The 67,461-nt window shown below is 51.5% G+C and overlaps 1 protein-coding gene across 4 annotated transcripts; it reads right to left on the reverse strand.

Moving 5' to 3' along the window:
- Window positions 1-1,587: 1,587 nt before the first annotated feature.
- SOX13 (SRY-box transcription factor 13) lies at window positions 1,588-58,511 on the reverse strand. Of its 4 annotated transcripts, none has more exons than XM_032136725.2 (14): window positions 57,913-58,511; window positions 16,747-16,966; window positions 15,460-15,571; window positions 15,287-15,373; window positions 13,238-13,410; window positions 12,725-12,793; window positions 12,210-12,324; window positions 7,650-7,735; window positions 7,236-7,398; window positions 6,673-6,782; window positions 6,428-6,524; window positions 5,827-5,970; window positions 4,464-4,680; window positions 1,588-3,473 (listed from the first exon to the last, which is right to left on the reverse strand). In XM_032136725.2, exons 2-14 carry the CDS (start codon window positions 16,963-16,965, stop codon window positions 3,197-3,199), a joined length of 1,869 nt encoding a protein of 622 aa, XP_031992616.1. In that variant the 5' UTR covers window position 16,966; window positions 57,913-58,511; the 3' UTR covers window positions 1,588-3,196. The 4 variants fall into 4 exon arrangements, with proteins under 4 accessions (XP_031992616.1, XP_058286807.1, XP_058286809.1 ...); XM_058430824.1 differs by having other exon boundaries at window positions 1,594-3,473; window positions 12,210-12,321; window positions 57,913-58,499; XM_058430825.1 differs by having other exon boundaries at window positions 3,323-3,466; window positions 57,913-58,499.
- Between the last annotated feature and the right edge of the window lie 8,950 nt (window positions 58,512-67,461).

The raw sequence follows: 67,461 nt of genomic DNA on the forward strand, positions 1-67,461 counted from the left end.
AGGAGGCCAGGGGCCGAGGGGGGAGGGCAGAGGGCGGAGAGCGGAGAGCCCGAGGGCCCTCGGAGGGCCGAGGGCGGAGGGGAGTGGGAGGTGCAATGGGCAGCTCTCCATCGTGACCACCAGGGGGCAGGCGCCGCCGCCAGCGCCTCCTCCCACCTCTGCCTGCATCTTTTCCAGACATGGCGTGGGGAGGGCAAAGGAGAGGAGGCTCTGAGAACACGGGCTGGGGAAAAAACAGCCAGCCAGCATTCAGGACGCTCCCCAGACCAAACGGCTGGGCCGTTAATTCTTGGGCAGTCTCCATTCCACACCCTCCCAACTTTGTGGTCCTAGGATCAACCACACCTACCCTCTCTCACCACTACCCTCTCCAATCTAGAAATCCCTCCACCAGTACTCAAGAGCTTGAGGACTTGAGTTGGGAAGTTCACTCTTTTTTGTGGAAAAGATGTTCTTTACGTCAAGACAGTCTTGAACCTCATCCAGGAACTCAAGTTCTGCCTCATGAACTTTGTGGAATACTACAGTTTGCCCACCTGGCAGCTTTGGAGAAAGCAATCTTGTCCTTTCTGTCCAACTCTGTCTTCTTTTCTAGAGGAAACATGCCTGACCCTTCTGACTATTCCTCTAAGGACAATGTCCACCAGGATCCCTCCTGTGCTCCTCCATGTGGGGTGCCTGCTTCAGGGCCCCTCCATTGTGAGACTTCCCTAGTGAGGGGGCGAGGAAGGGCACGCTACCCCTGGGACTAGGTCTGTGTGGGGTACACTGGACCATGACCTCCTCTGTTGTGAACACAAGCCTCTATTAATCCACCCCAAGTCCAACTCTTCCACAAGAACTGCCATTGGGTTTTGCTGTCCCCACTCTATACTGATGGGATTAATTTTTCACAAGATTTGTCTCTCTAGAGCCTGGTTAATATGCATTTTTGAGGTGTTTCAGTCTGTCATCCGGCCCTTGCAGGCCTATTACTTCTCCTAATGTGATAACTAGGTCTGAAGTGTTCACTCAAAGCGTGTGTCATGGATAGAGAGCCCTGAAGCATTATCATTAGAGACCCTACTTCATTAATTAGCATCGTAGGGGCCTCAGATGGGCTTCAGGGTAAACCTTTGTGGGCCCTTTTCTAAGAAAAGGATCCACAGCTTTCATTAGAGTCTCAAAGGGCTCCTTCTCTGAATGATAAGAACCAGGTATAAGGTTTAACCTTGTTGTCAGATGAGGACAATGAGGCCCCAAAGGAGAGACCTGGCTCCCACTCCCCAACCCCAGCCATGTGGCCAGTTCTAGGGAGACCCCGAGCTTCCTGACTCCTATTACAGTGCTCTTACTACTGCCTTCTTTCTTAGGATCCGGGTGGCCTTACCTCGTCAAGGTAGGGGCATTCAGCGTGGGCTCTGTGGATGGCATGTGTCACTCACAGGCTTGGCCTGGGATTCCCTTGCATTAAGCCGATTCCTCCGAGGCCCCAGGCCTGAAGCTCCTGCACGCTGCCACCAGGGGACAGTGGTGCCCAGGCTGGTGGCATATTTGGGAATTCTGGACTTAGGCCAGCCTCCCTCCCTCCTCTGCACAAGGGCCAGATTCTGAAATGATCTGTCTTTATTATGTCATCAGAAAACAAAAAAATCCCCCGAGTGTAAACAGGAGAAATGTGCTGGTTAAGTTACTCATCATTATCTTATTATTAACAAAATAAAGCACTATCTATGTTTACAGTCATAAAAAAAGAAACAGCCTGGAGAGAAGTGGGGGCTTTGAGGATGGAGAGAAGATGGGGGCAGACACAGACTCCACATCTGGCCCTGTGGGATTTGGGGTTCCCATACTGATCCACAGCTCTAAAGCTGTTTAGATCTTTAGAGTTAGTTGACAATGGGATTTGATTTCCTTAGGGAACAAACTTTGTGAAACTGATCAGAGGCTGAGATCCAGTCCCTAATATAGAGTGGGGGAGGGGAGGGCAGGCAGGTGAGGGGCAGGGCTGGGTGGGAGAGGCTGAAGCCCAGGAGTCTTCTCAACCTCTTCCAAGAATGGGGAGCCCCCCACCCTGTGCTCATGAGGGAGGAATAAAGACCAGCTGCCACAGACAGCCCCTCTCCAGGGCCTCTGATGCTGGCAGGAAGGGGAGCACCATCAATCCTCCTGTCCCAACTCCCTCGTGGGATCAGGTTGGGACCAGGGGCGGGGGCACCAGGACAAAGCCCCTTGGAGGCCGAGGCACATTCCCATGCTGATCAGAGCTAAAAATGGCTCCGTGGGAACCGACTGGCAGAGCCAGCGAGGGAGTGAAGGGGAGGGCAGGAGGAGATCAGGAAGGCTGATGAGCCCAGGGCAGACCAGGGGCCTACACAGACCCAGAGAATCCAGAGGGCACAGGGGGCAAAGGACAGACACCAAGAAAGAGAGAAATAGAGGGCCTTGCAGAGAGATGAGGACAGAGAGAGACAGAAATGCACACAAGGACACACAGAACCTGAGACACCCAGACTGACAAAGAGGTAGCAATTTGGGGACAAAGAGAAGCACAGAAAGAGGCCCCCAGAGAAGCAGGAGTGGCATCGAGAGACACACCCACAGGAACTCAGCAACAGTGCCTGGCACGTAGTGGGCACTCAATAAATACCTTGTGCAATGAACAGATGAAACACACACACGTGCACGCGCACACATACAGCAGCCAGAGGCACAATAGGCTTGGCAGAGATGAAAACAGCAAGGGACAGCCAGACCCTTTTGCACAAAGTGCAAAGCGATCCTGGTGATAGACGAGCAGTCTTGGGGAGTGTGGGAGGGGTGTTGGTCCCACAGTGGCTGGTCCAGCCAGGACGTGAGTGGAAACAAAGCATGTGACCCCAGGGAGACAGGTCGGTAGATGCCATACCCCAGGTGGATAGACCTGCAGGAGAGGAGAGTCATACAGTGTCCCCTGGCCATGAGCCCTAAAGGCTGAGGTGCTCGGCCAGCTCAGCCCATGGCCATATTGCAGTTCCTGCCCACCCAGGCCAACAGCTCCTCAGGAAGGGAGGGCGCCTCTCCCCTCATGAATGTATCTGCAAGTGCACAGATTTGCCCATCTCTGGGGCACGAACAAGTCCAAGTACCAACATAGTCTTAGGTTGGCTGGCTGTGCCCATCGGGTTGGGACGAGGTCTTCCCCAGAGAAGAAGGGACCGGGCCCACCCAGCCGGGATCAGTCCGTGAGCACCACCAACTCCCCATCGCTCTTCTCTTCGCCCTCCGAGTCCTCGTCCTCGCTGTACCGGTACATCTCACCATCAGCCACCGAGTGCCTGTCATCTGTGCCCTCACCCTCCTCTCTGAGGCTGCAGGTGTTGACGATCACAGGCATGTTGGGGTCCAGGCTACGAGGGACATAGTGCTCCACCAGTGGCTGTGCCAGCGGCATGCCTGCTGCCCGAGGGTACAGGACATCCGAGGAGCTCATCTGCACCTGGCCAGCCTGTGGGCTGAGAGGCAGAGAAGGGGCACGGTGATGGATGCACACTTGACTCAACCCCAAACCCGTCTCCCCTCCAGGCCTCCTCAGAGTGTGCACTCCCACTCCACACACTCTTGGCTGTGACTTATATACCCTGCCCCCAGCTGCTTTCTGATGGCCAAATTCACTGGCACCTACAACCCTGCAGATGACCTGCAGACCCAGGGCCATAGATGTGTTCAACAGATAATATTCTTGGAGGATCATGTGTGAATCCAGTTTTTAGAACTTGTATATTTTATGTTTTGTTTACTTATATTTAGAGACAGAGTCATGCTCTGTCACCCATGCTGGAGAACAGTGGTGCAATCACAGCTGACTGCAGCGTCAGCCTCCCAGGCTCAAGTGGTCCTCCTGCCTCAGCCTCCTGAGTAGCTGGAACTACAGGTGTGTACCACCACACCTGGCTAATTTTATTTAAAGATGAGGTTTCACTATGTTGCCCAGGCTGGTCTCAAACTCCTGAGCTCAAGGGATCCTCCTGCCTCAGCCTCCCAAAGTGTTGGCATTACAGGTGTGTGTCACCATACCAGGCAGAAATTGTATATTTTAAATGCCCTGGGAGATGTCCTGTTTAAAGGAATAGACTAGGGTGCTTGCTTTAGTCAAGTCAAGAAGCTTTCTGTGTGATGAATACTTTGATTTCTAGCACCTCTGAATTTCTATTGAGTTCATCGGCAGTGGGATCTACAGGCACTTTCTCCCGGTCCATGTGGCCAGTCCTCCAGTCACATTCCTATATCCTCAGCCACTGACTGCTCACCACAGTCACATACATAGCCATACACAGTCGAGTTGCACGTGCAGGCTCAGCTACACACAGATAACACACACATGCATACACACAGCACCCCTGGGGTCACAGACAAAGGCAGGCCACACACTGACACCCAGCCACTCATGAGAGCTACACATGCACACACAGTCTCCTGGCTGCCTGCGGGGGGGGCCTGCTCACGGGATCACGTAGCTCTGGCGGGCATCCTGACGCCGGGTCCTCATCAGGGCCTTGTACTCGCCCACGCGCAGCCGCTTGCCCTCCACGATGCAGGTGCGCTTGGGCCGCGGCTTGTACTTGTAGTCAGGATACTTCTCCAGGTGCTGCCGGCTCAGCCGCGCCTGTTCCTCGTAGTAGGGCTGCTTCTCCTGGTTGGTCATGGACTTCCAGCGAGATCCTGACCCAACCCCCCAGGGGCAGGCAGTCAGTGCTGGGCTCTGCTGACCACCCCCAGTCCCATGCAGGACCTGAGAAGACCTTGATCCCCAGGTGGGTCCACAAGATAATATATGTGCAAGCACTTAGCAAGGGCCTGGCCCGATACGGGTGCTCCTTGGATATTGGGCAAATGAATGAAGTTGGCCTGTATAGGGATATCCAACTGCCAGCTTAAGACTCAGTACCCACCCATGTTCCTAACAATCCAGCAACTTCCTCGAGCCTCTGGCCTGCCTGATTTGCATAAACAAAAGAGCAGCCATCTCAGACCTTCAACAACCCAGACAGGGTCCCTGCTCAGGACAAAATACCTGATGTCTCAGTTGACAAGAGTCCTGCGCTGACACTGGAGGAGCCTCAGTCTTGAAAACAACTGCCCCCTCGAGCCCCATGTGCCCTGCCCAACATCCATCCGTGGCCACCAATCAGGACATGTAATTTAAAAAAATCTTTCTAGTGACAGCCCAGGAACACTAGTCTCTCCTGTTTTCTGCCAGAGCAAGGGTCTGGACAAACAGTGGAACAGGTTAGGTTTAGATCAGGAGTACTAAAGAATGTAAACATAGGCTGGGCGCGGTGGCTCAAGCCTGTAATCCCAGCACTTTGGGAGGCCGAGGTGGGTGGATCACGAGGTCAGGAGATCGAGACCATCCTGGCTAACACGGTGAAACCCCGTCTCTACTAAAAATACAAAAAAAATTAGCCGGGCGTGTTGGCGGGCGCCTGTAGTCCCAGCTACTCAGAGAGGCTGAGGCAGGAGAATGGCGTGAACCCGGGAGGCGGAGCTTGCAGTGAGCCGAGATCACGCCACTGCACTCCAGCCTGGGGGACAGAGCAAGACTCCGTCTCAAAAAAAAAAAAGAATGTAAACACACACACAGGCACACTCCTTGAGTTCTTCAGGACAGGTGCTACTGAACACTTCAGTGGTATAAGACCCCAGGACCCAGCTGCCCTCACATCCCCAGCAACTCCTGCACCCCTATCATCAGATCCCACCGGAGTCCAACACAGTATGGAATATCACCAAGCAAGCCCTGAATAGACCCAGCTGGCTCCTGCAACCGGGTCATACTGAACCATGGCCCCAGCCACTGGCCCTTACCAAGGATCTTGCTGATGCTGGAGTTGTGCATGTCTGGGAAGGCTTGCAGGATCTTCCTCCGCTCATCCTTGGCCCACACCATGAAGGCGTTCATGGGCCTCTTGATGTGGCTGCTGTTTCGGGACTCGGGGAAGTGGCGGGAGCCTGGGAGACAGGAGTGAAGTCAGCCAGGCAGCCTTTCTGGGGTCAAGAGAGTGCCCCAGGGCCAGCAGAGAGACATCCCCTACTTGACCAGCAGGAGGCACTGAGGAGGCTCCCACAGCAGCCAGTTGAGGATGAGCAAGGCAGGAGCAGATGGGGCGGAAGAAACAGCAAATTATCAGCAGAGGCCCAGCCAGGGAACCAGAGACAGACACACAAGAAAATCAGAGCGGTATGGCCTCAAGAGAGAGCAGAAACTCAGCAGTCACAAAACTTAGGAAAGCAGACTCAAGAGACAGAGCCAACAGACACATAATGGGACAGCAGAGGCACACACACCTGGAAAGGACCCAACAGACCAAGGGAGGGAAGAGATCAAAGGCAGACACAGCCTGCCCTGGCCCTGGCGGAATACAGAGTTGGGCCCTCCTGCCCATCAGCCCTGCGCCTGAGCCCTCACCATCCATGTCGCAGCTCAGCATGGCTTCCTCCAGTGGGTGCACACAGCCGTCCTCCAGCCGCTCCTTGGCTGGGGATGAGTCCAGGCTGATGAGGTCCTAGGTTGACAGGGGCAACCTGACATCAGCCTCCTCTGCATCACCCCACTCCTCCCCCTGCTCCTCTCTTGGTGGCCTCAGACTGTGTCTTCCACCCCTGGCCACCATCTGTTGCTGCCCCCAGGTTCAGGGGAGTGGGGGACCATACCTTACGGAAGGGGGTGTTGGGGGAGCCTTCCAAGGCCCCACTGTGGCTGTGCAGCAGCTGCCGAGCGTCCTGGATGGCTTTGGTGACAGCGTCCCCTTCACCAAGGAAGCCTGTGGGAGAGGGCAGAAGAGAGGGAAGAGAAGCGAGGGAAGCTGAGGGCATCAGCCCAGCGTGAGCCCAAACTCCATCAGCTTCCCGCCATGTCACTCCCATGAGCACCTGAGTTAGTGTTCCCTCCTGTTCTTCCACAGGGTGGCTGCATTGCATGTCCTCAAGGATATGCCACTTACATTGGCTAGTTATTGTGCATGTCAATAGACTAGAAATGAGAATAGTACCCCCTGGAACTATGTGACTCTGGCCTGAATCCCTGATGCTTGGAATGCCCAGACAGATATGATGAGGGAGAGGAAGAAGGGGATCTTCTGCTAAGAGCAAGTCTAACCCCTTGCTTGATAAAATCTGAAACCCAGAGAGGAGAAGGGACCTGCTCAAGGTCGCATCATGCTGCCGGCTCTCCCCTAAGAGGGCTGAGGGACAAGTGCAGGCAGCAGGGGGCTTACCCAGAGGCAGGCTCGGGGGGCTGGACTGCAGGTCCCGCGTGGGGCCTCCATGGCTCGGGGGGCGGGGCGCACAGTTGCTCATCTTCAGGCTTGGGGAGCTGGAGGTGTTGGGCAGCTCGGGGGCCTTGGGCTTGGCTGTGAGGTTCAGGGGCTGGGAGGGCTCCTGAGGGAGACCCAGCAGGTCAGAGGATGACAGACACCAAAGGAGACTCCCACAGCAGGACAGAGAGGAAGTGAGGTGAGCATACGCAGAACACACAAGGAGACAGACAGAAAAGCGGACGCAGAAGGAGCGGGTGAACAAGAACACAGGATGCCAGGGCTCACCAGTCCACACCCCGCAGTTCCCTAACACGGCAGCCAGCCGTCATAAGCTCGAGAGGGAGCCCCAGGCCAGTGGGTAGAGGGCGGTACCTGCAGGGGGTGGTGGGGGGCCATGGCCCCAGGTCTCTTCACCACTGGGGCAGGGGGGCTGTGCAGCAGCTGCAGCGGATACTCCACTATGGAAAAGGCGGCAAGGAGAAAAGTCCTGGATGAGCACAGAACAGCAGACACCCTGCTTGACGAGGTCCCAGCACCACAAGGTGGGCAATGGCTCAGTGCTGGACCAGCTTGGTTCCAACCACTGCCCTCCCCAGCCCCAAAGCACTGCTTGGAGGCTCCTATCCCCTCACTCCACACTGCCCCTGCACACTGACTGGCATCTTCACTGGGTTCCCGCCTTTCCCAACCCACTCTAAATAGTTTCCCAGATTCTAGAGTCCCATCCAATGGCACAGTGAGAGAGGGTAAAACACCTATTCATCCAACAGCTACTTTCATTTTGTACCTACTGGGCACAGGGCACAAAAGCGGCTGCCTGTTGTGTAGAACGTCTCATATGTATCATCTGACAATAATACATGGTATGTGATATATAGCAGGGGCTGAATACATCATCATCCCATTTTACAGAAAAAGAAATGAAAACCTTAGAAGTCAAATGGGGCTGGGTGTGGTGGCTCATGCCTAGGACTTTGGGAGGCTGAGGAAGAAAGATTGCTTGAGGCCAAGAATTCAAGACCAATCTGGCCAACATAGCAAGACCCCCATCTCTATTATTAAGAATTTAAGCCAGGAATGGTGGCTCACGCCTGTAATCCCAGCACTTCGGGAGGCCAAGGTGGGTGGATCACCAGGTCAGGAGTTCGAGACCAGCCTGACCAGCATGACCAACATTTCAGTCTCTACTAAAAACACAAAAATTAGCCTGGCGTGGTGGCACATGCCTATAATCGCAGATATTCAGGGGGCTGAGACAGGAGAATCGCTTGAATCCAGGAGGCAGAGGTTGCAGTGAGCCGAGATTGCACTCCAGCCTGGGGAACAGAGAGAGACTCCGTTTCAAAAAAAAAAAAGAATTTAAAATTTTCAAAACTAAAAAAATAAAAATAAGAAGAAAAATGGGAGGCCAGACGCGGTGGCTCACGCTTGTAATCCCAGCACTTTGGGAGGCCGAGGCGGGCGGATCACGAGGTCAGGAGATCGAGACCACAGTGAAACCCCGTCTCTACTAAAAATACAAAAAATTAGCTGGGCGTGGTGGCGGGTGCCTGTAGTTCCAGCTACTCGGAGAGGCTGAGGCAGGAGAATGGCGTGAACCCGGGAGGCGGAGCTTGCAGTGAGCCGAGACTGCGCCACTGCACTCCAGCCTGGGAGACAGAGCGAGACTCCATCTCAAAAAAAAAAAAAAAAAAGAAAGAAAAAGAAAAATGGGTTGTCCACATAGCTATGAAATGGCAGCATCAGGATTTGAACCCAGGGCCTCTAGACTCCACAGCCTTTCCTTCTTCTCGACATGGCACTCCTGCCTACCCTACCTCACTCCCAGGCCCAGCATCTAGGTGGAGAGATAGGCCACATGTAGAAATCACGAAGTGCATGGCAGGTGGTGATGAGGGCCACACAGGCAGGGCACCAGCAAATTCTGCTCCAGCTGGGGTAACTAGAGCAGGCTCCCTGTGGGAGCCGAGGTGTGCGCTAGTGCCTGCAGGATGGGCAGGATTTGGGCAGGTGGAGATGGAGTGGTGGGGTGTGAGGGTGAGCTGTGGGGAATGAGGCAGGCCATGGGGGCCGGGTTGGCTCTGAGGCCCGTGAAGGCCGAGGTCAGGAGTGCGGAGCCCATGCTGTGGGTACAGAGCACCGTGTAAGGCTTGTGAGCTGGGGAGGGCCACTGTTTGCAGTCGGCTTTTCAAGGGACCTTGCTTGCCTAGTTTCTGGAGCAAACAAAGCGGGAGGCAGCCACGCCAGTCCCGGGCTCCCACAGCTTATTTACTGCCTCACCTGCCCAGAAAGCAGTTGGGGGCCCCATCCCCGAGCAGATCACTGTCCCCTTGCCTCCACGGCTCTCCTCCACACTCACGGGGAGTTGCAATGGTTTGGAATTGCCCTGTCCTCCACCTTCAACCTTCTCCACTCCCCATTCCCCCAGCTAACTGGAAACTTCCACATTGGGCCTATCTTAGTCTACTCAGGCTGTTGAAACAAAGTGCCATAAACTGGACAGCTTACAGACCTCAGAAATTCATTCCTCAGTTCTGAAGGCGAATTTGCTTCAGAATGAATTATACCTTGAGTCACCTATAACTGATTTATGTGAGATTTATTATTATTTTTGTCTGTTTTGCGACAGGGCCTCACTCTGTCCCTGTATGTCTCGCTCTGTCTCCCAGGAGGGTGTGCAGTGGTACAAACACAGCTCACTACAGCCTTGTGCTCCTAGGCTCACGCAATCCTCCTGCCTCAGCCTCCCAAGTAGCTGGAACCACAGGCACAGGCCACCATGCCAGGCTATTTTTTTTTTTTTTTTTTTTTTTTGTAGAGACAAGGTCTCACTTTGTTGCCCAGGCTGGTCTTGAACTCCTGGCCTCAAGCAATCCTCCTGCCTTAGCCTCCCAAAGTGCTGGGATTACAGACATGAGCCACTGTGCCTGGCCTAGGTGAGACTAGATGAGGCTCTGGACTTGAAACTTTTGAACTGATGCTGGAACAAGTTAAGATTTGGGAGCCTATTGGGATGGAATGAATATATTTTGCATATGATAAGAAAATGAACTGGGGAGAGTCTGGGGCAGAATGCTACGGTCTGAATGTTTGTGCCCCTCCGAATTCCTATGTTGAAATCTAATTCCCAATGTGATAGAATTAGGAGGTAGGACCTTTGGGAGGTGCCTGGGTCATGAGGGTGGAGCCCTCAGGAATGAGATTAGAGGCCTGAGGGAGCCCATTTACCCCTTTCACCACCTGAGGACACAGTGAGAGATGCCATCTGTGAACCAGAAAGTCAGCCCTCACCAGACACCAAATATGTTGACTTCATGATCTGGGAATTCACAGCCCCCAGAACTGTATGTGAGGAATAAATGTCTGTTGTTTATCAGCCACCCGGTCCATGGTGTCTTTCTACAGCCCCTGAATGGATGAAGATGGGGCCTGGCTTTCTCAGTTCTTTGTGTTTCCCCTTCACACCACCCCACAGTGCCCGGCACAAACCAGGCAGGAGCAGAGAGCCAGTGGGGCTGAGCAGTCTACCCAAGCCCACAGCCTATAGGCCTCAGGGAATTTCCTCTTCTCTCTCTTTCTCGCCTACGGAACAGGGAGGATGAACTAGCACGGGTTGCATTTAAAGCTGTCCACACTCCTGGGGTAATTATGGGCAGCATCTCTGCCTGGTCCCCATGACTCTCTGTCACTGCCCTAGTTCAGGTATCATCCCCTGTTGCTAGAATCACCTAGCAGGTCCTGCTTCTGGCCAGTCTCCCCTCCACTCCCTACCCCTCAAAGCCAGAACAACACACTCACTACTCAAATGTTCACATGCACCCCATAGCCTACAAAATAAATCCCAGACTCCATGCTCCGTCCCCAACTGCCCTGCACCGTCAGGTCCCACACCCTTGTCTGACACATAGCCAGTCTGCTGAATTTCAGTGATGGGGTAGAAGGCCAGAGTGACATGGTGTAGGCAGGGACAAGAGTGTGAAGGTAGGAATCGTGGCTGTTAGAATTTGGGAGATGTTGGCTCACGCCTGTAATCCCAGCACTTTGGGAGGCTGAGGCGGATCACTTGCGGTCAGGAGACCAGCCTGGGCAACATGGCGAAACTTCATCTCCACTAAAAATACAAAAATTAGCCAGGTATGTTGGTGTGCACCTGTAATTCCAGCTACTCAGGAGGCTGAGGCAGGAGAATTGCTTGAACATGGGAGGTGGAGGTTGCAGCAGTGAGCGGAGATTACACCACTGCACTCCAGAGCCCAGGTGACAGAACAAGTGAGACTCTGTCTCAAAACACAAACAAAAAAGAATTTGGGAGATTTATAAACCCCAGTTAATATTCCAGATTTTTTTTTTTTTTTTAATGGAGTCTCGATCTGTCACCTAGTCTGGAGTGCAGTGGTGCAATCTCAGCTCACTGCAACCTCCGCCTCCCAGGTTCAAGCGATTCTCCTGCCTCAGTCTTCTGAGAGCTGGGACTACAGGCATGCACCACCACACCCAGCTAATTTTTGTATTCTTAGTAAAGATGGGGTTTCACCATGTTGGTCAGGCTGGCCTTGAATTCCTGACCTCAAGTGATCCACCCACTTCGGCCTCCCAAAGTGCTGGGATTACATGCGTGAGCCACCACACCTGGCAATATTCCAGATATTAATACTCTGGCACAGTAAATGTACTAGAATTGGAGAGACTAGACCTGGATTGCTACATCATTTTACATCTGGAAAGAGCTTTATGGTTTTTCATTCTCCCAGTGAAGTTCAGTGAAATTCAGCAAGATTCAGAAAAAGAGGATTATTCTTCTACCAGACAGATCTAAAACTGAGGCCCAGAAAGTCCACATAGCAAATTAATGGATGAGAGTGGCTCCAGGGCGCTTTCCCTGACCTCAGGACAGGCTGGCCGCAGGGGTGGAGCCTCCCTTCTCACACTCACCTGGTTTGCAGGGAATGGGCTGAATGGGTAAGGCCAGCTGGGAGTCGGGGGTGACAGGCAGAGGTTGGTGGCTTGGGGGGAAGGCTGGGATCATGACATAAGGCATGTTAACCTGCTGAAGGCAAAGAAACCCTGTGTGAGTCCCCAGGGACCCAAAGAGCTACCCAGCTATGGTCAGCCCACGACACAGAGAATGGACCCATGGACAAGAGGCACAGGGGATAAAGCAGAGACAGTTTTCCAAAGGATCCCTCTGACCCTAGGCCACCTCTGTGGGCCCCTGTCTACCTGCCCTCAGGTCTCAGCTGGGGAGGAAGACATGCCGGGCTCCTCCCTTTAATCAGGGAAGGCAGACAGGTTGGGGGCTAGAACAGAAATCACCCTCCTCGGGTCAGGCCTGAGTGATTCTGCTCTGGCGCTTTAATTTGGTGCACATCCCGTCCCCAGCACCCTCCAGGCTTGTGTCAACTCCCTCAACTGCCTCCTGTGCCTCTCCAGGTCTCCCTTCCGGTTACCTGGATCTGCTGCTGAAGGAGGTTGATCTTATGCTGCTGCTGAATCAGCTGCTGCTGCTGCTTTGCAATCTGGGAGAGGGAAAGAGTAGGCAGAGGGGGTCATGGACATTAGCCCTGGTGCCCAGAGTCTGCCCAGCCCTAACCACGCCCTGCTTTCTACAGTGGGGCAAACCACGGAGTGGGGTGGCAGTGGGGAGCAAAGCAGTCAGCCCTCAGAATTGGTTCTCCTTTTGCAGGAAGCTCATCCCTCCCTCCAGGACCAGGAGGCTGGGCAGGAAGCTGCAAGCTGCTCTTCCTGCAGAGTCTGTTTCATACCCTCCCACCCCTAACCCTGTACAAGGGCTCATGAATCAGTCCACGTGGGAATCCTACAGCCCCTGGCCACAGACCCTGCCCGGCCTGCCCCCAGGCCCCAGCTTGCACTGGTGAGGCCTGCCCCTAAGGCAGCCTTCTCTAGGTCCTGACACACTCCTTTTCCTGGAAAGAAAGCCACACCCACCGAACAGGACCTACCTGCTCCTGCTGCTGCCGGGCAAGCTCCATCTGCTGCTGCTGCTTCTCAAACAGCATGGCAGCCATGTTCTTCTGCTCCGAGTGGGCTGTCAGGAGCTGGTCCCGCAGGGTGGACAGCTGGTGAATCATGACCAGAAGCTGGAGCTCCTTCTCTGCTAGGCTCTCTTGGGTCCCTGCTCCACAGTGAAACAGCCCCCATTGAGACTTTTTACTTGTTCATCTATACATCCATCCATCTATCCACCCATCCATCAAAAACTTACTGAGCAATTGCTATGTCCCAGGACCATCAGGGGCTGAGCCACAGAGATGATGACACAAGATGCTTGCCTTGAAGGGGGCTCTTCGTGTTGCTACCTGGCAACTACTAGCCTAAAAGTTCTCCCCTATTAGCCACGAACTCCAGGCCCCCTGAAAATGCTGACGGTGGGATATCTCAGCCCCAGAGCCCCGGGCCTCTTGAATGTCCTCGAGTGCTCAGCGCCACACAGGGTCAGGGTGGACAACCATCCCATCGGAGGGATCCAGTGGGACACACTCAGGCTTTGAAGCAAGACAGGTCTGGGATCAGATTCCCGTTTCAACCCATCCTGCCTGTGGGCTGTTAGGCAAGTTACCAATTTCTCTGCACTTTAGGGTTTCCAAAATCTTGGTAAGTGGGCATAATAATAAGCACTTCAGAGGGTTACTGTGAGGGATAAATGAGCTAATAGAGGCCAGGTGTGGTGGCTCACGTCTGTAATCCCAGCACTTTGGGAGGCCGAGGCAGGTGGATCACTTGAGGTCAGGAGTTCGAGACCAGCCTGAACAACATGATAAAACCCCATCTCTACAAAAATGCAAAAATTAGCCAGGCATGGTGGCGCATGCCTGTAATCCCAACTACTTGGGAGACTGAGGCAGGAGAATTGCTTGAACCCAGGAGGCGAAGTTTGCAGTGAGCCGAAATCGCACCACTACACTCCAGCCTGGGCAACAGAGTGAGCTGTCTCCCAAAAAAAAAAAAAAAAAAAAAAACAAGTGCTAATATATGCAAAGCTCTTAGTCCAGGATCTGGCCACATGGTCCTCAACCAATAAATGTTAGTGCTCCCCTGACCTCCAGTTTAGCTCCTGTCTGATGCAGTAGTTTATTCCTGAGTGCCTGGCCATAGACCTTTTTTTTTTTTTAAAAAAAAAAAAAAAAAAAAATCGGAATCATCATGGATCCTTTGAGAAGTATAGAGGCCCAGGCCCCTACCATACCCCGGGTTTCCCATTCAATAGGTGGGAGTGGAGCCTGGGCATCTGTATGGTTTTAAAGTTCCCTCTGTGGGTGTGATCAATGACAATGCAAAAATGATCATTCTGGCTGGGTGTGGTGGGTGGCTCATGCCTGCAATCCCAGCAATTTGAGATGCCAAGGTGGGAGGACTGTTTGGGCGCAGGGGTTCGAGACCAGCCTGGGCAACATAGTAAGACATCATCTCTACAAAAAAAATATAAAAATTAGCCTGGCTTGGTGGCAGGTGCCTGTGTTCCCAGCTACTCAGGAGGCTGAGATGGGAGGATCACTCAGGAGGTTGAGGCTGCAGTGAGCCAAGATTGTGCCACTGCACTCCAGCCTGGGCAACATAGGGAGACCGTATCTCCAAAAATAAATGACTCTAAGGAACCCAAGCAGCAGCCCATTAATAACTACTTCTCATTCACTTAGCGAGGTCCAACTGACCTAGAATTAATTAAAGTGAAAGGGAACTTTCTGCTCATTTTGCGGTTAGACCCGGGAAGTGGCAATGACATGCCTGAAGTCACAAGGGTGCCTGGTGAGAGCCCAGATTCAGAGTCATGGGATTTGATTCCTACCAGGCCTCTCCTGCATGGGATGAGCGAGACCTAATGCTTGGGGCCTCCAGGCGAGGGATGGTGATGACCCCTAAGGCCAGGCAGGAGCCAGATGGCACAGGATAGGTATGTACCAAGAACTGCCCTACAGAGCCAGGCTGCATGGCCAGACCAGGAGAAGAGAGATGGGGTTCAAACATCTCCCCCACCCCCAACAGGCCTTCACCTTTGACATCTTTGGCTTCCATAGAGTTCCTTCCTAGAAACCTCTCCTTCCAGTCACTGGACAACAGCTTCTCAATGGCTGGCACCACTGGAAGACAGCAAAGGGGTGAGGAATAACCGTCTTAACACCTCCCTGCCTCAGGCTTCTGCTTCTAACTAGGGCAGACATCCTACCTTCTTTCAAATTTCGGTTGAAGTCCAGCTTCTCCTGGCTTCCAGAGGCAGCCTCCGACGCTCCTGGTCTCTTGGGTTCTGGGGACCCATTACCCTCTGGAGAGCTACAGTCCTGCAAGACATACTGAATTGTCACCATAACCCCCAAGAGAAGGGGACAGGCTGCAGGGAGGGCTGGGCACCCCAGAGATGTGTACCCTGAGGGATCCCAGCCCTATCCAAGTCCTACTTCTCCACTCAGTAGGCCCCTTTGGCCTCCACCTGCCCAAGCTTTGTTCAGGAAAAGAACAGAAGATTTCACAAAACAAAAGACCTGGGTTTCAGTCCAGGCTCAGTGACTCACACGATGCTTGATCCCATACAATTCCCTGAAATACTCTGAACCTGACTTCCCTCTTTTGAAAATGGAAATATTAATACCTCCTCTGTCACAGGATTGTTGCTGGGATCAAGAGAGTTAATGCATGTGAATGAGGTTTGCCATTGCAATCAGGGGCCAAAAGTCAGCTATTAGTTATCACTCCCTTGAACACACCCACTACACCAGCTGGGCTGCATAGGGGAGCAGGTAGGGGCTGGCAAAAGTTACTCATACTCCCCACTGCCTGCCTCACTCCTCATCAAAGTCCTCCCCATCCTTTAAGGCTTAGCTTGAGGCTCTACTTCTCCAGGAAGCCTTCCTTCATCACCAGTGCTGCCACACCCCTCCTCCCTCCTCCAGGCTGGATTATTTCTCAGAGCCCATAACTCTCCTCATTTTCGCTTACTTGGATTTTAATTATGTATTACCTTTTTACATCTCCTATGTGAAATCAGAATTTTGGGGAGCTGCAAGAATCCTTATGAATCATGTAGCTCAATTCTCTTGTTTTAAGGGTGAAGAACAATATCATCTTTAACAGTGACCTAATTCTTGCTTGGATAATCAGGTTGATTTTCCCAAATCATCTGAAAAATCTGGTAGATTACTTTTAAGCCAAACTTTAGCATGTGTGTCCCATCGCCCCATCTAGTCCTCAGAAGCAAGGACTGGGTCACACATAGGTGAACAGTCACTATCAAGCGAGTGAGTACAGGCGTGAGTCCAGGTCCTGCTCTGATAGGTGACCCCGCTTCCAGCCTCAGACTGAACTTGGCAGTGCCTCCCTGCTTCCCTACATGGCGTCTTACCCCTAGGATCACCATTTCTGCCTGTGTCTGCTGCCATCTAGGGGAGTGGGCCAGCCGAGCAGAGAGCACAGGTACAGCGCATGGGTGTGAGGATGGAGGCAGGGCGGGGACACTGACCCAGGAGCCCCTGAAATTCCCCTGGGCTGGAGCTTGGGGGTCAGCACTATCCTGGGAGGCCCGGGCTGGGTCTCCAGGCTGAGGTTCAGCGGCAGTGGCTGAGCCCTGGGGGGCCTCGTGGCAAGGCTCTTTCTTCTCCTCTGACTTGATGGTGCAGTTCACCATGGTGCCAATGCCATCCAGGGCCAGCTGGGCAGAGATGGGGCTCCTCATGGACATCCTGGGGGAGGGACAGAGTGAGCCGAGGTGAGTCCCCAGTCATAAACTTCTGCCCAGAGGCAGTGACCCTACCGTTTGCTCCCCTGACCCCACCCAAGCACCTCCTGGTGCCTGTCACATGGGCACACTCACAGAAAGGGCAAGCTTACTTGTGAACCCACAGAAAAATCAGCAAAGGCTCTTGTATCCCTCATGCTTTTTTGTTTTGTTTTTTGCTTTTTAAACAAAAAGTTCTAGATAAGAGTGGGCCCACCCTTGCGCAGGACCTGCCTGTGTAATGCTTGGGACTACGGGACTAGTGGACTGATGGCCCAACTAACGAGGCCAGATACTGACTGGCTGTTTCTGAGCCCAACAGAGTTGGAGAGCAAGAGAGAGAGAGAGCGCGCGCGCGCGTGTGTGTGTGTGTGTGTGTGCACGTGCATCTGTCTGTGCATGTTTGTGTGTATACAAATGCACTTTTTTTTTTTTTCCGAGACGGAGTCTCACTCTGTCACCCAGGCTGGAGTGCAGGGGCACGATCTCGGCCCACTGCAACCTCTGCCTCCCAGGTTCAAGTGATTCTCCTGCCTCAGCCTCCCGAGTAGCTGGAATTACAGGCACATGCCACCACCCCCAAGTAATATTTGTATTTTTAGTAGATACGGGGTTTTGCCATGTTGGCCAAGCTTGTCTCCAACTTCTGACCTCAGGTGATCTGCCCGCCTCAGCCTCCCAAAGTGCTGGAATTACAGGCGTAAGCCACCATGCCCAGCCTACAAATGCATTTTTATAATTAGTTACCAATACTTAAAAGTCAAGAGATAACACATAAAAATCTAGATTTGAACTTCTAGCTCAATTGTTGTTGTGGCAAAAATTGGCTGGAATTGGGTAATGGGTATTTCTTATGGACAGGCCAGTCTACCTTAGCCTCCACACTCCTACTACTCCTCAAAAAGGAAACCAAGTATTAACTATATAGGACATATATTCTTCTATATATAAGACATATAGTCTTCTTCTTACAGTGGAGATAAGGTAAAAGTAAATGATTTCTTACTTCATGCATCTATCAAATGGGGGGAAACAGCCAGGTATGGTGGTTCATGCCTGTAATCCCAGTTACTCAAGAGGCTGAGGAAGGCACATCACTTGAGGTCAGGTGTTTGAGGCCAGTCTGGACAACCTAGTGAGACTCCCATCTCTTTAAAAAAAAAAAAAAAAAAAAAAAGGGGGGGGGGGGGGGGAATAACAGACTGAGATGATTGACTTTACGAAAAATATTTTCCGGTATCTAGCTGGAATCTCTCATTTAGAGTCTGGCCACCATAGGCATATGAGTTTGCAGTTCCTAGTTTAAACAGCTGGTATACCTGGCAGACCCTCTTGAGACTCTGCACCTGCTGTTCCTTTCCTGTCACATCACTGCCTGGGACATCTGAGGAGCTGAGCTAATCGCAACATCTCAGGGAGTGGTTTCCAGGGGTCATGCCAGGCTTGGGTGGAGCAGCAGATGCCTATCCTCCAAAGTCACAGAGATGCACTCTGGATTCTAGTGGGAACACAGCAGGTTCCAGCTATGCATGGGTCCTGCCTCAGCTACTGACTAGCCCAGTGACCTAGGGCAAGTTGGTTAGCTGCTCTGTACTTCAAGTTTCCTCACCTGTAAAATGAGCATGGTAAGAGCCCCTACCCTATAGGACGGCCATGAGGACTAGGAGTTGATATTTATATGGTACTTGGAACAGTTTGTGGCACCAGTAAGCACTGACCTGGTGTTTTGTTGTTTTCTTGTTTATTACATTTCCAAATACCATCACATGATCTGGTGTTTGTTAAACCACTACTAGTTGGAATGCACTATAAGGACCAGCAGCTTCAGCATGCCTTGGGGGCTTGTTTGAGAGGCAAAGGCATAGCTACGCAGGAGGCTGAGGCAGGAGAATGGCGTGAACCCGGGAGGTGGAGCTTGCAGTGAGCCGAGATCGTGCCACTGCACTCCAGCCTGGGCGACAGAGCAAGACTCCGTCTCAAAAAAAAAAAAAAAAAAAGAAAAGCACTGTTAAATAAATTTTTTTGATTTTTTTTTTTTTTTTTTTTTTTGCTTGGGGATTAGATGTTTAGGGGAGGTATGTAAGGCTAAAATCAGATATAGTAAAAATATCCCTACAGTAAAAAATTCCTTAAACATCCCAGGTGCAGTATGGTATTTAAATACTGCATCAACTCTGTATGGATGCATTTGGATAGATTGCGTCAACTCTGTAAAATGTTTGTTATGTATTATGAAACATGCATTGTATATAAGAGTACATGTAGAGTATTTTAAATAAGCATATAATCGAATAAAATATATACAATCAGCCCTCTGTATTTGTAGGTTCCACATCCATGGATTCAACCAACCTCAGATCAAAAATATTTTAAAAAGAAATTTCATCTGTACTGAACATGTAGATTTGTCATTATTCCCTAGACAATATGGTGCAAAAACTATTTACATATGATTTACATATTAGGTATTATAAGTAATCTAGAGGCACCGGAGCTCATGCCTGTAATCTCAACATTTTGAGAGGCTGAGGCAGGAGGATTGCTTGAGGCTAGGAGTATTGTATTTTTTTCGTAAAGACAGGGTCTTGCTATGTTGCCCATTAGCCTGAGCAACATAGCAAGACCCTGTCTCTACAAAAGAATACAAAAATTAGCTGGGCATGGTGGCACGCGCCTGTAGTCCTAGCTACTCGGGAGGCTGAGGCTGGAGGATTCACTTGAGGCCAGCAGTTTGAAGCTGCCAAGATTAAGCCACTGCACTCCAGTCAGGGTGACACAGCAAGACCCTATCTCAAAAATGATAACAACTGTCCAGACTCGGTGGCTCATGCCTGTAATTCCAGCACTTTGGGAGGCCGAGGCAGGTGGAGCACCTGAAGTCGGGAGTTCGAGACCAGCCTGACCAACATGGAGAAACCCCGTCTCTACTAAAAATACAAAATTAGCCGGGCGTGGTGGTGCATGCCTGTAGTCCCAGCTACTCAGGAGGCTGAGGCAGGAGAATCTCTTGAACCCGGGTGGTGGAGGTTGTGGTGAGCCGAGATGGGGCCATTGCACTCCAGCCTGGGCAACAAGAGCGAAACTCCATCTCAATAATAATAATAATAATAATAATAATAATAGTAACAATAAATAAAAAACAAGGTATACGGGAGGATGTGCACAGGTTATATATGCAAATACTATGCCATTCTATATCAGGGACTTGAACATCAGCACATTTTGGTATCTTTGGAGGTCCTGGAACCAACCGTCTCAGATACAGTGGGATGACTATATACAGTCCTACATCAATTAATAGCATAAACATGTTCTGAGAAATGCATCACCAGGCAATTTCTTTGTTATTCAAACCTCATCGAGTATATTTACACAAACCTAGATGGTACAGCCTACTACACACCAGGCTGTATGGTATAGCCTATTGCTCCTAGGCTACAAACCTGGACAGCGTGTTATTGTACTGAATACTGTAGGCAATTGTAATGCAATGGTTAAGTATTTGTGTATCCAACATCCAAATATAGAAAAGCTACAGCAAAAATACAGTAGTAGAATCTTGCAGGACCACCGTCCTATATGTGTTGGGTCATTGACGGAGACGTTGGTAGGCAAGCAGTGCATGAGTGCATGTGTATTTGATTTCATTCCACCTTGCTGATCAGACCAGACTCTCCTGCTCACCCACTTTCAAAGTGTAGGGTTCCCCAGAGGCTGGGTCCCAAGACAGGGCACTGCAGAGAGGGGCCTCCCTGACCATAAGAACAAAGGCCCCATCCCACCTAGATGCAGAGAAGAGAAGAGACCCCAGCCCAGCTCACCCTGGGGTCCCCTCCTACAACCCAGGGGCTTGGAGAGCGTCCAGGAAGCAGGCGGCTCAGCCCATCCGGGCACCAGGAGGGGCTCAGAGCCAGGCCGAGAGCAGGGGGGCGAGAAGTGGGAGTGGGCGCAGTTGGGGAGGGGGTTTTATCCTGAAGCCGAAGGCAGCAATTACATAACAAACAAACCCTGGGCTCAAGCTGTGAATTAATCAAACCGCTGAAAATAAAACCTTCCTCTCAGGAACTTCAGACAAAAGAAATGAAAACAACCAGGCTGGCTGGAAAATAAAAGGCAGCAGCACTGAATGGGGGACAAAAGGAAGCCAGACAATAGGGTGTTGGACAAAAGCAATAAAGCCAAAGGAAGTGTGACAGGCGCACAATGCGGGCCTGTGGGCCTCTGATCCGTCGGCTCTGCGCCACCTCACTCACACCCACTGCGGGCGCAGGCCGGCCACCGGGTCCCTCCTCCCTCCGGACTTGGGTCCTAAGGGTCTCTCCTTCATTCTGTCCCAACTTCAGGGGCTTCCAGCTCCCACCTCAAAGCCTTCCTGCTGCAGCCCAGAAATCCCAGCAGCAGCCACAGCCTCCAGGAGCATGGTCAGATGAACAGGACACGAAAGTCCAAGGTCTCCCCAGTTGGGGATGGTGAACGACCATCTATCCCTGGAGCTGATGGTGGAGGCAGAGGAGGCCATCATCTGTCCTAATTAACCCTAAGACTGCACGGCCCAAGATTGCAGCCACTTGCCCCATGTGGCTACTAAGCATTTATAATGCAGCCAGTCCCAACGGAAATGTGCTGTGAACATCAAACCCACCCCAGATTTTGAAGGCTTAGTACACAGAATAGAATGTAAAATAGCTCATTAATAATGGTTACTGATTACAAGTTGAAATTCTTTTTGGATAAGTTGGTTAGATAAAATACATCATTAAAATTCATTTCACCCATTTCTTTTTATACTTTTTAATATAGCTACTAGCGAATATTACACATGTACTTCCCATTATATTTCTGTTGAACAGCGCTGCACTAGGACACCTCCGCCCTTTCAGCTTCTACACACACTTAGCCTCCACGGTCCCTCCAGCCAGGCACCATGGATCACCCTTATATTAGGGGGCCTGTCTCCTGGGCCTCTCAGCAGCCTACCCTGGCCTCCAGCACAAAGACAATGGCTCCTGGTGACCAGCCAAGCCAGCTTAGAGGTGTCAGTCTGTTCACTAGGGCTTGGTGCCCACCAGATAACCCTGCCCAGACAAGGGCCCTTCCATCCTCACAGGTGTCTGGCTCAACGGCAGGTGCTGGGCACTGACTGGCCCTTAGTTGGTATCCTCTCGGCCCACTTGTCCATGAAAAGGCAACAGCCCAGGCACAATGCCACCCTGCCCCCACTGGAGAGCACCTCTGGGTCTCACCTTTGGGGGAGAGGGTCCCTGGGTACCTCTTTTACCTCCCTCTCCCCCTCCCCAAGCACAGGCCTGCTTGAGAAGAGCAGCTCCTTGCCCTGCCTTGTCTGGCCTGGAGGGAACCAAGCCCCAGCCTGCCATGGCCTAGAGAGACACAGGTGTCTCTGTGAAGAGCATCAGTGCCAGGCTCCAGACCCTAACCATCCCAGAGACGGGAGCGACGGTCCCATGATCAACTAGATAAGGGAGGAAAGAGAGCGAGATGGAAAGAGAGGGGTCATTATGTGGTCACTGGTCTCTGTCACGCTGCAGCTGGGGGTCTGCACAGTTTGCTTCACCCCTGCAAGCTGTGTCTATAAAACAAGGGTCCTGGAGGGAGTCAGGGGACAACTTGGAAGACCCGCAGGGTTTGAATCCAACAACCTGGGTTTAAATTCCTGCCCTGCCACAGGCTGACCTGTGTGAACCTAGTCAAGTTAATTAACCTCCCTTAGCTTGTCTCCTCATCCATACAATGGGTACAATAACCCATCTCACTGGTGTCCATGAAGATTAAATAATACAGGGTGAATATCTATTCTATAAGTTGTGTGCAGTCCAGGATGCTCTGAGAGTCAAGTGGTTGAGAGAAAAGCCTCTAGGGTCTGATAGACTTGGGTACATTTGAATCCCAACTCTGACCAATCATTGCTGTGCAACCTTGGGCAAGTAACTTAACTTCTCTGAGCCCATTTCCTCCTCAGTAAAATGGGAATAAGAAACTCAACATGAAGAGATGAATCTCCTGTTAACAACACCAGACCCTATCAGAGTGCCTATTTTACATTCTCATGGCACTTTGAACTTGACCTTAAAAGTATTTACCACAATTGGTAATGATACCTTTACATGCTTAATTTATTTTGGAGTCCCCGGGCACGGTGGCTCACGGCTGTAATCCCAGCACTTTGGGAAGCCAAGGCGGGCAGATCACCTGAGGTCAAGAGTTTTGAGATCAGCTTGACCAACATGGTGAACCCTGACTCTAGTAAAACACAAAATTAGCCACGTGTGTAATCCCAGCTACTTGGGAGGCTGACGCAAGAGAATCGCTTGAACCTAGGAAGTGGAAGTTGCAGTCAGTTGAGATCACACCGCTGCACTCCAGCCTGGGCAACAACAGCGAAACTCCATCTAAAAAAAAAAAAAAAAAAAAAAAAAAATTTTATTTTGGAGTCACCCAGTAGCCAAAAATATACCTGTTTCTGCTCATCATTGTAGCTCCAGAGCCTAGCACGGTGCCTGAAACATAGTAGGTGCTCAATAAATATTCTTGGAATGACAAGAGAATGACAGAGAGTTCAGCAGCACAGCACAAAGCAGGTCTGGATGCTTAACAGGTGATGGATACTGTTAGGACTATTAGACAGCTCCTGCCTCTCAGGCTTTTCTCCCACACCCAGTTATCCTCTGCTGCCTCTTCCTTGGGTCTAAGTTCTTCCTATAAGTTACCTAAATACCCGCAGCAGTAAAGCGAGTCCATTTCCTTTTCTTTTTACCTTGGGTCAGATAAGAAACACTTTCCATACTTTTTAGATTTAAAGACCCTGTTGGAGTCCTCCCTTAAGTCTCCCTTTAGACTTTCCAGAAACTAAAATAATCCCTCAAGTTCCTTTACTCCTTTGTTACACAGCATGCTGCTTGCTTCAGTGATTTTCCATGTGGCTCCGCAGGAGGTTTTAAGGTCAGTAACCTCAAACTCCGCTGTCCCAAAATGCCCAGAAGCCAAAGAACGCTGGGTCCACAGGATACAGGAGTTACTGGGCTCCCTCAGTTTCCACCCTAGTCTGATGACTTGGTACTGGTCAGAGGCCACAAGTCCACAGGTAGCCCGTCAGCCCCTCGCTCGGATGGAAGTGCTCCTGCGTGCCCGGTTTCCTCTCTTGCCCAACCTCAACACATTTTATAAACAGAGAAACTGAGGTCAGGAGATGTTGAGTTCACACAGCTTTTTGGGCAGCACTGCTTCAAGACTATATAGAATGGCCGGACACGGTGGCTCATACCTGTAATCCCAGCACTTTGGGAGGCCAAGGCAGGTGGATCACCTGAGGTCAGGGGTTCCAGACCAGCCTGGCCAACATGGTAAAACCCCATCTCTACTAAAAATACAAAAATTAGCCAGGCATGGTGGTGCACACCTGTAATCCCAGCTACTCAGGAGGCTGAGGCAGGAGAATCACTAAAACCCAGGAGGCGGAGGTTGCAGTGAGCCAAGATCGCACTGCTGCACTCCAGCCTGGGTGACTGAGGGAAACTCTGTCTCAAAAAAAAAAGACTATATAGAGTCAGAGGCCTTCAGCCAGCTGGGGTGCTAAGCAGCATCTCTGCTCTGCCCTCCCCTCCTTCTCAGGAACCCACCTCACAATCCCTCTTCCGTTCTTCTTCCTCCTTGGTCTTATCTCACCCAAGCGAGCATCCTTAAGAAGTGAAGACCTCTAAGGAGAGGGCTCCAGCCATCTTCACCCTTGACATGCAGAGCCTTGAGTCTCAGCTGGTGCCTGCCAGGCCCTGGGGCCCCCAAATCCAGTACCTGGGACAAGGTATAGAGAGGCACCCGCCTCCACGGAGGGACAGTGGCTCAAAGCATGGCCCTTATATGACAAAGCCTGCTGCAGGTGCTGATCCTCTTCCTTTCTCCTCCCCACAACCAGCCCTGCCACGGCCCCTCTGAACCCCACCAACCCACAGGCGCACACAAACCTAGCCCCTTTCTGCCCAAAACAAATCACCAGCCACTTCCTCTTCTAACCAGTCAACAACCGACCCTGTTGGATTGGAATCAAGGAGTTTTTACTGTCAGTCCTTCCTCCCTCCACAACGACAGCCTTCCCCCCACTACAAAAAATATCTAGATGAAGATAAAGATAGAGATAAATTCCAGTCATCGTAGCATGACGGGTGACTCAGACCCTGGGGTACAGGAAGCCTGAACAGACAGGCAGACCCTCTGAGAGGGCCAATGGCTACACTTCCCCGCTGGGCACACACTAATCCCCCTCCACTGCTGGCTCCCACTCCCAAGCTTGCTCTGAGTGGGTGGTGCCAAGGGGCATCACCAGGGAAAGAGATCCATGCAGCAGGGGTGGGGCAGGGCTTGAGTCCCAGGGGAATGCCATTTCCTCTGAAAGCCCCCAGAGAGCTGAGAACCTCAGGCTGCCCTAAACAATAGGCCAAGGCGTGGGTGCCCAGAACAGTGCCCCGGTGCCACATCCTGCCATTCTTCTCACAGACCACACCCTGCCACCCTTCCTGGCTACACCCGATCCTATCTCTAATGTTTACTCAGAGCTGGGAGCTGGACTGGCTGCAGACTTGGGACAAAGCTTTCCTGAGAGTCCCTCTCACCCTTTCCAGCCTCTGTGAGCCCTGGGGGGTATCAGATCCAGGACACAGCTGGTCTGGTCTAGCCCAGCTCAGGGGGACCGCAGCCAACACTCCCTCGGCTGTTTCCAGGCTGGCCAGGGTGGCATTCACCTGGTAGAGCGGCCAACATCAGAGAGAGGCTGGGTCAACTCCCAAGCATGGGAGAAGAGGTGCTTCCCTGCAGCACCTCAGGCACAGAATCACAGTCCAGCCTGAGCTTCTGTGGCTGCCGGGACTCAGCTGACCCTGGCCCAAGGGCACAAAGGAAAACAGTGGCCAGGGAGAGACTGTAGCTGTGATGTTCCCACCTGGTCCTCAGGCCCCAGAGGCACCTGAGTCTTCTCCCAACCCAGCGAGTGGGTCAAGAAAGAGACAGATGGGACTGCTTGAAAGCACCATTGAGGCTCCCAGTGTGATGTGTGCCTCCAGAAGGCCCCAAACTGAAAAGAGGTCAACAGTGTCTCCAGGAGGCCCTTCTCTGGAGGTCTTCCTGCCTCTAGGACCCGAGCCTGTCTCCAGGTTCTCCTGCACCCCAATAGTGCTAGAAGGCAGGGGCAGGCCTCATCCTTGTCTCCCAATGGCAAGGCCAAGCCTGAGTCCTGGACAGGTGAGCACATCTGGCTTCCTGCAGGGACAGTGCCCAGCCTAGGGCCGGGAGATGCAGAAATTGTGCAGCTGAGGCTGACTGGCCATGTCAAAAGCCCCTTGGGGGATAGCCCTGAATATTGACCAAAGGAATGGGAGGCAAAAAGCAAGCATGCAATGGTACAGCACTTACTTGGCTGCAAGCACTAAGTGAAAGGCTCTTCATTCACATCCCTGCTTAATCCTCACAAGAACACTACAAAGACTAAGGATCAGGGAGCTAGAACGTCCTACTCAGGGCCCAGCAGAAGTAGCATTTGAAACTCAGGCCTCACTGATGTCTAAATCCACATCCTTTCATTTATCAGCTGATACCCTGGCCACTCTCCTCGGCGCAAAATAACAGGCTCTGGTCCAGCAGAGATAGAATGGCCACTGTCTTCACCTCTTATAGGATTGCAGTTGTTTCTGACTTGAGTCATAGCCAAGGAAAACTTAGTCAAAAGAAACCCAGGCAGCTCTGGCAACTTGGGGGAAAGACTTCACCTCTCAAAACCCCCATTTCTTCTTGTATAAAATACAGATTCCAAGAACTATTTTGTGAGTAAGAGATAAGGTATAATTACAGAATCTGGTACAGAATATATGTTCAGGGAAGGAGGTAAGGAGAAAGAGCCCTAAAGCAGGAAGGAGTCCCTCTCCCTCCCTATCCCCAGGGCAAGGGGGAGAAGGACTCACACCCTATTCTCCTCCCCAGCCAGCCCAGCTCTTCTGGAGGCAGGTGGGTGGGTGTGATGACCAGCATTGCTGGGAGGCATCCTGGTGTGGCTAATGGAAAAAGGACTTTGTCACATGGACCTGTGTCTGAAGACTGGCTCTATTATATACCACTAGATGTGTGGCCATGGGGAAGTTTCAGTTTCTCTATCTCTAAAATGGAACAAATAATACCTACCCCATAGAGATAGAGAAGACTGAATATGATGGTGTTTGTGAAAATCAAAAAAAATGTTTGCTCCCTGACCCACCGCCACCCCCTTCCCCCACATGGTCAAACAAGCAGAAGACATGCACCTGCAGAACGCCAGGGCCCGCCACCCTCTTCCTCCTCCATCTGCTCCATGTAGGTCTCCCTCCCTAGCCTAGGTTATCAGTTTTCTGAATGCCCTGTTGATGTCCCCAACCACCCTGGAAGCCCCAGCAGGTGCCCCACAGAGCAAACAGGCGGAAAGACTACAAATCTGCCAAGGAAGCCCCACATTCGCAGCGCCACCGCTTATCTGGCCAAGCCATGGTGCCTTCCCTTCCCTGGCTGATGACATAAAAGCTCTGCAGAACTCATGAGCTCCCTCATTTCCTCTGGAGCCCACGAGGGTGAAGTGCTATATCATTAACCCTTGCTGTCTCCTGCCAACCCTGGAGGGAGAGGAAGGTGGGGACTACAGGGATGACTACAGACAGCGGAAAGGACAAGCGCAACCAGTCTGCAAACAGCCGTGTTTATCCACCAGGCTGATGAAATCTCACCTTTGCCAAACACTCCTTCTCCTGGTACTGGGCTGGGCAGCATCGGCTTTTGCTTTGTGACAAGTCTAAGCCGTGTAGACTAAGCCCTCATAGTACATGGTGAAATGAGGCTCTGCGAGACACGCAGCATTGATTCAAACCCAGCATCCGTCTTAACTAGCCAACTAGTTTAACTCTCTCAGCCTCACCATGTTGCCCAGGCTGGTCCTGAACTCCTGGGCTCAAATGACCCTCCTGCCTTTATCTATAACTGGGACAAATAGTAATATATACTCACTAGTGAGGTTTCAAAGAGTAAACGAGATAACACAGGCAAAGCCCAGTGCCTGGCACACAGCCGTGATGAACAACTGTAATGGACATTTTATCATTGTCATCTAGATTAGGAGGTGAAGGGTGGAAAAGTGGGAAGCAGCTGGTCTCCAGGTAGCCCAGTGAATACTTGAGACTTAACCTCTTTACACCTCAGATTCATTGTCTGAAATGGGGGCTAACAATACCTACCTCTTATGCTTGCTAGAGAACTGATAAGTTATTATATAGAAAATACTTAGCACAATGCCTGGCACAAAGCAGACTGGCACTTCGTATTGTGGTGGCTGAATGAAGGATTGTGCTTCCAGGAAACCTCTACCAGCCAGACCACTCAGCCCCAAACCAGTATGTTTCCAAGGCCTCCTGCCACATTTTTTTTTTTTTTTTTTAAATAAAGAGGGAATCTCACTATGTTGCCCAGGCTGGTTTGAACACCTGGGCTCACGTGATCCTCCTGCCTCAGCCTCCCAAAATGCTAGGATTATAGGTCTTAGCCACCGCGCCCAGCCATCTAAGGCCCTTCTTAAATGCATTTCAAATATCAGCCTCTACGCATCTGTGAGCCCACAGCCCACTCCCAAAGTGGGCACTTCCACACAGCATCCTGGGATCCCAAGGGCTCAGGAAAGGTTTCTCTCCCTCTTCCCACCTCAGGCACCCAACTCATTGCAGAGGCAGAAGAAATGGGTCCACGATCCAGATGGGTAGGTGGTACAAGAAAGGAAGAGAAGTCAGTAAATTTCATTCACCCAGAAAGCCACCAGGCAGTGTTGACAGCAGCACAGCCTTGAATGCAAACAGTCAGCAAACACTTTGGCCTCCTCCTCTCCTCCCTGGGATTGTCTCCCTAACACTCCAGAAAAAATATATACCTTGACAGAAGGTCTAGGGGCTCCCTAAGAGATTCAAGCATCTAGCTCCCAGTTTGGCCAGCGCTCGAGGAGGTGAGCAGCAGCTCTGTGATCATGGCGGCCAAGGCCCTAGGCCAGACTGGCATACCAGCCTACCGTTGGCGCAGCCCGCTTAAGCCTACGGTATCCCCCACCCCAGGGGTTCTAGGTGGGATGACACTCATGCCTCATGGAAGCCTAATCACCACCAGCTCCCCTAATACAAGCTCACTCATTGGACACCCCAATTTAGCAGCTCTTCCTCAGGCAGCATTCATTCTTCCAGCGAGCAAAGCGTTCCGTTCTTTTTCTCTCCAAAAGCTGCGTTTCCTCTCCCATTATCTACCCTATCGTCAGCCAAGCCTGCCACTAAAGCAAGTTTTCTTTTTTGATTTTGTTATTTTCATGGTCCTCTTTATTTATGGGTGGCTGTTTGTTTTTCCTGGCTTTGGCGCCTTTTCAATAAGGGCAGGGAAGCAAGGGGAGAAGTAGCTTAGTCTACTATAATGCTCATCAAACAATCCCCAAAGCAGCCAGCTTTCACCCCAATCTGCCCAGCACCCCGCTTTCCATCACCAGCACCCTTTGGAAACTGAGGCAGGACCACCTCAACCAAGACTTGGCAAAGGGCTGAGATGAAATACGACCCAGGAAGGGATCCTGACACGTGGAACCCACAATACTAATAATAGTAAAATGAATAATGGTGACATTCAAGACTATTTAGCAAGGGAGTCATGGGCACGGACCAATCCACTGAGGCTCTTGGGACAATCAGATGAATTGGCAGTTGCCAGCCACAAACAACTGGCTGAGTCACACTAGTATGTGGTGAAAGACCCCAATTATGGCTAACTTTACTTTTTAGAGATGGGGTCTCACTCTGTCACCCAGGCTAGAGTACAGTGGCACAATCACAGCTCACTACAGCCTCTCAATGTCCCAGGCTCAAGTAATCCTCTCACCTCGGCCTCCCAAGTAGCTGGAACTACAGGTGCATGCCACCATGCCCCGCTAATTTATTTTTTGTAGTGACAGGGTCTTGCTATGTTGCCCAGACTGATCTTGAACTCCTGGCCTCAAGCTATCCTCCCGCCTTGGCCTCCCAAAATGCTGAGGTTGTAGGCATAAGTCACCATGCCCGGCCTATGTCTAACGTTTATTGAGAATTTACTATGTGCCAAGCACTGTTTGAATCACTTTTACTTATATTAATTCATTTAATCTTCATAATAATCATCTGAAGTAGATCATATTATCATCTCCACTTTACAGATGAAAAACCTGAGATGCCGGCTGGGCGTAGTGGCACACACCTGTAATCCCAGCACTTTGGGAGGCCAAAGTGGGAGGATTGCTTGAGCCCAAGAGTTCAAGACCAGCTGGGCAACATGATGAAACTCCATCTCTACAAAAAATACAAAAATTTGCCAGGCATGGTGAGGCATGCCTGTAGCCCAAGCTACTTGGGAGGATGGCTTGAGCACAGGACGTTGGGGCTGCAGTGAGCCATGATCATGCCACTGCACTTTAGCCTGAGCTACAGAGACCCTGTCTCAAAAAAAAAAAAAAAAAAAAGCAAGCCAGAAAAAGACACTGAGACACCAACATGATTTCAGCCCAGGCAGTCTAGCATCAGAATCCACCTCTCAATCAGACCATAGGAATCAACTACTTATATGCTAAGCATAATCTATAAGGATTTAGCCTTTTAATTCCTTCATTAGTCCTGTGAAATAGCTACTATGAGGACACAGAGGCCTAAGGAGGCTAAGCCATTGCCCAAAGTCATAGCCAGTGAGTAGTGACCAAGAAACTGAACCCAGAGACTGGCTAATGAGTCTCTTCTTTTTTAAGCGTTGGATTAGACTGGCTTCTCTTCTACTAGTCAGAGGTCCCAAGAGCCATGGAAGGTTATCTCCTGGAGAGCCCACCCTCCCACCTCTGCTGGGCCAGTGCTGCTCCCACGACGGAAGTCAAGAGAACCAGGCCCTTGGCCCTGGTACAGATGATGCAAGGGAAGTAATAGTCAACCTGGGGCAGGAAACCCCCTGGTTTCATAGGCTACAAGCTTTGCTCACTCCTGCCAGCTATGCCAAGGGACCAGGTGAACATGGGTGAGGAGCTCAGTGGAGCCTGCCTGTGCCACTTGCAGAGACAAGGTGACTCAAGGCCAGAGTCCTACCCCCAGTATCTTCCCCATGAATGAGGCTTTTCGTGAACAAGAGGCAGCATTCTGGAGGGCTCTGGGCTGCCCAGACCCTGACTCCCCTTACATTCATCACCCCTCTGTTTTCTGGCCAGTCCTCCCCACCACCTATCCCCACACCTCCCTGTTAGCTTCACATTCATTCCTGAACTTTCAATAGCATCAAGCAGAGCTGAGTGTTTAGTAGACCCTGGCAACACATATGCCTAATGAATAGTTGTAGTCACTCTTATTTTATCAGTTTTTTTCCTAAATATAAAAGGAGTGTGTGCTTACTGTAGAAAATCTGCAAAAAAAAAAAATTTTTTTTTTTTTTGAGTCTCGCTCTGTCATCCAGGCTAGGGTGCAGTGGCACCATCTCAGCTCACTACAACCTCTCTGCCTCCGGGGTTCAAGCAATTCTCCTGCCTCAGCCTCCCGAGTAGCTGGGATTATAGGCATGCGCCTCCACGCCCGGCTAATTTTGTGTTTTTTAGTAGAGACGGGGTTTCTCCATGTTGGTCAGGCTAGTTTCGAACTTCCGACATCAGGTGATCCGCCCACCTCGGCCTCCCAAAGTGCTGGGATTACAGGTGTGAGCCACCGCGTCTAGCCAATCTGCAAAATTTAAAATAACATAAAGAAAACAGGTTGGGTGACGGTGACTCACATCTGTAATCTCAGCACTTTGGAAGGTCGAGGTGGGTGGATTGCTTGAGCTCAGGAGTTTGAGATCAGCCTAGGCAACATGGCGAAATCCCATCTCTACAAAAAATATGAAAAAATTAGCCAGGTGTGGTGGCACACACCTGTAGTCCCAGCTACTAAGGAGGCTGAGGTGGGAGGATCACTTGAGGTTGAGGCTGCAGTGAGCCATGATCACGTCACTGCACTCCAGCCTGGGCAACAGAGCAACACTCTATCTCAAAAAATAAATTTAAATTAAAATTTAAAAATAAGAAAACAGTTTTAAAAATCACCCATTTCACATCCATCCAGGAGGTGGCCACTGATAACAATTTGGCCTATTTCTATCAAATCTTTTTTTCTGAAGGTGGTTTTGTTTTTCATTCATAAGCAAGTTTTTTTTTCTTTTCTTTTCTTTTTTTTTTTTTTTTTTTTTGAGACGGAGTTTTGCTTTTGTTGCCCAGGCTGGAGTGCAATGGCACAATCTCGGCTCACTGCAACCTCCACCTCCCGGGTTCAAGTGATTCTCCTACCTCAGCCTCCCGAGTAGCTGGGATTACAGGCATGCACCACCACGCCCAGCTAATTTTGTATTTTTAGTAGAGACGGGGTTTCTCCATGTTGGTCAGGCTGGTCTCAAACTCCCCACCTCAGGTGATCCACCCACCTCGGCCTTCCAAAGTGCTGGGATTACAGGCATAAGCCACTGCGCCCGGTCTTATAAGCAAGTTTTTATATTTATTTTCTCCCACTTAATAGTACATCAGCAGTTTTCATGTTACCAAAAACTGGATATTAAAAATTATTCGTAAAGCCATATTTAATGGCTGCACATCTTCCACTCTATGGCTGCATCATGATTTCCTTTATCCCCATGCCCCATGGTTGAAATGATTCAACACTTTCAATTTCACATTACTGAAACCTCCTCCCAACCCCTAGGGACATCCACCCTCCCAACACCTATGCCAAGTCACGGCCACTCTGCTGCTGTGACAGGAGGGAAGGCAGGGCCCCTAACAGTCAGTGGACCTTGCCCCTGCCCTCTCTTGATGGGCTGGAGACAAAGGGGTTTAAGACAGAGAATGGAAGCCAGGACGGGGCTAGAAAGCCTGGTCCCAAGGGGCTCTGCAATGCGGAGGCACGTATCAGTGTTTCTCAGGCCTTGACTTCCCCTTAAAAGATAAAAAGCACAATGGATTTTCACTTCACACCTAACAGGATGGCTATTATCCAAAAAAGAAGAAGGAGAAAGAAGAAAGAGAAAGAAGAAGAAAAAGAAAAGAAAGAGGAGGAGGAGGAGGAGAATTGGCAAGGATGTAGAGAATTTCTGATGGGAATGTAAAATGAAAAGTGGTGTAGCTGCTGTGAAAAACAGATAGAAGCCTGGGCAACATGGAAAAACCACGTCTCTACAGAAAATACAAAAATTAGCTGCGTGTGGTGGCTCAAGCCTATAATCCCAGCACTTTGAGAGGCTGAGGCGGGTGGATCACAAGGTCAGGAGTTCAAGACCAGCCTGGCCAACATGGTGAAACCCCATCTCTACTAAAAATACAAAAATTAGCCAGGTGTGGTGGCGGGTGCCCAGCTACTTGGGAGGCTGATGCATGAGAATTGCTTGAGCCCATGAGATGGAGGCTGCAGTGAGCCGACATCCCACCACTGCACTCTAACCTGGGCGACAGAGCAAGACTCTGTCTCAAAAATAAATAAATACAAAAATTAGCTGGGCATGGTGGCATACACCTGTGGTCTCAGCTACTTGGGAGGCTGAGGTGGGAGGATCGCTTGAGCCTGGGAGGTTGATGCTGCAGTGAGCTGTGATCATGTCACTGTACTCCAGCCTGGGAGACAGAGTGAGACTCTGTCTCAAAAAAAAAAAAAAAAAAGAAAGGAAGGAAGGAAGAAAGAAAAGAAAAATAGGATGGCAGATCCTCAAGAAATTAGATATAGAATTACCATATGATCCAGCAATTCCACTTCTGGGGATATACCCCCAAAACTCATAGCAATATCACTCACAACAACCAAAATGGGAAACAACTCAAGTGTCCATCAATGGATGAATGAATCAACAAAGTATGATATATACATGCAAAGGATTATAATCAGCCCTAAGCTGGAAGGCAATCTTGACACATCTACAATGTAGACAAATATTGAAGACATTATGTTAACTGAAATAAGCCAGTCACAAAAGGTCAAATATTGTATGAGTCTACTTATGTGAGGTACTTAGAATAGCTAAATTCATAGAGACAGAAAGTAGAATAGAGTTACAGGGGCTGGAGTGAGAAAGGAAGGGGAAGCTATTGTTTAATGGGAACAGTTTCAGTTTGGGAAGATGAAAAAGTTCCATGGACAGATGGTGGTGATGGTTGCAAAACAATGTGAATGGACTTAATGCCTCTGAACTACACATTTAAAAATTGTAAATTTTACATTATGTCTACTTTAATACAATTTTTTAAAAGATGGAGAGAACAAAAAACTGCTAATAAGTTATGCTTTCAGGGCATCTTTAATCTGCAGATGAGCAAAGGCGAGACCATAAACATAGCCTCACCGACTGGTGAGGGGACATCATAGGGGCAGCAGGGCTGGAGAACGGCTGCCTTGGGAGAACCTGTGTTCACAAGGCCATAATTAACATCCCTAATTGAAGTGTCTAGAAGCAGTGAGACCCAGACAGTGCCAGACCTGCCTGACCAACTAGAAGGCCTTCCCTCACTGCCTCTAGAAACAATTAAAGGCTTCCATGTGCAACCCAGAGACAAGGTGTATTTAGGATTTCTCAGCAGGGAGTTCAAGGGACCCAGACGACAAGAAGATGGGGATAGAGGAAGAGATTTAGTCTTCCCCTAAAATCAGTTCCTTGACTTTCCTGGAAATCCTTTCCCCTTGGACGTCCATCTTAGAGTTGGCGGTTTCAAGGCAAGCACTGAGCTGACGCCTGTTTCCAAAACAGGTCTGCCCCTGCCTTGCCGTACAACCCTGGGACACTTACTGTACGGCTCAGGGCCGTGGAAGAAGGTTTACTCCTGGTGCCCTCCCCGCCTGGAGAGGACACAGCACAATGGTCCAGACGGAAGCTCTAAACCAGAAGGTCTGCGCTCATAGAAGGGAGTGGCAGGAGGGGGGCCACTTGGGGAGAGGAAGAGGAACTGGGCAGCCTTCCCAGTTTGCAAGGACTCATCCATTTGAGGTCACAGATGCTGGCTTCTGTGGGCCACCCAAGCCATCCTTTTCCTTTTCCATGAATGAATGACCGACAAGCCCCCAAATCCCACTAGCCCTAAGGTTCATTTGATGCTTCCATTTTTTGATTTGGTGCTTCCATTTTCTGATTTGGTGCTTTACTGGCAAAAATTATCCCAGTTCCCACTTAACCAACAACACATCACAGGGTTTGCTGTGTCTACAGGAGCTGCCTGTGCTCCATGGTGTGATTAAGAGTACAGGAAGAGGTGATGGCAGCCCACCCCAAGGGAGCCTTGGGGGTTTTCTTTGGAGACTGAAAAAGCCACCGGCATCTCTGTTCATCTCTGTCCAAAGAGGGAGACAGATGAGCATCCCTTCCTGGCCCTCTCTCTGCCCGCATTGGGCCATTAGAGCTCCCTGCAGTGCTTCCCTTCCCCCACTGCCTGCAGACCTGACCCAAGGGAAGGGGGTCAACAACAGGGTCATTGAAGGCACCCAGCTCAAAACCAGCTCTGTTGCTTAGGAAGAATTTAACCCTGTCCCTCCTGGCTCATGACTCTCCACCTTCACAGATCTACCTGTATGGAGGAGAAAAAATAATTGCAGAGAGAGTCTAGAGGGGCCCAGGTGAGAAGTCTGTGTGTGCAGTGGAAAAAGCAGAGGGCTCAAGTTTGAGTGTCGGCCGGGCGCGGTGGCTCACGCTTGTAATCCCAGCACTTTGGGAGGCCGAGGCGGGCGGATCACGAGGTCAGGAGATCGAGACACGGTGAAACCCCGTCTCTACCAAAAATACAAAAAATTAGCCGGGCGTGGTGGCGGGCGCCTGTAGTCCCAGCTACCGGGAGAGGCTGAGGCAGGAGAATGGCGTGAACCCGGGAGGTGGAGGTTGCAGTGAGCCGAGATCGCGCCACTGCACTCCAGCCTGGGTGACAGAGCAAGACTCCGTCTCAAAAAAAAAAAAAAAAAAAAGTTTGAGTTTCAACTCTGTCACAAACTCAATGTACGATCTTGGGCTCATCTAAGTTCTCTGAGCCTCATTGTTCCCATCCGTAAACTGGGAGTCAAAATACACGTACCAGATCCCTAGGAGACTCGGGCACAGTTATTTTCTAAATGTCAACGCCCTTTACACACTTGATAGTTTATAAAGCCCCATACATGTGTAAGGGATTTTGATGCCTTTAACTCACTATGGGGCCTGGGACAAACCACTCAACCTTTCAGGTCTCAGTTTTTCCATTTGCACATGGAGTAAATTATTACTTCTTCTCTGAGAGACAAAAGTATAGGCAGGGGAGGGCTCCAAGGCCTTTGATGCAGTGGAAATAAAAGGGTTGCTAAGCTTCTGATTTCCACGTTGCAGTTGTAGCCCAGGGCAGGTCACATATGGAAGCTCCTCATCAGAAAGATAATGACAGTGCCTATTTACTGAGTGATCACAACAAGCTAAGTACTTCACAGGTAGATTTTCCTCAGGGTCAAAACCCATTGTATAGATGAGGAAACTGAGGCTTACTTGAAGACAGAATTCCACTTTCGGTATGCCTGACTCCAAAGTTCCAGACCATAGCACAAGATATTTGAGAAGAGGCTACTTTCCACAGACACTCCAAGCCCCAATTAACCCTCTCTGCCTGCTGGGGCTGGGTGCCAAGGGGACAGCCAGTGACAAGGCTTCTCTGGGCCTGGATGCCGCCCGCCACCATGGTCAGAGGGAGGAGTGGCCCCCCACACCCACGGCACTGCCCTCACTTCCTGTCAGGCCCTACAGGCATCATCCTGAGCACCCAGGGTCCAAAGGTCAGGTACAGGCTGTTTATTATTATAAATTGCAATTCACCCGCAGTTGGGTTTTGTGAATACGGTAGCTTCAAGCCTCAAAGCAGTCCCTCAAAACTATATGCAAATTCCATAGGTTTCACAGAAATCAATCCTATGTAGTGTAGAACTGTCCCCTTAGTAACCAGTTAGGGTGGGAAGAAAAGGCAGTGTGCTCTGAGCCAGACTGTCATTTCAGTCACACCTGGGAACGCCCTACCTACAGCTAGCATGCGAGAAACAGTTCCTTTCCTTCTCCTAGGCTGCTCCCTGGGGTCAGCATAGCGAAGTCCACGCCCCAGTCCACCTCCCCCACATCCCCACGTCCCTATGCTGATACACTTGGGACAGCAGCTCTCACCCTTGCTTCTTTGACTGAATGGGGGTCACTCCAATAACAGAATAACCACAGCAACAAATAGCAACAGTAGCCAACACCTGGATAAGATTCCCACGCACTATTCTAGACTCTTCTCATGTGACCCTTTTAATGTTCTCTCTTCTCAAGTGAGAGCATTGTGATTAATGGCATTTCACAGTCAGGAAGCAGAAACACAGAGAGGCTAAGTAATTTGACCCATGCTGCACAGCGAATCTGCATGTAGCAACCGAAGGAGGTGTCACAGGAGACAGTGCCTGTCCCCACCACACACCGGGAAGCTGCTTCCCCTCCTTTCCCACACCCCATAGAGGCCATGCCCATGACCCTAGGAGGAACAGCCCCCTAAATCCAAGTAGGCCCAGGAAAGCTGGACTGTCCCCACCCCAGGAAAGACATTAACAACCACCTCCACAGCGGCCATCACACTAATATCAGCTCCCACTTACCAGAGCCTTCTATACTCCAGGTCCTATACTAAGGGCCATAATATATACATCACTTCATTAAATCCTTTTGATCTCTCAAAGTAGGTGTTATTCTTTTCCCACTTTGTAGGTGAGAAAACTAGGGTTTAAGAAAGTTCTGAGGCCACAAGTGGTGGCTCACACTTGTAATCCAAGCACTTTGGGAGGCCAAGTCAGGAGTACTGCTTGAGCCTAGGAGGTCAAGGCTGCAGTGGGCCATGATCATGCCACTGCACTCCAGCCTGAGTGACAGAGCAAAACCTTGTCTCAAAAAAAAAGAAAAAAAAAAGTTCCGGGCCAGGTGTGGTAGGCCTACGCCTATAATCTAGCGTGCTTCAGGAGACCAAGGCAGACTTGGAAGAGTAGCCTGGGCAACATAGCAAGACCTTGTTTCTACAAAAAAACTTAAAAATCAGCCATGCGTAGTAGCACGTGCGTAAGTCACAGCTAGAATCACTTGAGCCCAGGAGCTCAAGGCTGCAGTGAGCTAGGGTCGTGCCACTGCACTCCAGCCTGGGCAACAGAGCAAGACCCCACATCAAAGAAACAAAGAAAGAAGAGAGAAAAAAAGTGAGAGACAGAAGAAGGAAAACAAAGGAAAGAAAAAAGAGGATAGAAAGGACAGAAACGCAGACAGAAAGAGAACGAAAGAATGAACAAAAGAACAAACAAACAAAAGAAAGAAAGGAAAGAAACAAAGAAAGAAAGAGCCAAAGCTAAGAAAGAGGTGGGGCACAGTGGCTCAAGCCTATGATCCCAGCACTTTGGGAGCTCAGGTGGGAGGGCTGCTTGAGCTCAGGAGTTCAAGACCAGCCTGTGCAATATAGTGAGACTCCCATCTAAAACACACACACACACACACACACACACACACACACAAAGAAAAGGAAAAAGTTCTGTTATTTGCCAGAAATCACAGCGCTCAGAAGCAGAGCTAGGACTCAAACCCCAGTCTGATTTCACCTTGCCCCCAGCCTTCCAACCCAAGGCTACAGAGATGGGAAAGAGGCTTTGTTCCCACAATAAGCTGTTTCGCCTCCGCAGAGAGATTAGAGCATCCCTGAGGGTGGGGTCTGATCCCCTCACCCCTAGCCTTGCCCAGTGCCTTTCACATAATGAGGGCTTGGTAAAGCTTTTCCATTGGATGAGTATCTCATTCATTCAAAAATATACCAAACCATTGGTTTTAAAAAGACATCTAGAGATCAATATTCCTTGATCCTGAACAATATAAGTATGCCCATGCTGGAAACTGCACATGCTGGATATCCCAGGAAAGCTGTCCACACTGATTCGTTTGGGTCCCAGTGGGACCAAAGCCGTGAGCAGCACGGGTCAGGGCAGACAAGGAAAAGCGACTTGTCTTTTTCCCAGGGTGGCAGCCCTGGGAACCCACTAGCCCTGGCAGGGAAGGGAAAGTTGTCTCAGTTACCAGGCAGTTCAATACGGAAGGCAGCAAAAATGTCTTTGAATGGAAAGGAAAAGAACAGGGTTCTATTGGAATTTTTTGCAGGACAATGAGAGAGCAGCTTCAGCCTGAATGAATGAACCACCCATTCTGAAAGTTCTCTGACAGATCCTCTGGTTCCCCATTGTCAACAAAGTCCTAGCTCCTCGGCCTGTGTCCAAGGTTCCTTCTGACCTGGATGGTCTCCACCTAACTGCAGTCTAAACTAACACCATCCCTTCCCACCCCAGAGGGCCTCCTCAGCCTCTGTAAGTCACCAGTGTTCCTTACAGCACCTGGTGCAAAGGTGCCCTACAGATGCTCATCTTAGCAGAACACTGGGCCCAGAATCCATGCTCAATACACACTTACCAAATTCACCCATGCTGAATCAAATCTGAGTTCATCCTTTCCTGAGCCTTTGGCAAGAGTCTTGAGCTTGGCCGGGCATGGTGGCTCACACCTGTAATCCCAGCACATTGCGAGGTCCAGGAGGGTGGATCACTTGAGTCCAGGAGTTCAAGACCAGCCTGGCCAACATAGTGAAACCCTGTCCCTACTAAAAATACAAAAAAGTTAGCCGGGTGTGGTGGCGCACACCTGTAATCCCAGCTACTTGGAAGGCCAAGGCAGGAGAATCGCTTGAACCCTGGAGGCGGAGGTTGCAGTGAGCCAAGATCATGCCACTACACTCCAGCCTGGGTGACAGAGTGAGATTACATCTCAAAAAAAAAAAAAAAAAAAAAAAAAAGAAGTTTTGAGCTAGTCAGGGAGGAGGTGGTCAACCCAGAGAACAGAGGACAAGTAACCAGCCTCAGGGTTAAGTGGCCATCAGCTCAGTGTGGAGGATAATAATAGTTCAAACCTCACAGCTGGAAACCAGGCCCACGCTCTCCCTGCCTAATACCCTCTCTCCCCGACTGCCCAACACACACATTCTCTGTGCTGACTCTTCCCGGAGTCCCACCAGAGCTTCTTATCCTTCCAGTGAATCTGCCTTTCAACAACCATCCAATGGCACCCAGCTTGGAGATGTGGCTGGGATGCAAAAAACCACTACCGAACGGTTCACTCTCCCCTAAGCAGCCTGGGCTCCCATCAGAGGCCCAGCCATAAGGCAGAGGCCCTGGGGGCTTCAGGCACCACCATCCTGGTCGGAGATAGTTCCTCCTACCAGAGTTCCCTGCCCTCTGGCACCATGGCCCTCTACGCAATGCTGGCCCCTTGAAGACTAGATGATGTAGCTACTTCTAGTCAAAGCCACAGTTGGGAAGAGAATGAGGGAAAACGGGAAGAATGAGACCAACTTACGTGACAGGTGGATAGAGATAAGGGACGCACCTCCAGGAATGGGGACCAGTGATGAGCCCTGGGCAATGTGGAGGCCAGCTCAGTGGAGGGGGTGCCACAGGTGCTGCCCCTGCCCTCTCTTCCGGGACCCCCTGCACCCACACAGCCCTGGTGCCCGCAGGGCTCTATCTACTGCCCTGATCTCACAGCCGCCAAGTGAAATTCCACCAGCTCAGCACTTTTGCAGAGAGGGGGTTGTTTTGCTTGTGCGCCATTCTTTCCACAGGGTGGCCGCCTTGCCTGCTACCCCTCTTCCGGGGTCCGCTCACACAGCTGCTCCCCTGTTCCTCGGAGGGATCTCCCCAGGCCCCGCTGCCTCAAGAAACTATGATTTTGTTCCAGGCATCACTGCCCTGACCTCATTTCACAGAGAGAAATCTGGAGCCTGAGGCCCGGCGGGCATGAGAGTGGGAGGGAAGCCCATTCACCCTGCTCCCCAGGGCTGTCTGGGCTCGCATGGGAATGCCGTCCAGAGGAGCGCCTCCCCACACGGGGCTGGGCTCGAAATGCCCTGTGCTAAAACCGTCCTCTAGCGCAGGCCAAGACACCACACACTCAGTCATAAAATTGTTGATCTGCTCCTCTTTCCTGTCCAGCTTCTTCCCCCCCGCCGCCCCATGCATCTTCCCCCAACACTGGAGAACAGAATGTGCTTGGCTGGAGACCCGGATGTAATAAATTGCTAGTAACAGAGACTCAATCTGAGAAACAAATTAATACAAGGCCTAGCTTTTCCTTTCTGCTCCTCTCATTCTCAACACTGTTTCCTGCAAGGCCAAGCAGAGAAAGAAATGCCTCCCTGGCCACAGTCGCTGAGAGGGAAATTGATTCCTCCCACCCTCTAGGCCACCGGAGGCTCCCCTCAACCCACCAGCATCTCCCGTCATGAGCTCAAAAGCCAGGTCCTGAGGAGCCTGCACAGTATGTATTTGTCCGAACTCTAATTGAGCTTTCGCTTCACATTTAATGGGCACCTGCTGAGTGCCAGGCATGGTGTCCTGATGCCTGCTGAGGCGAGGTGGTGGCTGCTGGGGTAGGATGGGGAGGGGAGGCTGGGCCTGTGCATCCAGCCCTCTGTGCTAAGCCCAGAGAGGTCAGGTCTGATCTCATCCGATCAGATCAGTTCGACAGCAGGAACGACCCCTACCCCACACTGACTCTGTTCCCAGTCACCTACCCTCTGTCCGGGAGTGGGGGTAATGGGACAGGAGTGAGAAGGCACAGACAGGCGCAAAAAGGCAGAACCAGCCATCTCTGGAAAGAACAAGAGTAAAAGGCAAATCTGAACGTGCCTGGGATAGATTATAAAATTATGTTTAGTGTACTGGTTATATGCAAATGCCATGTAAATATGGACAAAGCCCCTGGAAAAATGCAAGTGTCCCTGCTGCTCTTTCTGCCTTGCTCTCTTATTTGGGTAGTTTCCAAGGCTACGTAGGGAGTCATCTGACCCACCTGGCCAGGAGAACCCAGAGTAGTGTCCCCAGCCTAATCGACCAGCATCCCCTTTGCACCAATGCCTCTCCTTGGTCTCAGCCCACCTTGTGGCTATCTGAGAAACATGACCACAGGGGAAGAAGAGAAAACAGGGCTACGTCCACAGCCAAGGTGGGAAGTGAGGGAGGAGAAGGTAAATGAGGGCCCTACAAGCACACATCCTTCCAGATCCAGTCTCAGGATGGTTCCCTATGACTGTCAGGAGACCCAATGGGCCCTTCCCAACACCAGTTCCCCAAAACCAATGGCAAGATGCCAGGGCAGGAGGCCAAGGGACTCTAAAGCAAGATCCCAGTGTGGGTTGTCACTTGTTCTGAACAGAGTCAGATATACCACATAGACCAGCCTCATCCCTGCAGATCCACAGCCAGGTAGGACTATGGAAGCCCCACCACCTAGACAGTTCCCAATGTCCTCATCTGCCAAATTTGAGGATTAGATGCTCCCTGCCCTTCCAAATTAGAAGGTTTTATGAGGTACCCCTGAGACAAGCCTCACAGAAGCATCCTGTGTGGGGCTGTGGCAAAGTTTCTGACTCCACATCCGGGCTTTGAAACTGCAGCAAAAACTGCCAGTGTGGTTGTCATCATCCTCATCTAATTCTATTTCCAGCAAACCAGAATTCTTACTTTGTATCAAGAGGACTCAAAATGCTCCTTCCCAAGTTGCAGATGGGGGAAGTGAGGCTCCAAGTGGCTAAGTGACAGCCCTGAGGGCATACAAGCCATTAGCAGTAGAAGCTTGACCAGGGCCTTAGCACTGGTGGCCCCAGCACCTCCCGGAAACACCAGCGCAGCCGGAAAGGGGAGATGTCAGGGCGCCCCCGTAAGAAAAGGTGGCACAGGGGGCCCTACTGCCTCATGCACAGGGAGCAGCCCCTGAGAAGCTACAGGAAGGTCCTGGAACAGATAGCTGCAGCCACCATGGAGTCAGGCTCCCTCCGCTTCAGTCCAGCAGGGTCCAGCTGGTGCTCCTGGGAAGGCAGGCACCTGATCCCTCTGTATAAGGCGAGCGGTCCTAGGCCTCCCAGCCTGACTTATCTACCCAGGTGATGGGCAGCCTGGCCCTTTTGCCTCTGCAGAAGTCATGGAAGGAAGGAGAAAGGCCGGGCGCGGTGGCTCACACCTGTAATCCCAGCATTTTGGGAGGCCGAGGTGGGCAGATCACAAGGCCAGGAGATTGAGACCATCCTGGCTAACACGGTGAAACCCCGTCTCTACTAAAAATACAAAAATTAGCCAGGCCTGGTGGCGGGCGCCTGTAGTCCCAGCTACTCGGGAGGCTGAGGCAGGAGAATGCCATGAACCTGGGAAACCTGGGAGGCAGAGCTTGCAGTAAGCCGAGATTGTGCCACTGCACTCCAGCCTGGGTGACAGAGTGAGACTCCGTCTCAAAAAAAAAAAAAGGAAGGAGAAAGACCATTGTGTCCTTGTTACAGATCTAGAGACCAAGGCCCAGACAGGCTTTGGACATGAGCCAGATCACAGAGGGACCCTAATAGCTACCATTTACTGTGAGCCCAGCACACACACATCTTTCTCTAATCTGTACCATCACCCTGCCACAGGGGAGAACCATTACCCCATTTTATGGATAAAGAAAATATGGCTCAAAGAAATTAGGTAAATGGCTCCATATCTAGAGTCAAAACCCAGAAACTTCCAAACTTTCTGACTCTAACACCCCATGATGTTATCACTAAACTATCCTGCCTTTCTATAAGTTGAAGGCAGGCCAGGCACAGTGGCTCATGCCTGTCATCCCAGCACTTTGGAAGGCCAAGGCAGGCAGATCACAAGGTCAAGAGATAGAGACCATCCTGGCCAACATGGTGAAACCCTGTCTCTATGAAAAATAGAAAAATTAGCTGGGTGTGGCGGCACACGTGTATAGTCCCAGCTACTCGGGAGGCTGAGGCAGGAGAATCGCTTGAACCTGGGAGGCCGAGGTTGCAGTGAGCCGAGATCGCGCCACTGCATTCCAGCCTGGGCGACACAGCAAGACTCCATCTCAAAAATAAAAAAAAATTTTTTTAAAAGTTGAAGGCTACTCCAGAGTGTGCAAGGCTGAGTTATTCATAATGCAGTGAATTGAGGAGGGGGAGGGAAGATAGACACAGGGATGGCCAAAGCTGGCACCTGACCCTGGAGGAACCGGCAAGGAGCTCAGGATGAGCCCCAACTCCTTTCCAGGCTGTGGCCCAGGCCAGCCCTCCAGCTGTGCTCACAAACATGTACTTAGGGCACATACTCATACTTTCACACCTCCGGGGTCTGGCTCACATGGTGTCTCTGCCTAGAAGGCACTTCCTACATTCTTTTTTTTTTTTTTTTTTTGAGACGGAGTCTTGCTCTGTTGCCCAGGCTGAAGTGCAGTGGCACGATCACTGCTCTGCCTCCCAGGTTCACGCCATTCACCTGCCTCAGCCTCCCGAGTAGCTGGGACTACAGGCACCTGGCACCACACCCGGCTAATTTTTTTGTTTTTTTTTTTTTTTAGTGCAGATGGGGTTTCACTGTGTTAGCCAGGATGGTCTTGATCTCCTGACCTTGTGACCCACCCACCTCAGCCTCCCAAAGTGCTGGGATTACAGGGGTGAGCCACCATGCCCGGCTCTTTTTTTTAAACATGCATTTTCTGCTTTTGTAATTCCTACATTCTTGACCAGCGAACTCCTATACCTCACTCAAAACCCAGCCTAGATGTCCTTTATAAATCCCTTCCAAACAATCTTAGAAGAGTTCATTATTTCTCCAGGGCATCCTAGAGACCTTGGACATCACTGGTGTCCAGTACTTAACCAACCTGCCATTATTTGTTTACCTCTCTACCCGCCAGGCTCTGGCTAGATTTGAGCCCTTAATATGCTCTCAGGAAGAGGGACAATAACAGGCATCTTTTAAATGGCCCTTACTATATGTCGGGCACTGTTTTACATCCTTTCTCTATACTTTACATCTTTACATTTCACCATCACAATAGCCCCATGAGCCTGTGGCAGGTACAATTGTTATCATCTCTATGGTGAGGCTAGATTACTTACCCAAGATCACACAGACAGTCTGGCTCCAGAAGCTGCCTGTCTGTGCTGGTACTATCTGTATTATTCTCCATGTCCTCCCCAGTCCCTAGTGCAGTGGCTGGCACACAGTAGGTGCTCTGTAAAGGTCTGCTTTAGAAATAGGTAAGGAGGAAGGAGGGTTGCCACACCCCGGCCACCTCCTGCCCCAAATCCCACCTGGAATCTCTTAAGTCTCATTTTAGCTTCCATCACTCCTGACATTCACCACATCTTTCTTCTCCAAATCTCCAGATGCTTTTCCCATCTCCCATCCATTTCATGTTTGGGTGTCCCAGGGGGAGAGATCTTGCTGTCTTTCCAGCAGGGAAACTGAGACACACAGAGACCTCAGGGCTGGTGGATTTGCTCAGAGGCAGATTTCCTGCCTCTCAGGCTAATGCGCCTCACCCCCACATGGTCTGGTCTCACCTCTGTCTCAAGCAAGAACGACAAACCCTAGGCCGGGCGCGGTGGCTCACGCTTGTAATCCCAGCACTTTGGGAGGCCGAGGCGGGCGGATCACGAGGTCAGGAGATCGAGACCACGGTGAAACCCCGTCTCTACTAAAAATACAAAAAATTAGCCAGGCGTGGTGGCGGGGCGCCTGTAGTCCCAGCTACTCGGAGAGGCTGAGGCAGAAGAATGGCCTGAACCCAAGAGGCGGAGCTTGCAGTGAGCCGAGATTGCACCACTGCACTCCAGCCTGGGTGACAGAGCGAGACTCCGTCTCAAAAAAAAAAAAAAAAAAAAGAACGACAAACCCCGAGAGGCAGACGGTGAATGTGGGAGACAGCACCCCCTGGCTGACCTGGTCACTGATCTCTGGGCGGGGCCTGAGAGGAGGGAGGAGGGGGGTGGCTCCCTGAGGCCAGGGAGGAGGAGACAAGAGGCCCTTTGTGTCTACAGAGCTCCTGAGACACCTGTTCTCGCCTCCTGCCTGCCTGTGGCCTCCCTCCCAGCCGAGCCTGTGTGCGGCCTTGTTTATCCTGCAGCCCTGGCAGCTAGGCCCAGCCTGCTCCCAGCATGGGGCTCCAGCAGCCCCTGCCAGCACCTGCCTGGTCCTGGCAGCCCTGAAGGCTGCTGGCCAAGCACAATCACCCTGCTGTTGACACAGTTGTTGATTTTCAGGAGGGTAGGGAGGGACAGGAGGAGAGAGGCAGCAAAGGCATTTAATGCCAGCCTAGCTAATTTGCAGTTGGCCCTAGCAATCCTGCACCCCCCACAGCTGCCTGGGAGAGGCTTGGGGTTTCAATCCCCCCGCAGCTTGGGCCACACACCACACAGTGCCCAAGTCCCACTTGAGCCCCCATCCCCAGGGCCCCACAGGCAGGGCCCCCACGTATGTTAGTGCACACCAAAACCCATGCTGCCCCGTGCTGGCACACACAACTTGTAGCTGAATAAGGCCCCTGAGCTCTGGGAGCCCCTGGCCACCGTGTCTTCAGATGCCCAGCACTCACTCTTCCTGCAAAGTCACAGTGTGCCTGGGTCCTTGGTGAGGAATAGGACAATCTGACATGCCCTTAGAGGCCCAGGTGGGGCCCCTGGGAGATGTGGAGGGGACCTGCCCTTATGACCTCCTCATCCCTCTGACCTGTTCTCCTCCCCACCCTCCAGGTCTTTATGTTATGTCTTTCAGGGAACTTTCCCTGGCTGCCCAAATCTGGTGTGGGTGCTCCCGAAGCATCCTGCCCTGTCTCCCCCTCCCCTCAGTTTGTCAGTACTGGTATCAGTTACTTACTTCACTTTCTCCAAGCTGTGTAAGGGTTCTGCTGGCTTCATGGTCTTTCAGCCCCAGCCCAGGGTGGCCCAGCATAGCCACAAGGCAGGTGCTCCCTACATACCTGCCTCAGGGACAGAGGACCAGAGAAGGCCCCCGCAGTCCCCAACGTCCACTCCATCTCCGCCCCAAGTTCTTGCTTTTCAATCACCTGTTGGATTAGTAAGGCCCCGTGGCTGCTTAAGAGGCCAATGTGCTTCTGGAGTTACCTGTTAACCTATCCACGCACCTAGATTGGTAAAGCTGACTAGCCAAGCTATCTCCTTAGAGATCAAGGAGCACGGATCCTGAAAGGCAAGGAATGCATGAGTTTAGATGATGGGAGGTAGAGAGAGGAAGGCAGGGATATAAAGAAGACCCTGTGGGTTGAGGAACAGCAGAAGGGCCTGGGGCAGGCGTTGCTGTCAGGTGAGGCAGAAACTTCCCCTCTTCCCCATGTGCCTCCTTTCAGTCTTACCAGCCCCATCTGAGAGCTCCTAAACCCCATCTGTCCTGACTCAGGAATCAGGAGATTCCTTACACCTGTGGCCAATTGGCCCAAGAGGACTCAGCTCAATAAAGGGTGTCAACAGTCCAACAGACCCTCTCTGAACTGCCAAACACACCAACACTCACACACAGCCCCCTTCCCACACCCCACACACAATTCTGGTTCTCCAAACTTCAAGTTAATCAGTGCCCAGAAAAGGGTAACACAGATAGCCAAAATCAGCCCCAAATGGAGGGTGCCACCATGGGGAGAAGTATGGATCTAAGGTCAGGTGAACCCAGTAGAAGAGAAGGGGAATTTACATTATGAAAACCAAAGGTCCCTGATGCTTTCAGCCAGTTCCAACAGGCTATCGTGTACAGTTGTACAGACTGTGCATTGCACAACTCTAAGAGAGGCCCATTCACCTAGACTTGTACACCCATTTCAAGGATTCTCTGGCTGAGAGCAGGCAAGTCCATCCGTTGTCTACTCAGATATCAAAGAGAAAGCCCTCTTGCTACCCACCTCTACGCAAGTCAAGATTTGACACAGATCCCCTTCCTCTATTCTCTGACCCTGTTTCCTGTTCTGGTCCCTAGGAGTTTACTGGCTAGGGAGGAGAGCCTCCTCTCCATGCCCCACCAGCCCCAGTTAGGGAGCCCACCACTGGGTCTTTCTCTACCACTCCTCTCTCTTCCTCAGCCCCTTGCCCTGGCCAGACACTCCCATATTAAGTGCTCCTGGGCGAGGGGGATGGCTGGGGTTCCATGACTGCCCTGGAAACAAAGTTGACAGCAAAAGGAGGGAAGGGTGTGATAGCCCACTACTGCCCCTCTCCAGGTATACTGGGATTGAAACCCCAACCTGCTTGGGGCACCAGAAGCTGGCTGTTCTGGCTCTTCCTTTTTCTTCCATTCTATTCTCCCTTCCTTCTTGACATCCGTCTAATGTCCTCACTGTCTCCCTGGAGTTCTCGGAGGCCCTGCCTGGTTCCCATAGGTCGGAGGAGCCTGGCCAGGGTCTCCAGAGCACAGGCCCCTGCCTGCCTGCCACATATGTGCATGCGTGCACACACACACACACACACACACACACATCACACTCACAGATACACACATCACACTCAGCCCTCCACAAACACACACACAACTGGCCCTCCACACACATACACCCACACACACATCACACTCACACACACATCACACTCAGCCCCCCACCCCCCCACACACACACAGCCCCCACCACCAGCCAAGAAAAGAGGAGCCTGGCAAGCCTGAGAAACGGCAGGGGCTGAAGGGGCCACTCCCTGTTGACAGCGCCCTATTCAAGCCCCACTGCCCTCACCCCACCTGCCTCTGAGCGCCAGCTGTACCTGCACACAGGCTTCCTTCCACCCCTCCCCACTACCTTTTATTCCCCCTTCTTTCCCCACCCTACCCCACCCTCATGGAACAGGCTAGAACCAAAACCTCACAGGGATGGTTGAGTGACTTCAGACTCCTTCAATAGGGCTGGAGGGTGGGGAGAGGTTGTTCGCATGAAGGTGGGGGACCTCATAGCCCGCGCAGGCTGAGGGCTAAGACAGAAAACCCTCCTCACCCTCCACTCTGAGGAGTGCCAGGTCCTGCCTTGTGTGGCCAGGCAAGAGTTAATGCTTTTAAGTCAGCGTGAGGGCAGCTCACGCCAAGGCTCCCCTCCCTGTCTAGCCTTTCCTAGGCGCCAGGGCCAAAGCAGGAGGCCCCATGAGTCCGGGCAATCCCCCCACCCCCACACCCAGAGCCCGCCAGGGGGTCCGTGGGGCCCACTCAGTTGTCATCATGAAAGGGCATCAGCCCAGTCTGACACATTTGCACAACCACTCCTCCTGCCAGATCCCCTCTTAGTGCTGGTCAAACCGTGACTCCTCTTGGTCTTCCGTGGAAACAAACACTGATGACATTTCTGTTTCACTATCTGGAAATATTAGATGTATTTTAAATCCTTTTCATCCTGATGACAAAAGTGATACACATTGTTGTATTACTCTTAGAGACTACAGAAATAAGAAAATGAATATGAGCCATGATCTTTAAAATAAAAAAATAAAGAAGTCATGGCTGGGAGTGGTGGCTCACGCCTGTAATCCCAGCACTTTGGGAGGCCAAGGCGGGTGGATCACCTGAGGTCGGGAGTTCGAGACCAGCCTGACAAACATGGAGAAATCCCGTCTCTACTAAAAATACAAAAAATTAGCCAGGCATGGTAGCGCATGCCTGTAATCCCAGCTACTCAGGAGGCTGAGGCAGGTGAATCGCTTGAACCCGGGAGGCGGATGTTGTGGTGAGCTGAGATGGCACCATTGCCCACTCCAGCCTGGCCAACAAGAGTGAAACTCCGTCTCAAAAAAAAAAAAAAAAAAGTCAACAAAGGATATTGACCACCCCCAGCTACAGAAGCTGGAGTTGGAGCTGCTCTGCCTGCTGCACCTCCTCTAACTCAGCACCTGCCCCGCATGCTGGACTTACAAGAAAACCTTCAAATGTCTAGTCCCGGACCCCCACAGCACCTGCCTGCCTCTGCACCAACTCAGCACAGGACCTGAGTCTGCATCAGGGCACCACCAGCCATACCTGGGAGCAGGCCCTGCCCCCAGGTTCCTCACCCCTTTTGTTGGGGGATGGGAGGGGGCGGGACCAAGGCCCTCTGGGAACTAGTTCTCACCCCATCTTGTTCCACAGGCTGCACATTCCATTCTGAGTCAAGCAGGGGGCGGGGACTGGGGGAGGTAAGGCAGAGGGGAGGAGAACAGTCTGGCCTCCTCTGGGGCGGATCCCCCAGGGAGCTCCGGGCTTGGCAGGCAGGGATTACGACCAAAACCACCAGAGCGGGAGGGGAGCCAGGACGGCTCCTGCCCAGTCTGTGGCCCCTTCCCCTCTCTCCTCTCAAGCCAAAACACTGACACCCTAGCTTGGACATGTCCCCAGAAGACACAGGGGGACAATGTGGGGGGTAACACTAATACCCCTCCCCCCAACCCTGCCCCAATCCCTTGGGCAGTTTATGGGGCTTCATGCCAAGGCTATTTAAATGCTAAGGCCACCGCTGGGGGGAGAGTGGAGGGAACTGAATTCCAAATTTGATGACTTCCCAGTGTCCGACTTCCTGTGACCAAAAGGGCCTGGGTATCCAAAGCTATTTGGGAAGAAAGGTGGCAGCTGGAGATACTGTCCCCACTTCTTCCTTCTTTTCCTCTACTATGCCACACACATTCTTCTCCCCCAAAAAACACCCCTGGCTGAAGCCCTCAACATGTGGGTACAGATCTCAGGACCTCTCCTAGCTGTGCACACCCTGTGCGCACTCAGGACTCTGAGATACCAGGCCACACACACAACACATCCTGCAGCTTTGGTTTGCCCATGGATGACCTTAGGAGGAGGCAGGGGAAACCTCAGCCACTTCCTCCTCACCCTCACAGCCTCTGGGAGATCTGACCACGGCTGCTGTTCCATCTGAGACCTTTGAGGTCCTCCCTGACAGCACCACAATGTGCTTTTGCCAGGAGTGAGCAGGGAGGCAGGCCTCAGGGCCTTCCTAAAGCAAGAAGGACCCCCTGCCACCCACTAAGGCAGGAGAGCCACCTGGAGTAGCAGCTGGTAGCTACAAGGTGCTGTGAGGCCAGGCTCGGTGGTTCTCGCCTGTAATCCCAGCACTTCGGGAGGCTGAGGCGGGCGGATCACCTGAGGTTGGGAGTTGGAGACCAGCCATGGCCAACACGGTGAAACCCCATCTCTCCTAAAAATACAAAAATTAGCCGGGCATGGTGGCGCATGCCTGTAATCCCAGCTACTCAGGAGGCTGAGGCAAGAGAATTGTTTGAATCCAGAAGGTGGAGGTTGCAGTGAGCCAAGATCGCACCACTGCACTCAGGCCTGGGGGACAGAACAAGACTGTCTCAAAAAAAAAAAAAAAAAAGGTTCTATGCTGTGAACCACACAGGGGGGGGGGGAATCTAAATCTTTTTTTTTTTTTTTTTTTTTTAATTTGAGATAGAGTCTTGCTCTGTCACCCAGGCTGGAGTGCAGTGGCTCGATCTTGGCCCCGGGTTCACGCCATTCTCCTGCCTCCGCCTCCCCAGCAGCTGGGACTACAGGCACACGCCTCCACGCCCGGCTAATTTTTTGTATTTCTAGTAGACACAGGGTTTCACCGTGTTAGCCAGGATGGTCTCGATCTCCTGACCTCGTGATCCGCCCGCCTCGGCCTCCCAAAGTGCTGGGATTACAGGCATAAGCCACCGTGCCCGGCCCAGAAATCTTTTCCTAGGGGAGCTGCAAAGGCTTCATCACCATGGGGCTTTAATCTGGGTCCATGGCGTACAGCAAGTGCTCTTAGGAGGGAACTACCATATCTCTGCTCCTCAGAGAAAGTATTTGCATTTTTTAAAAAGCAGTCACTCTTGATCAGAGAAGCTGACAGAGGTCAGAGGAACCCTGCTGAGCTGGCCTATAGCAATCTCCGAATCAAGTCTTCCCAAGAACTAAGGAAGGGCCAGTCAAAAGGGGGGTAGTCACCGAGGCAAAGACCACCATCGAGAGCATGCCTTCCTGCTTCGGGGAAGGGAGCTGACAGGAGAGGGAAAGCAATCCTCCATGGGTCTAGTTCCCCATCTGGTAAAAGGCACTGTGATGGCCTCCCTGGCTGACACATCCGGGTTCCAGAAAAGGGACTAGCAAAGGGTGAGGACCGCAACGAGTTCAGGCAGGAGCGAGCCCTCTTAAGCAAACACTGAGCACAAAAATAACTCCCATTCAAAGCACGATTTACTGTGTGCCTGGCTGGCCCTCCCAGCACAGAGCCCTTTTCAAACACTCAGCTTCACCCCTGAATGTGGCTGGGGGAGGGGGCTCAGGAGCACAGCTGCATTTGAATTCCACTTTTTCCGGTGGTGTCAGCTTCCTGGAGACTTACCCAGGGGAGCTGCCCAATAAGGACCAATCTCAAAGCACCCCCAGAGAGGAGAAAACCTTTGTAGAATCCAGTGTCAGCCTCTCAAGGGCAAGGACACCTAGATCCCTTGGTGGAATAGGCCTAGCTCAACCAACACTTGTCTGGCAACAGGAAACCCCAGAGCCCTTACCATTCATGGAGCGCTGCTGCTGCAGACATCATCAGCCATTAGCCTCCCAACCGTTCTAAGAGGAAGGTATTGGCCGGGGGCGGTGGCTCACACCTGTAATCCCAGCACTTTGGGAGGCCAAGGCGGGTGGATCACCTGAGGTCAGGAGTTCAAGACCGGCCTGGCCAACATGGCAAAACCTCGTCTCTACCAAAAATACAAAAATTAGCCGGGTGTGGTGGCAGGCACCTGTAATCCCAGCGACTCGGGAGGCTGAGGCAGGAGAATCGCTTGAACCTGGGAGGCAGAGGTTGCAGTGAGCTGAGATCACGCGCTGCATGACGAGTGAGACTCTGTCGAACCAAAACTCCATTGGTGGGGGGGGAGAAGGTATTATCACTGTTACCGTCCCATTTCACAGGAGGCAAAACAGAGGCTTGGAGATGTTAGGGGACAAAGATTTCTCCTGGCCCTAAATCCTTCTCACTGTGGATGTGTTTTCCTAAGTCTGCCAATTACCACAGTAGCAAAATGCCCACTATGGGAATCTCCTACGAGAAGGAATGACGGGAATAAGGGTGCAGGTGGAACGTGAGGTATTTTCCAGAGCCAAGGCAGCACTGAACATCATCCATGACTGACCCTGGCACTCTTGATCACAAAATCTGAGTTGGAGGTGGAAAGCCCTCCCCAAGCAAGTCTAATCCAAGCCATCAAGTCAGCCTCCTAACTTGCCTGATTCCACCCTTGCTCCCCTTGAAGCTCTTCACTACTTAGCAGCCAAAGTGATCTGTCTTTTGTACATTTTTTTCACTTACGAAAGTAATTTGGGGCAGGTGTGGTAGCTCACGCCTGTAATCCCAGCACTTTGGGAGGCCGAGGTGGGCGGATCATGAGGTCAGGAGATCAAGACCATCCTGGCTAACATGGTGAAACTCTGCCTCTACTAAAAATACAAAAAATTAGCCGGGCATGGTGGTGGGCGCCCACAGTCCCAGCAACTCAAGAGGCTGAGGCAGGAGAATGGCGTGAACCTGGGAGGCGGAGCTTGCAGTGAGCTGAGATTGTGCCACTGCACTCCAGCCTGGGTGACAGAGTAAGACTCTGTTTCAAAAAAAAAAAAAAGAAAGTAATTTGGCCGGGTGCTGTGGCTCACACCTAGAATCCCAGCACTTTGGGCGGCCGAGGAGGGCGGGATCATTTGAGGTCAGGAGTTCAAGACCAGCCAAACCAACATGGTGAGACGCCGTCTCTACTAAAAATACAAAAAAATTAGCCAGGTGTGGTGGCACACACCTGTAGTCCCAGTTACTCGGGAGGCTGAGGCAGGAGAATTGCTTGAACTCAAGAGGTGGAGGTTGCAGTGAGCCAAGATCACACCACTGCACTCCAGTCTGGGCAACAGAGTGAGAGTCTATCTCAAAACAAACAAACAAACAAGCAAACGAACAAACAAAAGTAATTCACGACCATTGTAGAAAAGTGAAAAAACAATTGGAAGATAAAGAAGGAAATTAAGACCATCCATACGTCCAGTATCCAGAGCTAACCTCTGTAAATATTCTGATGCATCCTCCCAGATTCTGTCCTTGTGTGTGTGCATGATGGCCATGTGTATACTTACACTTCTCTGTACAAGATTAAGATTGTACCCTGTAGTTTTATATCCTGATTTTTTCAATTCTTATGTAATTTTCCAGGTTATAAACTGTTCTTTGTTAACCACGTTTTTGGGAGGTTTTGGGGGATGGTTTGTATACCCACCTGGTACTAAATTCAGAAAGGACAAAAGGGTCTACAGCAAAAACAATTTTTTCTCCATCCCATCCCTCAGTCACCATTTGCCTCTCTCGGGGCAACTATGATTACCGTTTCTTGTGTCCCAAATAATCTTTTAAAATCATAGAGCAGATCATGTCACTCCCCTACTTAAAACTCTCTGATGGATGCATCGCCTGCAATAAAATCAAGGCTCCTAACCAGTCTTACCAGGCTTTGGCTCTCCTCTGATTTCTCCAGTCTCTCCTCTTCAGCCACATAGCTGTTGCCCCTGTTCTGGCCTCAGGGGGTTTCATTTGCTATTCCCTCTGCCAGCAATCCCCTGTCTCCAGGTCTTTATGCAGCTGGCTCCTCATCCTTCAAGGCCTGGGCTGAGCTATCCTCTCCCCCGGGGTGGCCTTCACTGGCCTCCCAATCTAGGGCCACCACTGCCTGACCTACATATGTTTTCTATCACATCACCCTGTGGTATTTCTTTCACATTGCGTGTCATAATCTGATAGTCTTGGCTACTTAAAAGTATTTACTGCCTGTCTCCCCACAATGGAAAGAAGTCTCTTTGAAGGCAGGCACGCTGCCTGTCTTGTTCTCCCCTGTTATCCCACTGCGTAGCACAGGCCCTGGCACATAGCAGGCGGTCAACACTTTCTGTTGAAGGAATGAATGGGGTGACTGCGGTGCCGGTTGTCACAACTAAAATCTGCCAGTGGCAGGATCTCCAACACGAAGAAGCAAGCTTCTGGCCATCCTCCCCCATGCCTGGGGTGGAGGTTGGAGGGTCTGAGAAAGGAGGACAGGAGCCTGTTGTCCAAGGCAGTGTGGCTGGGCAGCAGCACCCTGTTCTTCCTCCTGGTTGCTCAGCTCGCCCCTTATCTGTGCTATGCATTTGCAGAGTCCTGAATCAGACAAGGAACTTGTGACAAACCCAAATTCCTAGAAAATCCTCCAACTGCAAGTGGAAAGTTGGAGGTGACACTTCTGCCCCTCACCCCAAATCCCACATCCAGTCTACCCAAGCAGCTGTGCTATTCCAGGTTCCCAAGTGAGCCCAGCAGCAGGAGACACAGACACTACTCAGGGAGCAGGGCTCCTCCTGGGACAGTCCCAGCCCATTCCACGTGACTCTTCCCCTGCGCCCCAGACACCTGACGGGCTCTTCGCTCTGGAAATTCATCACCCAGCCCCAGAGACACAAATGCACCCCCAATCCTGATCCAGCAGCCCAGGCTGAGGACGCTTAAGAGACACCCTTTTGGAGACAATTCCTTCCTGGGACCTGATTTCCATGGAGAGAACACTGCATTTGAGCCAAGATTGATTTTTTAAGAACGAGGAAAGGAGGGAATGAAATGCTTTCACAAAAGTTGTGAAGGGGAAGGAAACAAGAAAAAGAAAAAAGACTCGAGAAGATGGCACTAGACAAGGAGTAAGAAGGATACGTTTGATCTGAGGGGCTGGAATCAGGAAAGGGTGGGAGAGAGTACAAGATCTCCTCCTCTCCAGAAGTGGCAATACTATAATTGATTAGTTGAGCACAATCGCCAAGTGCTCTTCTGGGCTCTGTACAAGGTCAGTTAAGTAATAATGGCAATAACAGCTAATATTTATCTAGCACTTATTATGTGCCAGGCACTGTTCTCAGTTTCACTTTATTAAGCCTTTTAATCCTCAAGACAACCCCATGAAGCGTTCATATTAACCCTATTTTATGGCTGAGGAAACTGAGGCACAGAGGTTAAGTTAAATTGCCCAGAGTCACACTGCCAGTGGCATCCGGGATCTAACTCCAGCTCCAGGACTCTTAACCACTAGGCTATATTTGGCCCTCAATGATCCAGGTAGGTGGGTCCCTACCCCCCTGGAAATCATGCCTTCCAAACCAGTATCCCCCAAACGATCACGACATGCCAGTTTCAAAGATGGGTGCATAACTCTGCCCATTTCGCATGCGAGAAAGTCCAAACCCACGCTGCTCATCGATGGGGAACTGGAATCCAAATGTGCTGAATCCCAGCATCTTGCGAAGCGCTTTCTAATGAAGCACAGTGGAAACAGGGGTCAGCCTCAGGCCCTGACTCGCGACTGCGCCGAGGCGCAGATTATGGAGTCGGGGATCCGGGGAGCCACGGAGTGGGGGAGCCGGAGAGCTGGAGCTAGCGGGCTGGCGCCGCTTCGGACGAGTTCGAAAGCAGAACCGCGGTAGGCAGGGAGACCGCCCCAAGCCCAGGGCAGAGGGCAGAGAGCAGAGGGCAGAGAGCGGCCTGGCTCGACGGACAGCGCCGCCCGGCTGGAACGGAGCTTGCCTCCCTGGACTGCAAAACGAGCAGAGTTATGCACCCATCTTTGAAACTGGCATGTCGTGTTCCTTTGGGGGATACTGGTTTGGAAGGCATGAACTCCGGGAGGTAGGGACCCACCTACTTGGACTGCTGAGAGCCAAGTATAGCCTAGTGGTCAAGAGCCAGCGGCATCGTCTCTGGCCGTCTTTGGCCAGACCCCTTCACCAGCGCCAGCGCCAGCGCCGAGGCGTCCTGCCCGGAAATTCCCAGAGAGTCAAAGCAAACTTCCCAGGAAAACTCTTCGGCTTCCTCCAATCCTCTGTCACCGAGGCGGCTGCCAAGAGCGCCGGTGGAGTCTTTGCAGCTGCCGCGGGCCCTCCAGGGCGGGAGCCGCCGCTCCAGCGCTCGGGGTCCTCCCGGAAAGGTCCAGGGCTGAAGTTCAAAATTCACTTCCCGCCCAGGCCCGGCTCACTGCCCCGCCCGGTACTGTCCGGCAACCCCCACGTCTCTTGCCCTCTCCAGCTCCAGTTAAGTCCTGGAGCGCCTCCAGCCTGAAGACCCATGCGGGCAGCTGGGCGAATCCCGCGGGCGATCCCTGCGCGCCTGGGGACGGGAAGCAGCCAGAGCCGGCGCACACACACAACCTTGTGTGTGCGTGTGTGTTTACGTACGGAACGCGCGGGGTGGGAAAACAATGGCGAGCCGCTGGGAACTGGGCGACTACCCGCTCCGCATCTCCCTACCCCTAGGCGCGATCAGCGTTTGCAGCGCAATCGGAATGAAAAGGCTCACCTCCGATATCCCAGGGCGGGAGGTGGGGGTAATAAGAAGCAGCCTGGAGTGGGGGTGGGGGGTGGGACAGGAGCAGCCCGAGCACAAAACAAACAGGATGCGGCGTCAGTCTGGTCCGCTGGGGAACGACCCTGAAACCGTGGCAAGGAGCGCGCGTCGGTCCCCCAGCACCCCACGCAACCATGGTGGAGGAGCTCTGCGCCTCGTTGCAGGCACCTGAGCCCCACGCGGGACGCGCGCAGGTCGCCTCGGCTTCCCGCTGAGAAATCCTTAAACTAGGCGCATAGTCGGGCTGATGGGAAAGACCTAGTCCTCTGCGGTTGGCGAGGAGCGGGTTGGGGGTGCACCCTAAGCTCGACCCGCGTGGTGAACGCGAGCGCGCGCGCGCGCGCACACACACACACAGCCACGCGCTGCCCCAGAGGCTGCCACCCCTCTCCACAAGGACCCAAGTCAGCCAGGGAGGAGCCGCCACTGCCCAGCGTTATTGGGGGTAGGTGAGGGTCCGTCCCTCCTCGAAAAACTTTGCACAGGGTGGAAACTCGCAGGGAAGAGAGCCGGTGGGTGCCCAGAAACGTAGGGGCGCAAGTGTCAAACTTCAGAGGGCTGGGGAAATGGGCGCGACGGCGCGATCATGGCGGGGAGGGGTGCACTTACTACTCAGCCAGGCGCCGGGCTCGGGGCTCGGGGCTCGCGGCTCCGCGCTCCTGCTCCTCCTCAGTGCGGTCCTCGCGGCTGGCAGCCTAGGCTTCCCGCTCACATGCCCCCGCGACGCCGCGGGCGGGCCGGGTTGGGGAGGCTGGGCTGGGAGGGGGCACGCCCCCCGGCAGTCGGCCGGGGAGTCGCTGCGGACCCACGGCCACCCTGGGTCCGCGCCCCACGGGGGGCCGCCGTCGCGGGCGGCGAGCTCGGTTCCGGCCGGGCGGCGCCCTCTCCGCCGAGCCAGGCCGCTCTCTGCCCTCTGCCCTCTGCCCTGGGATTGCGGCCGTCTCCCTGCCTTCCGCGGTCCTGCTCTGCGACTCGTCCGACGCGCAGCTGGCCCGCCCTCCCTGCTCTCCGGCTCTCCCGCTCTTCGGCTCCAAGCTCAGCGCCTCGGCTCTGTTCCGAGTCAGGGCCTACGAGGCTGACCGCTGAGCTCTGGGCTCAGACCCGGGCTCGCCGGTTCTGGGCCTGGGTTCCAGGACCCGTGCTCACACAGTTCAGTTCCAAGCCGGGACTGGAGAAGGGCGCTCGCGGCTCGCTGCTGCGAGGCGACTGGACAGCCTAGAGCAGAAAGAGGGAGGGAGACCGAGAGCGCGCAGGGGGAGGAGGGAGGGAGGGAGGGTGGGGACATGCAGAAGAAGGGAGGGACAGAGAGTTTCCTCCTCCTCCCTGCAGCCGGGTCCATCCAGGCATCAACAGCTGGAAACCTCTGTTGGAAAGGGGAAAGCTAAGGTTTACCGGCGGCGGGGAAGGGTGGAGGTGGAGTGAGGGGGTGTAGAGAAGAGAAGAAAGAAGGATTCTGCCCGCTCCCACTGCCCAGGTATGAGGGTCGCTACAGAGAATCTTCACTCCTTAAAGCAAGACCTAAGAAGTTATTGGTCCAGCTCCAAGCCTCCCAACCCCTCCAAACAGATAGCCTGGACTCGGGTTTTTTAAAAACCCCATTTCTCCAGACCTCCCTTAAGAACCTGATGTCTGCCGGGCGCGGTGGCTCACGCCTGTAATCCCAGCACTTTGGGAGGCCGAGGCGGGCGGATCACGAGGTCAGGAGATGGAGACAATCCTGGCTAACACGGTGAAACCCCGTCTCTACTAAAAATACAAAAAATTAGCCGGGCGTGGTGGCACGCCCCTGTAACCCCCCTACTTGGGAGGCTGAGGCAGGAGAATCGTTTGAACCCGGGAGTCAGAAGTTGCAGTGGGCCGAGATCGCGCCATTGCACTCACTCCTGCCTGGGCGACAGGGCGAAACTCCGTCTCAAAAAAAAAAACAAAACCTGATCTCACCTGTAGCTAGATGGATTCCTGATATCTCCAACCACTCCCTAATCCTGTCATTTGCAGCCTCTCAAATAAATCTTTTCTCCTGTCCCATTATATGGGAGGGTGGGGGAGAATGGAGAGTTGGTTTCCTTTCATTCAATATATTTATCAAATGTCTACATATGACCGGGCGCAGTGGCTCAGGCCTGTAATCCCAGCACTTTGGGAGGCCAAGGCAGCAGATCACCTGAGGTTGGGAGTTCAAGACCAGCCTGGCCAACATGGTGAAAACCCCTCTGTACTAAAAATACAAAAATTAGCCAGGTGTGGTGGTGCATGCCTGTAATTCCAACTACTCAAGAGGCCGAGGCAGGAGAATTGCTTGAACCCAGGAGGCAGAGGTTGCAGTGAGTGGAGATCACACCACTGCACTCTAGCCTGGGAGACAGAGTAAGACTCTGTCTCCAAAAAAAAAAAAAGTCTACATATGCCTGGCTTACCTGGGTGCTGGGGACACTAAGACAAATGAGACAGTGTCCTGCCCTGTCTGGATTCTGATTTTGTAAAGGAATGGGTGAATATACCATTGCAGTGAAGTGGAGAGGACTAAGATAGGGCAGGCAAATGGGCACAGGGCCACCAAAGACACTGGGATATGGGGACTGGAACTTCTTGGGGGAGGTGGCATCTGAAATGGGTCTTGGAAGGACCTGTGGGTGTAGGGCAGATTAAAGGAGTGACAATCATGGACCTACTAATAAGTCTATGCCCATAGTATGGGTGGCCAGCATGTGTTCAAAGGTGATGGTCGGCAAGGCTCTCAAGGCCTTCTAAGGGCTCATCCTTGCCCACTGCTTTGCCTGGCTAACTCCTTTTATTCATCTTTTAGGTCTCAGCCTAGACATCAACTTTCCCTGAAGCCTTTCTTGATGGCCATTATCTGGGCCAGGTGCCCCATCTGTGGGCTCTGGAAAAACCCCCACTTGTAAATAACATGGTAACCATTCATTTATCTGTCTCCCCCCTGGACTATAAGCTCCACAAGGGCAGGGATGTATCTCTCCAGTGTGCCTAGCCAGAGATTGGGAAAGAGCAGGCCCTTCATAAATATTTATTGATCAATACTTGTTGATGGAAGGAAATGGGGAGCCACTGAAGGATTCTAAGCAAGGCCTCAGATGGCATCAATCTAGCTGGAGGTAGGAAGGAGGCCAGTGACCAGACAATAGCAGTGGCCAGGGTAAGAATGATGCAGGCCTGAGCTAAGCTGGGAGTAGGGGGAATGGAAAGGAGAAAACAGGTGGGTGTAAGAGAGTGGGAGAAGCCAACATTAAGGGCCTGATGTTTGGATAACTATGGACGAAGCCATCCTAGAAACCATGAAAGGGTTACCCAAGTTGCCAGGCACGGTGGCTCACGCCTGTAATCCCAGCACTTTGGGAGTCTGAGGCAGGAGGATCACCTGAGGTCGGGAGTTTGAGACCAGCCTGACCAACATGGAGAAACCCCGTCTCTACTAAAAATACAAAATTAGCCAGTCGTGGTGGCGCATGCCTGTAATCCCAGCTAATCGGGAGGCTGAGGCAGCAGAATTGCTTGAACCCTGGGAGGCGGAGGTTGTGGTGAGCTGAGATCGTGCCACTGCACTCCAGCCTGGGCAACAAGAGGGAAACTCCGTCTAAAAAAAAAAAAAAAGGGTACCCAAGTGCCATCAAGCCTTTCCTCCTCCCAGACAACATGCCTGTGTTTTCCATATATCTGGTTGTTTTTCTCTGGCCCCTGATCATCTTCAGGGGGTCAACTTGATTGTGGGTGCCTCCCTGTAGCTGTCCTTAGCAACAGCAGATTGAGAGAGGAAGAGCAAAGATCAGCCCTTCCAGTCACTGCCACCAAATTAACATATAAAATGTCTCCCTACTGGGTCTTAGGCACAATACTGTTTTCCTATAAGATATCTATTTGTACCTTATCCCAATTCTGTGAGGTTGGTGTCATTATCCCCATTTTATCTTATTTTTTAATTTAATTCCATCTCTTTGCAAGTCCCTGAGTACCTGGAATCCCATTTTAGAGATGAGAAAAATGAAGCTCCAGTTAGTGGAGACAGGAAGCTATCTGACTGAAGATTCCAGATTTTCTCTATTACTGCACCATTTCCCAGGAACAACTATCAAATTTACACAATGTAACCCAGTCAGCCACTCCTTGAAACACTCAGTTCATGAGTCCACACTCTCTTGAGTTCTCCCACCTCACTGGCTGCTCTTTCCCAGCCACCTTGTTTATGTTCCCTCCTCCATCCTGGTCTCTAGGTGGGCATTCCCTGTGGGCTCTCTCCTACACCCCATTGTCCTTCTACCACCTCTCCCTGGGTAAAATTTTGTCCTTTTCCATAGCTTTAAGTACCAGTGTTGATGATTCTCCCAATTATTTAATATCCAAGACTATTATCCAACCACACACTTGATGTTTCTACCCAAGGGCCTCACAGACATTGTAACCATAATGCATCCATTGCCTGAGGGCCTGCAAGTCAATACACCAACACCGAGGGTTGCAACAGAAAAAGAATTTTAAACGCAAGGCCGAACAAGGAGAGGAGAGAAAACCTCAAATCTGCTTCTCCAAAGAGTTGGGGGCTAGGGATATTAAGGGGTTTGGAGTGGGCCGAGGTGTGGGGATCACTGTGGATGAGTCGAAGAGTACGGAGAGTCATGGGACAGGGAGATGAAGAAACTGCATTCTCATGCTGATTACGCTCCTCTGTGAGGGTCTTCAAACTGGTGGCATCAGCCATTCTGCTGGAACTCAAGAGCTAAAAACATCTTAAGCAAATCTGAAACAAAAGCCTTATGATTCCAACGTCAGTGATCCTATCTATAGGAACAATGGGGATGCAGATCGATTCTTCAACAAAAGCCTTATGATTCTAACATCAGAAATCCTCTCTAGAGGAACAATGGGGATGCAAATGGTCAGTATCTGGTTCTATGGAACTTTTAGCAACAAGGAAGTGCGCCAAAGTGCAACCTAATTATTGCTTTTTCTTTCTTCGTTTCTTTCTTTTTTGAGACAGGGACTTGCTCTGTCACCCAGGCTGGAGTGCAGTGGTGAAGTCAGGGCTCACTGCATCCTCAACTTCCTGGGCTCAAGTGATCCTTCCACCTCAGCCTCCCAAGTAGCTGGGACTACATACACAGGCATGAGCCACCCTGCCTGGCTAATTGTTTTTCATTTTGTGTAGAGACAAGGTCTCACTATGTTGCCCAGGCTAATCTCAAACTCCTGGGCTCAAGTGATCCTCTCGCCTCAGCCTCCCAGAGTGCTGGGATTACAGGCGTGAGCCACCGCACTTGCCCATTAAGGTTAAATTACAACTGTATTTCCGTCCAGAACCTAGCACGTAATACTTGCTAACCCTGTGAGGATGGCTTCCACATCCTGACTCTAACATTGAACCTTTAACCATCATCCCCAACCCAGTACCATCTTCTTTCACATCCAGTAAATGATACTACCACCTACCTAATGGCTCAAGTCAAAAACCTAGCCATCATCTGTGATTGTTTCTTGCTCATCTAATCAATTTAGTGAGTCGCTGGCCTATCTCCAAAAATATATCCCAATCCATCCATTCGTCTGTCCTTACCACCCCACCCTGGTCCAGGCCACCATTACCTACCGCTCAGCTCCTCTACAACAGCCTCACCTGCAGTGACATCATTTCACTGAGGCTGCTTACATCTGCATGACTTTAATATTTGTTCCAGAAATTTCTTCCCCAGGAAGATAAGACTGTAAACCAGTAAATAACTTCATTATTTCCTTCAGGAACTTCCTGAAAATCAATTTATCTGAACAATAGACTGCTCAAACAGCTCCCTTCTCAGGACAATAGTTTGCTTAACTGGGCAAACCAGTAGCTTATCAAACAATTGTTTATTCTTCAAGACCCTCCCTTCACCATGTCCTCCAATCCTAAAGTGTTATAAATTTTGCCCAATCCCAATCAGATCCCCATATTGAAAGATCTGGCTTGAACTAGACTTCAAACCCTATAAAAATCTTTTTTTTTTTTTTTTTTTTTTGAGACAGAGTCTTGCTCTGTCGCTCAGGCTGGAGTGCAGTGGTGCAATCTCGGCTCACTGCAAGCTCCACCTCCCGGGTTCACGCCATTCTCCTACCTCAGCCTCCCGAGTAGCTGGGACTACAGGTGCCCGCCACCGTGCCCGGCTAATTTTTTGTATTTTTAGTAGAGACGGGGTTTCACTGTGTTAGCCAGGATGGTCTCGATCTCCTGACCTCATGATCCGCCCGCCTCGGCCTCCCAAAGTGCTGGGATTACAGGCGTGAGCCACCGCGCCCAGCCTATAAAAATCTTTACACCTGTTAAGTTCTTCCCTAAACCCTCCTCTTCCTAGAGTGGGCACCTTTTCATCCTCTTGTCTCAACAAAAATGTCTCTTCTCTCATCTTCCTCTTTCCTCCCACATAAAATCATCCTCTACCCCATCCCACCTTTATTCTGTTTTTCAGCCCTGTTTGCTTCCTTCATAGCACTTACCACAATTGCACTTGTTTTGTCTGTTTTCTGTTTTCTTGTATTTTTTTCTTTTTTCTTTCTTTCTTTCTTTTTTTTTTTTTTTTTTGGAGACAGAGTCTCACTCTGTCACTCTGGCTGGAGTGCAGTGGTGCGATCTCTATTTACCACAACCTCCGCCTCCTGGGCTCAAGCGATTCTCCTGCCTTAGCCTCCCGAGTAGCTGGGATTACAGGCGCACGCCACTACCACCTGGCTAATTTTTTGTACTTTTAGTAAAGATAGAGTTTCACCATGTTGGCCGGGCTGGTCTTAAACTCCTGGCCTCAAATGATTCACCCACCTCGGCCTCCCAAAGTGCTGGGATTACAGGTGTGAGCCACCGTGCCTGGCCTCTTTTATTTTTCCTGCTTCCCTTTAGACAGTAGGCTCTGTGAGGGGAGATCTTGTCTGCTCTAGTCTCCATTTAATTTCCAGGATACCTGCTGAAGGAAGGACTCTGCTTGGCTTCAGGGAGTGGGGGCTCCGAGGGCCCCGATCTGATTTGTGTGTGGCCATAGCCTGAAACACAGGTGGGGGCTGCGGTGCCCAGGTGTGCTGGGCTTCTGATTTTCCCTTTAACCTACGAGGTTAGAGACAAGGTGTAAAATGCAAATGCCTTTGGGAGAGATAATAAAAGAATTAAATTCACAAAATGGTGTGAATTACTTTCCTCAATCACCAGAGTGAAAGCTCTGAGAGAAAAAGCAAGAGCCCCCGGGTTGAGAACAGGAAGAAACATACTGGAATCCTGGTCTCACTGCTCTGCCTCAAGAGGGTCCTGCCTGTCCCCTCACCCACCCCCACCTAACCCAGGGCCATTTTCCCTGCAAAGCTTAGAAAGAGGGTGCTTGTAGGTCGGGTCAGATCAGGGTAGGCCCAGCCTCATGAGGTTTGTCTGGTACCAACTCTTCATCCTTCTGTCTGAGCGAGTGCTTTTCCAGATGGCTATAGCTAGAGATGTGAGTCAGAGGTGCTCCACTCAGGGGGTCTTGCACCGTGGCACAGCCCGTGGGGCTTCTTCTCAGAGGCAAGCACTGCTTTTAGGCTGACCTGAGGTGGGCTTCTACTCAGTTCTACTTGGGCTTTTCTAGGGAGACACACTCAGGTATGAAGCCATCAAGAAAGTAACAGATTAAGTCACAGCTGTTTCATTTGCCTAGCAGAATCTGACAGTACAAGATCCGGAAGGAGCTGGGCGCGGTGGCTCACGTCTGTAATCCCAGCACTTTGGGAGGCCGAGGCGGGCGGATCATGAGGTCAGGAGATTGAGACCATCCTGGCTAACACGGTGAAACCCCGTCTCTACTAAAAATACAAAAAATTAGCCAGGCGTGGTGGCACCTGTAGTCCCAGCTATTCCAGAGGCTGAGGCAGGAGAATGGCATGAACCCGGGAGGCAGAGGTTGCAGTGAGCCAAGATCGCACCACTGCACTCCAGCCTGGGCGACAGAGCGAGACTCTGTCTCAAAAAAAAAAAAAAAGATCTGGAAGGAATCAGCCTTCCAGAATCATCTCCTCCACCTCCCTCTTTGGGCAATAGAGAAGACTGAGGCACAAGGAGGAGGGATAGCTCACTCAAGCCTGCACGTTATACACAGGACTCCCTTAAGCTATCAGCGGCTCTGTGAAGACCGGGACAGTTCCTTTCACAGATGAGGAAAAAGATACTCAGAGAGGGGAGGGAAATTTCCCAAGACCACACAGTGAAGGGGCACCATCGGACACCTGAACCCAGGCTTTCTGGCCCGCAGATCTATGCTTTGTCCAGCATATCATGCTGCCTTGCTGCTTGTGGGGTTTTCTGGTCCTTGGAATCTGAAACATATAATAAACAGCATCTGAGTATTATTCCATACCCTAGGTTCTAGCCTAGACCCTAGAAGTTGAAGCAGCTCTCTGCTTTCCATATGCCAGTCAGCCTCCTATTTCCTGAGTGGCAGACTTTCTCCCAAGGACAGAAGACCCAACCCATACCACCACTCCTTAACAGGCAGGCACAGAAACACACAGGGACCCCACTCAGGGTGTGGGTTCAGCTAATGTTGGTGACTTGAGTCCTTTTTACACACACGCACACTTCTAGAGCTTTTCCACTCCATCGTTCACGTGTTCAACTGTCACAGGGAATGAGCTTGAGAAGAGGGCTGGAGGAGTCATTCTCACCTCCAGGGCTAGTGCACACTCTCTGTGAATGTAATTATCTGCAGTCCTAAGTGTAGGGCCAACAATCAGGCCACATGTCTTCCTGATCTACTTGGAATGGGGGCAGTGCAAAGACAGGGCCACTTCCCCCTGAGAGGACGCCCACACGAGTGCGAATACACACAATGGTGGTTTTTTTCATTCTCTTCTGTCTCTTCCCACAGAGAGGGGCCACTGGGCCACACCAGCAAAGGCAGGTGATTGAGGGAGGGAGGAAAAGAGATGCAGAAGGTGCTTCCCTCCCAGAAGCCTGGGCCATTTAGAAAATCCTGAGGCCGCCTCCTCAGTCCTCTTCTCCTCCCCACCTACCACCTGGCTTACAGTGCCCCACACCCACCCCCAAACTTTTTTTAAAACCCTGTTTCCTGCCTTGAGGAGACCTAGATCCCCATCCTGGGAGGGACTGGCAACAATTAACAAAGGCAGCACGGAGTAAAGACAATTAACAATCCAGAAAAGAGGGGAAAGAGAGGCTTTGTTCTGGTCTCCATGACAACAGCGGGGGGGAGGGGAGGATGAGGGAGGAGGAGGAAGAGAAGGGGCACCCAGAGAGGCTGATACTTTCACTTTCCTTTCATCCCTCCCCTCTCCGCCCCTTTGGGTTTCTGCCAGGGATCCCAAAGGGAACAGGGCTGGGACAGGCCAAGTCTGAAGGCTGGAGATTAGAGGTGGGCAACTCCAAGATTCATGCCTTAGCTGAGGGCTCACTGGGGAGTTAAGGCTAGACAGGAAGCCCTGGGGACTGAATCAAAGGCATTTGAGCGCTTCCTCCTCTTTTTCCAAAGGGCTTACCTTGTGCTAAGAACTGTACCCAAAGATCAAGTCTCTGCCCTGGATGGACACCTCATGGTCAAAAATCTTGGTGGCTTCTGCATCCCTTCTCATCAGGACGTGGTGGAAAGTGAAGGCAGGACTGTCTACATAGCTTGCAGGGTCCAGTACAAAATGAAATGTTCCAAAATTAGTCCAGGCACAGTGGCTCACACCTGTAATCTCAGCACTTTGGGAGGCTGAGACGGGTGGATCACTTGAGGCCAGGAGTTCAAGACCAGCTGGCCAACATGGTGAAACCCCATCTCTACTAAAAATACAAAAATTAGCCTGGCATGGTGGCATACACCTGTAGTCCCAGCAACTTGGGGGGCTGAGGCAGGAGAATCGCTTGAACCCAAGAGGTGGAGATCATGCCACTGCACTCCAGCCTGGGCGACAGAGGCCCATGAGACCCTGAAAGAAAGAGAGAAAGAGAAAGAAAGAAAGGAAGAAGGAAAGAAAGAGAGAGAGAGGAAGGAAGGAAGGAAAAAGAAAGAAAGAAAGAGAGAGAGAAAGAGATGAGAGAAAAGAAAGAAAGAAAGAAAAAAGAAAGAAGAAAGAAAGAAAGGAAAAGAAAAGAGGGAGGGAGGGAAGAAAGGAAGGAAGGAAGGAAGGAAGGAAGGAAGGAAGGAAGGAAGGAAGGAA

The sequence above is a fragment of the Hylobates moloch genome, unplaced genomic scaffold (assembly GCF_009828535.3).
Source record: "Hylobates moloch isolate HMO894 unplaced genomic scaffold, HMol_V3 SCAFFOLD_18, whole genome shotgun sequence".
In the NCBI taxonomy this organism is placed as follows: domain Eukaryota; kingdom Metazoa; phylum Chordata; class Mammalia; order Primates; family Hylobatidae; genus Hylobates; species Hylobates moloch.

Excerpts from the sequence above, each read along its gene's own strand:
- SOX13 (XM_032136725.2), bottom strand. The coding sequence starts at position 16,965 with ATGTCCATGAGGAGCCCCATCTCTGCCCAGCTGGCCCTGGATGGCATT. Across the intron at positions 15,374-15,459 it reads CAACCGAAATTTGAAAGAAG|TGGTGCCAGCCATTGAGAAG; the intron begins GTAGGATGTCTG and ends GCTGTCTTCCAG. Across the intron at positions 5,971-6,427 it reads GCTGAGCTGCGACATGGATG|GCTCCCGCCACTTCCCCGAG; the intron begins GTGAGGGCTCAG and ends CCTGTCTCCCAG.